At 41.1% G+C, this 72,089-nt stretch overlaps 2 protein-coding genes and 1 long non-coding RNA gene across 3 annotated transcripts; 1 reads left to right on the plus strand and 2 right to left on the minus strand.

The window, feature by feature from the left end:
* The first annotated feature begins 27,715 nt into the window (after window positions 1-27,715).
* Window positions 27,716-29,637, plus strand: LOC125786850 (uncharacterized). Its single transcript, XM_049470468.1, is given in 2 exon segments — window positions 27,716-28,231; window positions 28,234-29,637. Coding segments are annotated over 2 exon segments (1,842 nt in total). The 5' UTR covers window positions 27,716-27,756; the 3' UTR covers window positions 29,601-29,637.
* Window positions 29,638-37,698: 8,061 nt separating this feature from the next.
* Window positions 37,699-38,551, minus strand: LOC125786858 (uncharacterized). Its single transcript, XR_007428853.1, has 3 exons — window positions 38,402-38,551; window positions 38,236-38,322; window positions 37,699-37,890 (listed from the first exon to the last, which is right to left on the minus strand). It is a non-coding gene; the product is annotated as an uncharacterized LOC125786858 (long non-coding RNA).
* A 30,224-nt stretch (window positions 38,552-68,775) lies between these two features.
* Window positions 68,776-70,688, minus strand: LOC125786853 (G2/M phase-specific E3 ubiquitin-protein ligase-like). The gene is made up of 4 exons (XM_049470473.1): window positions 70,558-70,688; window positions 70,308-70,468; window positions 70,003-70,217; window positions 68,776-69,656 (listed from the first exon to the last, which is right to left on the minus strand). The coding sequence occupies exons 1-4, from the start codon at window positions 70,633-70,635 to the stop codon at window positions 69,406-69,408; spliced, it is 705 nt and encodes a 234-aa protein (XP_049326430.1). The 5' UTR covers window positions 70,636-70,688; the 3' UTR covers window positions 68,776-69,405.
* Window positions 70,689-72,089: the final 1,401 nt, after the last annotated feature.

Here is a 72,089-nt window from a genome sequence, read left to right on the forward strand (position 1 = left end):
CTTTAAACATTTATTGCAGTAATATATGCATTTTGTCTTTCGTATGCCAGTGTTTTTTTGTCTGTGTAGAGCAGCTTTGTGACTATGCCTGTAGTAAAAACATCTACAGAAGTACCCTTTTATTTAATTTTTAAAATTATTCTTTGTCCATGTGTTGTGGATGGTACTAGTTTTTGTGAATGGTGAATGTTTTATAAAATGTACTGACTTACATCTACGAACTCATAGAAAATCATAGAATAGAAAAATGTTCCTTTCAAATGCATATAAATATAAGTACAGTTTATTTAGTACCTATCCTAAAAGCTATATAAACGAGGCTAAAGTACTCCATAGTGATCAAGGTAAGTTAAAATAATTCATATTCACAGAGTATTAGTGCTAAATCAGACAGTAAGGATGGTTTTGTACAAGTTCTAAATAAGATTAAATAAAGCTGAAGTCTTAACGTTTGTCACATACTTATTGGAATTCTATGTTGAGATACATATATTTTATATGTTTATAGGTTTATAAATGTATGAGCTTACAGCGGTGTTAAGAACAACAGTATATGAGCACAATGAAAATAAATGTATGTAGAAAATTGAGTGTGTGTGTGTGTGTGTATATATGAATTATATATATGTATTGATGAATTGATTTCTGATTGGATGCTTTGTAGAAATGAATGAGTAATGTAACCAAAATTTAACAGTTTGCAGAAGCCATCAAAGTAAACTTCATTTCACATAGTAGTACATTCATACACAGTCAGCTAATCTATTTTTACATTTTAGTTTTATAAAGCAAAAACATAACATGCTTCATAAACTTATTTATTTGCAAATAAAAGTGTAAAATGTACCCATACTCACTCGTTCAGATACAATATGCATAGTGACAATAAAAATACAACAAGCACTGTGAATAACGTTAGTAAAGACAATTTAATTAGATTAAAAGTAAAAACTCTCCACATAAGGAGCTAACACGGCCTCCAGCTGGTCTTAGTGGAGTTTAGCTCTCCGTTATAAGAGCCTTATCCCTGGCCCAGTAATCGCGTTCATTCCTGGAGACAAATAATCTGAATTAGTAACAGCGCTTAATGGAGAACACAATCATAATTCCACTATTTACACATTAAATCACTCAGTCACAGGTTAATCTAAAATTACTTTGTGTAACAGTTAACCCTTTTACACTTGCGCGGGGTTAGCTTAGCATGTTAGCGGGCGCTAGTTTAGCGCAGCAGCCGCGTTTGCTACTCGGATATTCGGCTAACATTTGTAGCTTACCTGGTATATCGGCTAAACCCCAAAGCTAACTAAAGCTTCACCCGGTCAGGTCTTACTTTAAATAAAGTACATGTGGAAAAACAACACTGGAAAACCAAACTCAAAACCGTCTATAATATACTAGTTTGATACTCACATACAGCAGTGAGTGGAAATACAGACACGCCCTCGTAGTGCCGACTGTTTTTAAATCTGAGCGCTAGAACTCTCCACTTGGGAAGCTATGGAAGTAAAACAGTGTCACCAGACTTTGAAATTTAAAAGCACTTGAATTTTTAGCACTGAATTATTTTACATTGAATTATTGCATGTGATTTTTTTGCCTCTGAAAATTCAAGTTTTAAAAATTCAATTAAAATAAATTCAGGTTGCTCAAATTCGACCTGTCAAATTCGACTGCTAAAATACAACGCTCAAAATTCACTATCAACATCCGGGACACACAGGATGAGCAATCGATTCAGTCTTCAATAGAGCCAACAACCAGCCAATCACATCACGCTCCGAAGATCACGTGACAGGTAGCGCCTCACGGCTCAGAGCCGCTCAACGCGAGTCACAGCCCCCTCCGCTGCTCCTCTCGAGTAGGTGAGTGTAAAACAGCTGAAAACAGGGCATTTACCTCACCACTGTGGCCATGTAATATCACTTAAACGGTGTAGAAATCCTCACTTTAACCACGGTCTGCTCTGTGGTTTGTAAACATATTAAATTAAGATAGATATCCAGATATACCTTGTTCAACTAACTAACTAAATAAATAAAGCTCCTCTGTTCATTTCAGAAAGAGCTTCAAACACGAACACTAGATCAATTATTTATAAATACAGCCAGACTGTGTGGAAGATAATTACTACTGTAGAATCTGAGATAGTAACTTAGTTAGCTAAATTATAGCTACCTATCTTGCTAGTTAGCTGTGGGACTGTGTGATTATAGACAAGATACTACCTAGTTAGCGGTTTGTTTAGCAATACCTTATTTACACTTTGCTTCAAAGTATGTTGCTTAGTGTACTGGCCACTGTCTAAATAAATATATTGAGCTATATTACACTTACTGTACCCCTCTCAGGCTGGTCCTCTCATTAAATAAAGGACATTTATTACAGTTACTATATGCCTCTCAGGCTGGTCCTCTCATTAAATAAAGGAGATTTATTACAGTTACTATATACCTCTCAGGCTGGTAACTAGGTCTAGATGTATGTGTGGGCATTATCTAATTTGTAATCAGTGCAATATTGATTAGTGATGTCTTTTATACATTTTTATTTATATTTAGGTCATGTTAATAAATGAGAATCAAATATTGCAACCCATGAGAGAGTATTATTAGTAATATTTATTAAATGTTTTATGTTAATAATAATTATCACATTTTGTAAATGCTGTCGCTAAAAGTGAATCTGATGTTTTTATTTAAGGTTGAAAAGAAGATGGAGAAGTTTCAGCTTGCAGCTGTGGAGAGTTCACCACGAAAAGAACGAAGTCAAAGAATACAAAGATCTGTCCATATTCTGAAGTCACCACTTGAAGATTTTATGCAGAATTATTTGGATTATGAATAGGAACCACACTATTTGCAACAGCGTTTATTATTTATACAAACAAGATGAACATGATATGATGTGCCAGAATATAGAGAGGCTGCCTAAAACACACAAAAACATACAGAACACATGTAAACAACTAAAGAAAAACAGAACATGGCACATGTAAATTAATCAAATAAACACTGCACAGACTGCATGGAATTGGATTTCTTTATTTGTTCTTTAAAAGTTTGGAGAAAAGAAACATGTGGAATACAAAAGAAACTTGAAACATTACTGCATTTGATACATGGATATAATTAACATTTAAAGAACATTACCTACCTTTTATTATCCTTTCTTTTTCTGGGAGAAAATATCCTGTTTAAGAAAATGAAGACAAGAAATATGACTGTGTTAAACTTGGTGTTGTTTGGATTCAGTATTTACTTCATTTATATTTATATAAAACATTTTTTGCAATTATTATTGCATTGGTTTTCACAAACCAATTACTAATGCATCTCAGAAAATCTGAAGATCATGAGAATATCATAATTTAACAGAAATTATACATTACACTACATGTAAAGTGACATATTCCAAATCATTTTTCCCTGGCTAAAAGTTCATTAAACCAGAATTACTGTCCTGACCTTAACCCAGTTTACTAGAATATGTAGTTTAAACTTAAAATAAAAAAAGTTAAATGTGTCGCTTTAAACATAAGGTGACCGTTTACTGAACGATATTAAACACAAATATATATTTTTCACTATTGAGATGCACTAGTAAACAGGACTAATCATCCGGTATTTAATTACACAAGCATTTTAGGACTATTATTTACTGTTGATATCCTCAGTAAAAGCCTGAGTTGAATTGTTGACAAATGTATAAAATATATATTAAATATAAACATTAAAATTAATATCATAAAATAAATAATGGTCATCTTAAATTATCTCTGTTAAATTAGTTAGTAAAGAGACAAAAAGCAATTCTAATAAATCTCCTTTATTTAATGAGAGGACCAGCCTGAGAGGGGTACAGTAAGTGTAATAAATCTCCTTTATTTAATGAGAGGACCGGCCTGAGAGGGGTACAGTAAGTGTAATATAGCTCAATATATTTATTTAGACAGTGGCCAGTACACTAAGCAACATACTTTGCAGCAAAGTGTAAATAAGGTATTGCTAATGTGGCAGAGAGGAGTAATCTTGATAATGCACGACTACGCCACCCAGAGGTGATTTCACCTCTAGGAAAAGAGGGCTGGCACTTAAGGCCTAAGAGAGAATAAGACACCCAGGTTCGACACACTCGGAGGCCAGAGACGGGGTACCATCAGTTAAGGAAAATTTATTGACAATTATTTTAAAACATATATTTCCACACACACACACAGGGCAGACCAGAAACTCCCTTCTTGGACAACAGTATAAAAACTAGAAATAGTAGAATTTACTTTACTAAAAACAAATTTAGGGAGGAACTGGGCTGAGGGCTTACCACGGCAGAAGAAAGTACAGGAAGAGGAAATAGTCAACACTACAAACCACACATCTCAACACCCAGCGTGCTCTACACTACAGGAAAGGTGAACAGCATTCCACATCCCCGAACCCGCCGCTTTGGCCCACAGCTCCGGTCCAACTAAGAGACACAAAGAAAAAAAACAATTATAAAAAGCTACCAGCGGTGAAGGGAGAGAGACCAATTACAATTGCTCGAAATGTACTTATCTTTTTATGGGCCCTGGTCTCTTACAACCTCACCTTATACCACTCCAACACTAAAAAGACAAACACACAGCCAAGAAGGGAATTCCACAACCACTGTTCTTGTTTTTGTTAATTCAAAAAAACACAGAAACAAACTTAAACTTTGTTAAAGTAAATGGACAAATGAAAGTTCAATCTGGCAAAATAAATTAAATCAGAAGCAAACTCAGCAAAAAAAATTAAATAAACAGAGGTTAGGTCAAAAGCAACTCCACACAATAAATCAGAAATAGACCAAAAAGAAATCAAAAGCAAACCCAAATTAGTAAATCATGAATAGTCAAAGCAAATCCCAAATTAATAAGCCAGAATAAACCTCAAAGGTCCAAACCAGCAAATCAAAAATAAAGCAGAAATATAATTTTAATCCAATAAAGAAAAAAAACACAAAAATAAACTCCAGCAAATCTTAACTTAAAATAAAGACAAAAGAAAATCAATACAACAAAATATCAAAATAACTAAAGGCAAATCAAAGCTGATTTAACAAATGAAATGAAGAAAAGCAAGACAAAAACTCAAAATAACTAGGAGCAAATGAAAATTAATGAAACAAAACTAAATAAACTCAGGCAAAACAGCAGCACTGTGGGGAGGCTGGAATCAGTCAGCACAATCTGGACACTAAAACCTATAAAAAAAATGCACCAAGCTACAATTAATTTAACTAATACTCAATATAAAATAAATGCAGCTTATATACATACCAGTATAGAGCATCAGTTTCTCCCAGCAGCTATAGCAGACAATGACCACAGCACACAGCAGCAGGTAATGGCTAGGGCAAACAGCAGCTCCAGCAGACAATGGCTACAGCAAAGCAGCTCCAGCAGAACAATGGCTACAGCAAAGCAGCACAGTCACCATCACTAACCCACAACCCAAGAAATAAAAGTTAGCTAAACGCCATATACACAGCCAAAACATACACAAAGAGGAGCAGGCATACCTTAGTGAAAGTGAAACTGCACTGACACAGTCAGAGACACACAGCCGCGCTGGACTGGCAATAACACCACGAGCCCGCAACTACAAGCGAATAAGGAGAGTTAATAATTAAGCCAAACTGTCATATTATGCCATAATACTGTAACCAGATACCTGAAACTCTTGAGAAGTAACGCAAACAATCGCGCTAAACTCCACGCTGAACGCTGCCGGCACGGAAGTCAGAGCCCGGAGCAATGAGGAGGGGGAACAGGAAATGCACCATGAATAGTCATCCCCTACCCATATATAGAGTACAAAGGGGCCGCCCAGTAATTTAAAGCAGCCACACAGCTTCACCAGCAGTATAGGTGGGGTAACAAACCCAACCTGCTACAATCTACCCCCCCATTTTGCATCGTCGCCCCGACGATGAACCAAACTAAGGGGGCCAACACCAAGGCCTAAAAAGAGCCGACTGCGTATTGACTAACCCTGATGGTTCATCTACCCCGTTATCTACACTACCAGCGGAACGCGGAAGGCGGTGAATATTAGAATGCTGGCCAGCTGTAGCACGTGCCGTGCGACGCACAGAGGACAGACCAGAGCAGGGTTGCCCTGTTAAAAACAAGGACGAATCCGAGGGCTGACGCCCTCCTTGTACGGTAGTGGCATCTAAAATCCCCTCCTGTGCTGGTTGCACTGTAGGAGGCACAGTGGTACCAGAACCGCTTGGTACAGCTACCTCCGGGGAAATAGTCTCTGATACCAACAGCCATAGATCACAATCGCTGGAGGTGTCCACAGGTGCTACTGGAACTGGTGGAGGGGAATCCCTAGGAGGAAGAAGAGGGCCTTGAGCCTGTACTTGAGCCTTCAACATATTACGATGCACATGCTTGATCTTACCTAGGTCACTTACCGGGGCAACTGTATAAACAGCTCCTTCCCCAGGAGGGGTTCTCAGCACCTGATGGACTACCGAGCTCCAAACATCTTGGATCTTGTGGCGTCCCCGGGCACTATGGTCCCGGAGATAAACCAACTGACCCTCCTGTAGGGGGACCTCCCTAACTCGCTGATCATGCCGTTCCTTCCGGCGACCAGCAGCTACAAGCAACCGGTCACGAGCCCCTTCAAATGCCAATCTAAGCCTGGCCTGATGCTCAATCACCCAGTCTTGGACCTCCCCTGGTACCGGTTCCTGTACCTGACCTAGCAGGAAATCTACAGGGAGTCTAGGTTCCTGGCCAAACATTAGATAATAAGGAGACTCTCCAGTGCCCTGATGAGGAGTGGTGTTATAACAAAAAATGACCTGTGGCAAGTTGGATGCCCAGTCCTGCTTCCGGGAAGTTGGCAAAGTACGTAGAAGGTTGTGAAGTGTTCTATTGAAGCGCTCACACTGCCCATTACCAGCAGGATGATATGGGGTGGTCCGAGATCTTTCCACCCCATATAAATGGCAAAACTGCTGTATGAGAGCGCTCTCAAAGCTTCTACCCTGATCAGAGTGGATACGACCAGGGACGCCAAATTTATAAAACCATTCCCTCAGCAGAACCTGGGCCACTGTTGAAGCTCGCTGATCCCGAGTGGGGACTGCTATGGTGTATTTACTGAACACATCAGTCATTACAAGAACGTTTTCTAACCCATTACGGGATGGCTCCAACACAGTGAAGTCAATAGCCACAATCTCATTTGGCCTAGATGCCAGCAAATGGCCCATAAAACTATGGGGTACCGGTCCTGCGTCTTTGGCAACCTGACAACGCTCACACTCTCGGCACCACTGTTTGATGTCGGCAAACATCCCTGGCCAATAGCAACGCTGCCTTACCAGTTCAGAAGTTCGCTCAATACCCTGGTGGCCATGATCCTGGTGCAATTGTTTCAGTACCTCTGGCTTAAGAACTGCGGGTAGGAGGAGCTGGAAACTCTCCTCACCCCCGTCTGGCCGAAACACCCGGCGGTATAACACCCCGTCTCTTTCCACCAACCGGTCCCATTGGCGCAGCAGTGCCATGGCCGGTCTCGAGACCTGACGTTTTTCTGCAGAAGTGGGCTGAACCTGCTTCCGCCAAAACACCAAAACCTCTCTAAGGAGAGGATCTGCATCCTGCAAAGAATGGATGTCAACGGGTGAACTGCCTGGAAGCACAGAAACTAAAGCCTGGGTTGCGGAGACCACTGGGGAGGCCTGTTGGACTAGCTCCGGAACTGGGGTACCTGGTACATACTCTGTCACACTGGGACCTAACTGATACTGGCGAGACAGCGCATCTGCGTTTTTATTACTACGGCCAGAACGATACTTTATTTCAAAGTCAAAAGCCGCCAGCTGTGCAGCCCATCGATGCTCCATTGCCCCCAGTTTTGCTGACTGGAGATAGCTCAGTGGATTGTTATCCGTATATACCACACACTTGTGTCCCAAGAGGTATTCACGGAACTTTTCTGTCATGGCCCATTTAAGGGCCAGAAATTCCAACTTCATGGAACTATAATTATCCATGTTGCGCTCAGGAGGCCGAAGACCTCGACTGGCATAGGCTACAGGCCGAACAGCACCGTCATGCTCTTGAGAGAGGACAGCCCCGAGACCACTGTAACTTGCATCAATCTCCAAAATAAAAGGGAGCGAAAAATCTGCATAGGCCAAGACTGGCGCGGAAACCAACCTTGCCTTCAAAGCCTCAAAACTCTGCTCACACTGAGCAGTCCAGGCCATCCCCAGAGCCTGTCCTGAACCCTTCTTGGTCTTGCTGCCCACAAGTGCAGCCACCAACTTATGCAGAGGCCCTGCTAGTTGAGCAAAACCCTCTACAAAACGCCTGTAGTAACTGGCAAATCCAAGAAAGGATCGCAGCTCTGATACCGTACGAGGACGCTGCCACTGTGCTACCGCCTCGATCTTAGCTGGATCAGTGGAGACACCCTTATTGGAGATCACATGCCCCAAATAGCCAACTTCCTGTTTGAAGAACACACATTTACTCAACTTGGCTTTCAGACCCTCCTTTTGAAGGCGTCCAAGTACCACTTCCAGTCGTTGAAGGTGCTGTGAAACAGAAGATGAGAAAACAATAATATCATCAAGGTAAAGGAGAAGTGACTGATACTGTTGATCCCCGAACATGCGCTGCATCAACCGCTGGAACGTACTTGGAGCATTGCAAAGTCCAAATGGCATCCTATTCCATTCGAAGAGGCCAAATGGTGTACAAAAAGCAGTTTTTGGCTTGTCTTGTTCAGCCACTGGAACCTGGTTATACCCACTGGCCAGATCTAAAGTAGAGAACCAGCGGGCTCCAGAAAGTGCATCCAGGCTTTCCTCAATGCGAGGCAGAGGGAAGGCATCTTTGCGTGTCTTGCTATTAAGCAACCGGTAATCCACACACATGCGCAGACTTCCATCTTTTTTTTTTACAAGAACGATTGGAGAGGCATAAGGACTACTACTCTCCCTTACTACCTGGGCCTCTAGAAGCTGGTCAATGTGAGCTTTCACCAGTTCATAGTCCGATGGAGGAATGCGTCTATGCCTCTGCCGTACTGGAATATTATCCAACAAAGGAATCTCATGTTCTATGAGGTTTGTACAGCCCAAGTCACCATCATGGGCTGAGAAGACTGAATTATACTTCTGTAGGAGAGACCTAACCACTCCCTGTTCTTGATCTGTCAAAGCTGACAAATCTACAGCCTCTACTCCGTTTGGTGCAGAGCTAGCAACTACCTGGGAGGATACAGTGGCAGTGGTGGACCTGACCTCAGTAATGCCTGTAGGTAAACTTATGACCTGTACCATGCTTAGAGAGCCAAGATGAGTATGTGGATGAAGAAAGACTTCTGCAATTCCGACATTAACTATCGGGACATAGACTGTGCCTCTATTGACCTGAACAAGACAGGGAGAAGCCAAGAGGCCTGCTGGCAGACCCACCTCCAATGGCTCAAAGAAAGCAGAACGCCCCAATGGTAATTCGGCACAAGTGCTGGCAACTAATTTCATCACGCCACCAGGTATACGCACTGCCCGAGTTCCTCTAACCTTAACGGTACCCATTGGATCTCTAGGCACTTGGGCTGCAGACTGGTGGCACTGCTGCAAAGCTGCAACAACCGGGCTGGGAGCATGCGCCACTGAGGGCAACTGAAAAAAAGAAGAGCCATGTAACCCAAACAGTTCATGGTAACATCGGCTAATAATATTCATCCCCAAAACACCAGGGACTGTAGAAGAAGCACCAGGGGGATCCTTCACAACCAGAATCCCACAACGAGGCATCACCTTATTGCACAGCAAAACCTCCAGCTCCAAATAACCTATATAAGGGATGTCAAGCCCGTTTGCTGCACGCAGCTGTAACCAGTGACAGGACTGAAGACGGTCATGGCCCCAAGGTTCAAACTGCTGCAAAAAGAAGCTCTCAGTCACGGTAGATACCATAGAACCAGTATCTAATAAGCAGGAAACAATAACACCACCAATTGAAACATCAATGACTGGACAGGATGATATTAATCTAAACACATTACCTGCCCTGGAGCCTAAAAACGCCCCCTCTGAACTGTGGCTCTGCAGCTCAGTGGGCTTCAGTTTTCCGGCTGAGACGGGCGAGATGGTTGGGCTGCATTCTGAGGCAGAGCCCTAGGAGGAGGACAAACATGTTCCCCGTCACACTCCCTCGCAAAGTGACCTGGCTGTTGGCATCGTCGACAAACTATGCGCCCCTGATAAGGACGACTAGGTCCAGAGGAAGTCTGCAGAGAAGCAACAGTTCGTGTTAACTGGTTAAGCTGCTCTTGCTGACGCTTCAGCATATCCTTCAACTCCCCTAATTCTGCTGGCTGAGAGCCCACTGAAGGGACTGGACAGGAACTTCCCTGTACCCCATACTGCAACCCATAAGCTGACAGTAGGGAAAAACTACGTCCCCGAGCACCTCCTGGTAACCCCTCCCTCTCCCAGCGAAGCGCTTCCCCACGTACCTCCAACAGTGTAGCGGTAGGCTGCCGACGGACAAGCTGCTTTAACTCTCTTCGAAGAGCACCATCTATCACATGCTCTATGAACTGGTCCCTAAGTAAAACCTCCCCATTAAGCATTCCCTCAGGGGCATGCTGCTTAACTGACTCCATTATAGCCATTAAAGCCAAAGAAAACTCCTGCAATGTTTCTCCTTCCTGTTGCTTTCTGGAAAAAAATGCCTGCTGCAAGGTCACATAAGATTGGGAGCAACCATAAAGGTCTCTTAAAATGGCAAAAATTCTATCTGGGTCTCCTCTCTCTGCACTAGGGCGGTACTTTATCTCTTCCCTAGCTTCCCCTTCTAAATGATCAAAGATAAAGAAAGCTTGATCAACTGCAGAAAGGTGACGGACCCGCATACAAACCTGTACCTCCTCAATCCATTCCACTATACCTATTCCTGTTCTGCCATTAAATAAGGGACACTTACGGTCTCGTGGAATTACCACAAGACGTTCTGTAACAGCACTAGCAGCAGCAGATGGGACATTACTTACCACAACAGGAACAGCTGGAGCAGTGCCTATACCAGAGCTAGTTGAAGCAGCAGCCCTTTCCTGAAGCAGCCGCTCATTGTCAGCCTTAAGCTGCAACACTAGATCTCTAAGCTGCTGCATCTCCTCCTCCATCCCAACAAAGGGCAAGCTGCACAAAACTCAATGAAACAAGCACTTCAATTAAACAAACCTCTTAAACAAATGCTGCTGTTTTGCCTATTATTTAATCTAAAAATATCTAATCACTAAAGGACCACACGTCTCTGGCTCTCAAAAGTGACCCTGCCGACTACGCCAAAATGTGGCAGAGAGGAGTAATCTTGATAATGCACGACTACGCCACCCAGAGGTGATTTCACCTCTAGGAAAAGAGGGCTGGCACTTAAGGCCTAAGAGAGAATAAGACACCCAGGTTCGACACACTCGGAGGCCAGAGACGGGGTACCATCAGTTAAGGAAAATTTATTGACAATTATTTTAAAACATATATTTCCACACACACACACAGGGCAGACCAGAAACTCCCTTCTTGGACAACAGTATAAAAACTAGAAATAGTAGAATTTACTTTACTAAAAACAAATTTAGGGAGGAACTGGGCTGAGGGCTTACCACGGCAGAAGAAAGTACAGGAAGAGGAAATAGTCAACACTACAAACCACACATCTCAACACCCAGCGTGCTCTACACTACAGGAAAGGTGAACAGCATTCCACATCCCCGAACCCGCCGCTTTGGCCCACAGCTCCGGTCCAACTAAGAGACACAAAGAAAAAAAACAATTATAAAAAGCTACCAGCGGTGAAGGGAGAGAGACCAATTACAATTGCTCGAAATGTACTTATCTTTTTATGGGCCCTGGTCTCTTACAACCTCACCTTATACCACTCCAACACTAAAAAGACAAACACACAGCCAAGAAGGGAATTCCACAACCACTGTTCTTGTTTTTGTTAATTCAAAAAAACACAGAAACAAACTTAAACTTTGTTAAAGTAAATGGACAAATGAAAGTTCAATCTGGCAAAATAAATTAAATCAGAAGCAAACTCAGCAAAAAAAATTAAATAAACAGAGGTTAGGTCAAAAGCAACTCCACACAATAAATCAGAAATAGACCAAAAAGAAATCAAAAGCAAACCCAAATTAGTAAATCATGAATAGTCAAAGCAAATCCCAAATTAATAAGCCAGAATAAACCTCAAAGGTCCAAACCAGCAAATCAAAAATAAAGCAGAAATATAATTTTAATCCAATAAAGAAAAAAAACACAAAAATAAACTCCAGCAAATCTTAACTTAAAATAAAGACAAAAGAAAATCAATACAACAAAATATCAAAATAACTAAAGGCAAATCAAAGCTGATTTAACAAATGAAATGAAGAAAAGCAAGACAAAAACTCAAAATAACTAGGAGCAAATGAAAATTAATGAAACAAAACTAAATAAACTCAGGCAAAACAGCAGCACTGTGGGGAGGCTGGAATCAGTCAGCACAATCTGGACACTAAAACCTATAAAAAAATGCACCAAGCTACAATTAATTTAACTAATACTCAATATAAAATAAATGCAGCTTATATACATACCAGTATAGAGCATCAGTTTCTCCCAGCAGCTATAGCAGACAATGACCACAGCACACAGCAGCAGGTAATGGCTAGGGCAAACAGCAGCTCCAGCAGACAATGGCTACAGCAAAGCAGCTCCAGCAGAACAATGGCTACAGCAAAGCAGCACAGTCACCATCACTAACCCACAACCCAAGAAATAAAAGTTAGCTAAACGCCATATACACAGCCAAAACATACACAAAGAGGAGCAGGCATACCTTAGTGAAAGTGAAACTGCACTGACACAGTCAGAGACACACAGCCGCGCTGGACTGGCAATAACACCACGAGCCCGCAACTACAAGCGAATAAGGAGAGTTAATAATTAAGCCAAACTGTCATATTATGCCATAATACTGTAACCAGATACCTGAAACTCTTGAGAAGTAACGCAAACAATCGCGCTAAACTCCACGCTGAACGCTGCCGGCACGGAAGTCAGAGCCCGGAGCAATGAGGAGGGGGAACAGGAAATGCACCATGAATAGTCATCCCCTACCCATATATAGAGTACAAAGGGGCCGCCCAGTAATTTAAAGCAGCCACACAGCTTCACCAGCAGTATAGGTGGGGTAACAAACCCAACCTGCTACACTAAACAAACCGCTAACTAGGTAGTATCTTATCTATAATCGCACAGTCCCACAGCTAACTAGCAAGATAGGTAGCTATAATTTAGCTAACTAAGTTACTATCTCAGATTCTACAGTAGTAATTATCTTCCACACAGTCTGGCTGTATTTATAAATAATTGATCTAGTGTTCGTGTTTGAAGCTCTTTCTGAAATGAACAGAGGAGCTTTATTTATTTAGTTAGTTAGTTGAACAAGGTATATCTGGATATCTATCTTAATTTAATATTGTGGCGTCGCCACTGGGATCTTCAGGGTTAAGGGGGGCGCCATGTAGAGAACAGGTGCCAGCCAACCAGGATAGAGAGTGAATGGGGAGGGGCGGGGTTCGGTACTGGGGGAGAGGGAGAGAGCGGGAGAAATCTGGAGAGTGTTCTTTTTCCTCTGGTCGTTCGAGGTTGTGCTGTATGAATTTACTTTTTTGTGTGGATGGAGAGGAATAAATCTATAGAGAAAAAGATGCAAGAGTCTCCAGAGTGTCGTCCATTAGGCCAGTTCGCCACAGTGGTGTCAGAAGTGGAGCTAACCGAACTCGTGAAAGCCGAAATTCGGCGGCTGGAGGACGAACTGGGATACAGGAGGAAGCACCGCGTGAGGGCGGAGGGCCAAAGTTATGCAGTCGCTGACGGGATCGACGAAGGAGAAACGCGGGACACAAGCACGCAGAGAACAAAGCGTGAGGCAAGAGGGCCACGTGCGCCGGGGAAGGATCCGGCGCCATGTGGCACAAGGCTCCCACCCGGTGCGAGATCGAGAGCTGAGCAGACGACGGCGCCAAGCTGCGCAGCTGCACCACCCGACCAAATAGGGGTGCGGTCGACCCATGCGCTGGGGAGCGGGACAGATGTGGGAGGCGATGCTATACAAACAACAGCGGCGCTGGCCACGAATGCACACAAGACACAAGGCTGGCGGCTACCGAGCTTTAACGGAGGTGCCGACTGGGCAGGCTTCGAAGCCCAATTAGACATCGTGTCGGAGCTATCCGGATGGTCCGAGCACGAAACCGCCGGCAACCTCTGCCTAGCTTTGCAGGACGCTGTGCTGGGTGTACTGGTGGAGCTGCCGCCGTCGGACAGGCTGAATCTGAGCGCCCTGAAAGCAGCACTGAGGGCGCGCTTCAGCCGCCAACCCCCAGAGGCCATCGCAAAACACCTGCTGCCGGAACGGCGACGGCAGAGCGGTGAACGACTTCCAGTACTCGCATCAGAGATCTCGTTGCTGGTGAGGCAGGCCTACCCAGACTTCCCGGGGGGAGTCCAGGCAAGGCTGGCTCGGGACCAATTCTTGAACGCGCTGAGACCGGCGGAGCTACGAACGCACGTACGGCTGGCGGATCCGGTATCCATAGAGGCAGCTGTAGCGGAGGCGGAACGTGCGGAGCAGATCCTGTCGGGGCGCCCTGGACCATGGAGAGCTGGGGGGCAATCTGGGGGTGGAGCGACGGGAGCCGCGATCGCGAGAGAGAGCTCAAGAGTCTGCTGGAACTGTGGTCTGAGGGGACACAGGGCTGCTGTTTGTCAAGCCCCGGGAAACGGATGCGGGGCCGGCCGGTGAGGAGCGGCGCGGCCCAGGACAGAAATGTTTATCCTCGTTGTCTTCTGCTCGTGTCAAGAACCATGCAGGACAATTCATTGACTGTTCATTTGGCGAGATCACGGTAAGCGCTTTACTTGATACGGGGTCATCGGTGTCGCTACTTAGACCAGATGTGGCTCCTAGCGTGGGATGCGAGTGCGCTATCGAGGGGAATGGGGACACGTCCGTGGTCACAGTTACGGGTGAGGCTATACGGCTGAAGGGGCGGGTATTTACTGAGTTTAGACTCGGGCATAGTTCCTTCACACACGAGTTTCTTATAGCTGAGATCGGGGACGAGTGCATATTGGGTTTGGACTTCTTGAAGCAGAACGGTGCGCTAATCGACTGTAGCCGGGGCACAGTGTCATTTAATGGGGAAGTGGTGAACGTAAGGGAGGTCCTGGCCGATAGCAATCCGGGGGTTAATCAGCGGGCGATTTCTGAATACGACCCGCTGCGCGAGCTGTGGGACAGGAGCGTTAAGCATCTGTCGGGGGAGCAGGGCGCGCAATTATGGGCTCTGTTGGACAAATTCAGGGGAGCGTTCGCGGCGTCTGAGCGCGACTGCACGGTTACAAACCTAGCAGAGCACAAAATAGTGACGGGTGAAGCCACACCCGTACGCCAGCGTCCGTACCGGTTCGCATTCGCTAAACGCACTGAGGCGCGGGAGAAAATTCGCGAAATGGCTGAAGCGGGTGTAATCGAGCCGTCCAAAAGTCCGTGGGCTTCCCCGGTCGTGCTAACGAAGAAGAAAGATGGGTCATGGCGTTTTTGCGTGGATTACAGGAAACTAAACGCGGTCACTAAACTAGATTCATACCCACTGCCGCGTATTGACGACTCTTTGGAACAAATGTCTGGGTCAGCATGGTTTAGTACACTCGATTTGCGTAGCGGATATTGGCAAATTCCCTTAGCCGAGTCGGACAAGGAAAAAACTGCTTTCACGATCGGGACTGAACTGTGGCAGTTTCGAGTTCTGCCGTTCGGGCTGTGCAACGCTGCGGCGACATTCGAACGCTTGATGGAGCGCGTGTTAGAGGGTATCCCCAAGTCCACCTGCGTAGTGTACCTGGATGATTTGTTGGTCCACGCACCGACCTTTGACTCGGCTCTGGCAAATTTGGAGCTAGTATTGAGTCTGATTACTGCGGCTAATTTGAAGCTGAACCCGGCTAAGTGTAATTTACTGCAAAACAAAGTGAACTACTTAGGACACGTAGTGAGCGAGGCGGGGATTGCGACAGACCCGGAGAAAACTAAAGCCGTAAGAGATTGGCCAACGCCGTGTAATTTGAAACAGTTACGTAGCTTTTTGGGGCTAGCGTCATATTATAGAAGATTTGTGAGGGGATTCGCCGAGATTGCTGTGCCGCTGCATCAGCTGACGAAGGGCGGCACTAAATTCAAGTGGTCGAGCGAAGCTGATCATGCTTTTGGGCTGCTAAAGAAGCGCTTGTGTGATACGCCAATTCTGACGTACCCTAAACTGAACGAGCAGTTTGTGGTCGATGCGGATGCGAGCGATCACGGCATTGGGGCGGTCCTGTCACAAATTCACGACGGGGCTGAACGCGTTATCTCGTATTTTAGCAGGTGTTTGGATAAAGCGGAGCGGAACTACTGTGTAACACGCAGAGAGTTGTTAGCGGTTGTGGCCGGTCTAGAACACTTCCGACCGTATGTGTATGGCGTCCCATTCCTGCTGCGTTCAGACCACGCCTCGTTACAGTGGCTCATGAGCTTTCGCGAGCCAGAGGGACAGTTGGCGAGATGGATTGAGAGGTTACAGGAGTTTGACTTTCAAATTGCGCACCGGCCGGGGCGGAGCCATGGCAACGCGGACGCGCTATCACGTAGGCCATGCGAGAGCGCGGGGTGTAAACATTGCTCGCGCGTGGAGGCTATTTGTGTGCAGCAGGGGCATTGCGCGGCGGTGTTCCAAACCGGGGAACAAGGCGAGGAGACCTACGTGCCATTAGAGCGGTTCGTGGCAGCGCAGAGAGGGGATCCGGAGATGGAGTGGGCGGTCCGAGCTCTGGAGGCGTCCTCGACGCCGGATTGGGCTGATGTAGCGATTAAAGGTCCCGTGGCTAAAGCGCTACGTTCTAATTGGGGTAGTTTGCGGCTTGTTCGCGGCGTGCTATGCCGGGAGTGGGAGGATCCCACTGACAGGGGTGACGTCACCCAGTACGTGGTCCCAAGGGACCTGAGAGATGAAGTACTGCGCGCGGTTCACGGTGCGACCGGCGTGGGGCACTTTGGGGTGACGAAAACACTTAAACGCTTATGCCAACGCTTTTACTGGCCAGGGTGCCGTAATGATGTAGAACTCTTCGTGCACTGCTGCGATGTTTGCGCTGCGAAAAAGGGGCCCGCGCGAGCACCGAGAGCTCCGTTAGTGCCGATGCAATCCGGGTGTCCGATGGACAGGGTGGCGGTCGACGTAATGGGTCCATTCCCGTTGTCTGAGGCGGGTAATCGGTTCGTATTGGTAGCTATCGATTATTTCACTAAATGGCCGGAGGCGTACGCAGTACAGGACCAGAGTGCTGTTACCACGGCAACCAAACTGGTGGATGAATTTTTTTGTCGTTTTGGGGTTCCGGAAACATTGCACAGCGACCAGGGGCGAAATTTTGAATCAGAGGTGATGAAAGAGACATGTAGGCTACTGGGGATAGAGAAAACGCGTACCACTCCACTACACCCGCAGGGCGATGGGTTGGTGGAGCGCTTTAATAAGACTCTGGCCACCCAACTAGCTATGGTCACTAGTAAACACCAGCGTGATTGGGATGCGCATCTGCCCACAGTCCTGTTAGCCTGCCGTTCTGCCGTACAGGAAACAACAGGGTTTACCCCCGCGATGTTGATGTTTGGGCGAGAGCTGCGCACGCCGGTTGATCTGGCGTTTGGGGCGCCACCTGAGGGGGAAGGCGCCTGCGAACCAGGGCCCGAATTTGTGGCCGACTTGCGCATTAAACTGCACAGAGTGCACAACTTGGCCAGGGCGAACCAGGGGGCAGCAGGGGCGAAGCAAAAACGGGCGTATGACACGCGTTGCGTGGGTGGGCCGCTGGTAGTGGGCGCCGACGTGTGGTTTTACAACCCACAGAGAAGGAAGGGACTATGCCCAAAGCTACAATCAGCGTGGGTGGGACCGTGCAGGGTTTTGGGCCGGTTGGGAGACGTAGTGTACAGGATCCGCCGGGGTAGGCGGAGGATGATTGTGCACCGCGACCGCCTAGCGCCGTACCGCCCTAAGCTGAGTAACAGTGGACTGAACGGGAGCCGGTCACCTTCACCGCGGCCGTCGCCGCCGCCGTCACTGACAACACAAACACCTGCTACCGAGGACTGTGCCACGGCTGGGACTGAGAATGGCCGACCCCAACGAACCAGGAGGCCACCTGGGCGTTTGAGGGATTTTGTGTGTTAATCCCTGTTTATGATGTTTTGCGTTTGTTCTGTACTAATGTGTGGGGTTTTGTACTGTGTTATTATTGGTAGTCGACGGGGGCGTTCGACTCTTGGGGGGGGGGCTGTGTGGCGTCGCCACTGGGATCTTCAGGGTTAAGGGGGGCGCCATGTAGAGAACAGGTGCCAGCCAACCAGGATAGAGAGTGAATGGGGAGGGGCGGGGTTCGGAACTGGGGGAGAGGGAGAGAGCGGGAGAAATCTGGAGAGTGTTCTTTTTCCTCTGGTCGTTCGAGGTTGTGCTGTATGAATTTACTTTTTTTGTGTGGATGGAGAGGAATAAATCTTTAGAGAAAAAGATGCAAGAGTCTCCAGAGTGTCGTCCATTAGGCCAGTTCGCCACAATATGTTACAAACCACAGAGCAGACCGTGGTTAAAGTGAGGATTTCTGCACCGTTTAAGTGATATTACATGGCCACAGTGGTGAGGTAAATGCCCTGTTTTCAGCTGTTTTACACTCACCTACTCGAGAGCAGCAGCGGAGGGGGCTGTGACTCGCGTTGAGCGGCTCTGAGCCGTGAGGCGCTACCTGTCACGTGATCTTCGGAGCGTGATGTGATTGGCTGGTTGTTGGCTCGATTGAAGACTGAATCGATTGCTCATCCTGTGTGTCCCGGATGTTGATAGTGAATTTTGAGCGTTGTATTTTAGCAGTCGAATTTGACAGGTCGAATTTGAGCAACCTGAATTTATTTTAGTTGAATTTTTTAAACTTGAATTTTTACTTTTGATTTTTTTTTACATTAAAATAAAATAAGTGAAAATGATATACTGAAAAATTAAAGTGTTTAATTCAGAGGCAAAACAAATCACATGCAATAATTCAATGTAAAATAATTCAGTGCTAAAAATTCAAGTGCTTTTAAATTTCAAAGTCTGGTGACACTGTTTTACTTCCATAGGAAGCTGCCTTCAGAAGTGGTGTTAAATCTAGATAGGTAGTAAATTGACACATGGTGCTACATTATGTATTGACAGAGATTGAGTGCATTAAAGAATCATTATGTCAGTCAATCATCTGTAAACATTCAAAAACCCCGTTGGGTGAATTTGGTGAACCCACATTAGTTTGGCTGGTTTACTTTATAATATTTTACATATTTATTATAAAATGGAGAATAATGTCACAGGTATTTTATTTTTTTAATGTTCCAGAAGATTTTTAACATATTTGTGGTCTGTGCTGGGATACATGGCTAGGTTAAGCTGCACAATGTAGTTTTGCTAAATAGATTAATCAGCATAGTATATGTTTTCATATGAATGAATAGGTGAGTTTGGAGCAAGCATAATGCAGGTTAATTTAAATAACCTCCATTGTCTGCATCTGAGAGTATGAAATTAATGTGGACACTAGGTGGCAGTGCACCTCACTTCTGTTACAGTGTGCACAGGATTACACGGCACAATGTTAACATTAATATATGCTGTTCAGATGTCATATTGAGTTTTTAATTAATGTGTGTTACATTGTTTTAGGGTAAAACAAATTTCAAATTAAAATGTCTACCTCTACTAATAAGCAACACAGTTTTTTACTTTATGATTTTTGTTTATTGAGATGTTAAAATTTGTTTTGTATCTTGGATCTATGAGGCTAACTAATGCACGTTAAATCATTCTCTGAACCCAAGTGAAGTAGGACTAGGTGAGGACTTTTCATTCAAATTAACAAATTAAATAATAAAAAAGGTCATGGTAAGAATGGTAAATACACTTTTGTTGAAATGCACCTTTTAGGTAGTGTTAGCAGCATTGTGGGGAATACTTTATGTAACATTTTATGATGTGTATTGCAAGGGTTGCAAACTGTGTAGAGTTATCAAAATGTCTTGATTTCCAATCTTCTTACTAATTCCAATCTCTTTGTGTTTTTGGAAATTTCCTGTTGGTGAAAAGGAGTATTGCAGTGGAAACACTTGCTGTATGGGAGGTAAATCCTGCCAAAAATAAAACTGAAATGAAAACACTAAAATGAAAATGCAAATACCGTTTTGCTCTTTCTTTTCCCAAACATGTGTGAAAATATTATGACAAAACTAAAAACAGAATTAAATCACTTCATTTGCAGTTTAATTTTTCACTTGAGCATGGGTCATACGTGACAAAATAAAAATTAAATAGGCTTTTTGCCATTTCATTTTCATTGCCATTCGGATATTTCATTGTCAAATCTAAAATGAAAAAGCTAATTATAAAAAGAAAAATCAAAGTTTCACTTGCTTCACAAATGTATACATATATTTGCATGCTGGTGAAGTTGAAAAAGAAAAAGAAATGTATAAAAAGAAAACTAAATCACCAGCAGGGAGCGCCAGTCTTCCTTTGCGTTTTCCTTTTATTTTGACACTTAAAGCGCAGTCCACACCAAAAACTCAATCACAAACTCTCACTTTGCTATTTATTTTTCCATTTTGCGTTTTCATTTTAATTCTGTCAGACATGCAGCCTATTGCAAAGGAAAATAAATAAAAACATTACCATTGCATTTCGATTTTAGTTTTGTCGTTTATTATGCAGTTCATCGAGAAAAAGCAAGCCCAAAGTGAAACTTTGATTTTTCTTTTTACAGGAATCACCTTAAAAAAACAAGTAAACGTAAATATGCCACAGATCAGGAATACAGAGAGTACAAAAAACATTCAAGTGTAATGAAATACAATACGGACAAGGAACACAGAGAAATTGTAAAAACGAACAGTGTTATGAAATATAGAACAGATGACGAGCACAGAGAGCATGTAAAGCAGATTTCCATTTTAAAATACAAAGCAGACAGCTCATTTGCCCAGGGTGTGAAAAACAGAAACATAGAAAGAAGACAAATACATAAAAACAAAAGAAAAGAAACTGATTATGTAATTACACAGTTCAAAAACAAAATAAGCACAGGTCCAGAATACGTGTGTGCGGTTTGTCACAGAGCTCTGTTCAAACACCAAGTCATACGATGTCGAAAACATGAATATTTGAAAAAAGATCCAGCGGTTGCATGTATAGCGGAAAGGATTATTTGCATATTTGCAATGAGAGCTGTGATGTAGATTGTGCCATTAAAACGGGTCCAGCTGGTTCTCTTTGGGTTTGTTATACTTGTCACAGAAAGATTTGTAATGCAAAAATGCCAGAACAGAGTGTTGTGAATAATCTGTCACTAGATCCAGTTCCTCATGAATTGCAAACATTAAATTCATTGGAATGTCATTTGATTGCTATGCATATACCATTCATGAAGATTGTGCCACTGCCAAAAGGATCACAGAGCTCTGTCGTAGGCCCAATAACCTGTGTGCCATCAAATGTAGCTGATGCAGCTGAGCTTTTACCAAGATCAGAACATGCTGATCTCATGATCCGTGTGAAATTGAAAAGAAAGTTGACATACAAGGGGCATTATAAGTATGAATTTGTCCACCCAGAGAAAATTCAAAATGCACTGATGTACCTCAAAAACCATAACAAATTCTACAGTGATGTTAAATTCAACAACGATTGGATTAATCCACTGAGCAACACTGCAGGAGCAGATGAGTGTGATGACCAAAGTGAACAAGCTGGTAATGAGGAACACACTGAGCATACCAATGAGGATGAGAACATTGATGAAACTCTTCTTGACCGACAACAGCATGGCATGTTTATGGATACTTGTTTACAACCTGTTGATGTAGCACAAGAGGTTCTGGATCAGCATTTTGATGGAATCATGTCTGTAGCACCTGCAGAAGGAAATAATCCAGTCAAGCTATTAACTGATGAGTCAAACGAGGCCAAATGCTTCCCAGTTCTGTTCCCTAAAGGCACAGGTACTTTTCATGAGACAAGACCAGAAAGGCTGAAGAATCCTTACGACGCATTTTACATTTTGATGAAGGCTATAAATTCTTGAAACCTATCAGAGGTGCTCCAGTGTTCTGGCAAAGCGTGCAGAAAGATTTGTTTGCAATGGTCAGACAACTAGGACTTCCAACCTGGTTTGCTTCGTTTTCCTCTGCTGACCTCCGGTGGCCAGAACTCATGCAAACAATCCTGAAACAAGAAGGAAAACATGTATCAGCTGATGAGCTTGATTGGTCAGAGCGATGTCACCTGCTGAAAAGTAACCCTGTGACTGCTGCTAGAAAGTTTGACCATCGATTTCACTGTTTCCTAAAAGATGTCATCATGTCTGAAGCCAAACCAATTGGAGAGATAACAGATTTTTTAATGAGAGTTGAGTTCCAGAATCGCGGATTACGTCACACTCATTGTCTTTTCTGAGTAAAAGATGCTCCACAGATAGACAGAGATGATGACCTCCGTGTCTGTCAGGTTATTAATCAGTATGTCACATGTGAATTGCCTTCAGATGAGGACAAAGAAATGCATGACATTGAAGTGTCACAAGTTCAGATGCACAGCAAGAGACACTCAAAAACATGCAAGAAAAAGGGAACGACATGCAGATTTAACTTTCCACGTCCTCCAAGTAACAGAACATTTATTACACGATGTAAGACTGAGGAACGTAAAAATGACTGTAAGGGCCAGTATTAGTATAACAGTAATGGCATTAGAAATGTGTGTTACCACTAGGCACCTGTAGGTGGCAGTAGTGAGTTAGATTCTGATAATTACAGTGTTTTTGAAGGTCATTAACAATTAGGCTCGTGCAGGAGAAAAAACAAGACAAGCAGAAAAAAGCAGAAGGAGCCTCACCTTTTCTGACTGCAGTTTCAGGATTTAGGAATAAGGAACATGAATATAAGTACCTAGTTTTCTGTTTATAAGCATTTTAATCGTTTTGTTCAGGTTTCTTGTGTATTATTTTTTAAGAAATAAATCTTTGGTTTGGAAACCCAAAACACAAGTTGGAAAGTGAGTCAAGAACCGCATGGATCTACATAAATAGTCAGAAAAGAGCTCCAAGTGGATGAAGAAACCCTGTGGATGTGCTGAAGAGTGGATTCAGTCATCTATATGCAAGTACTGACCTCAAGTTTGGATTTTTGTTGAAGGAACAAGGTAGAAATGTGTCTGGCTTTGCTAATGGAGTTAGCCAGTGACTCAGTGACAAATTGTGTTTGTGGAAAAGAGGAATATTTGAGGATTTAAAGTGCATGAACAAAGTGATGAAGCTGTTCGTCCTAAGAGGACATTAAAGCTGACTGCTAAAGGAATTGAACAAAAGCTTAGCATGACACTGGCAGATAGGAAATCCAAGTTTGCACAACTCAATCGAATAATGAAGGATATTGATGTCCTAATGGAAGTTGAAAATAATGCTTGTACAGTTTCCCGAAAATTGGCAACTGAGTTTACAGGAGTGTACGTGGAAATTTGCAAACTAAGTAAAACAGCAAAAGAATACATGTCTGACGAGGATATGATTAAAGACCAGGAAACCTGGTATGAACCTAGGACCAAACATCTTAATGGGTTTGTGAAAGATGTTGAGAGATGGTTAAAAAGAGCTGATGAGCAAGCTAAAGAAGCAAGACAGTATGAAGCTGAAGTGAGCCCTGCAGATAGTGCTTCAATGGTCAGTTTATCACACAAGCAGAGCAGCTTCAGTTGTGTCTTCAACTGCCTCATCTACAAAGCGTAAGTACGAGGCTGAGAGAGCAGCTTTGATTGCACAGGCTAGTGCATTGAAACGAAAGCAAGAAATTGACAGAATTGGCCAAGTTGCAAGCAAAGAAAGAGGACCTAGAATTGCAAACAGCTATTGATGCAGCGAATGCTAAAATTGAAGTGCTTGGTTTACATGAGTCCGATGTGGAAGAGCAAGAACAAGTGAGGCCTCCTGAGGTGAGGAATTTGCATGCTGAAGCGGCATTCTCTGAAGTTGTGGAAGATGATGTGGCTTTTCCTCTACAGCGACCAGCAAGGCATTCTTCTCAGCTAAGACCACATTACTATGTGAGTAGAAGGCAAAACGCACACAGCATTGTTTCATCTCCCCCATGCTCACATGCTGATAGTGGAGCTAATACTGGTGGAAGACAACGTGACAACATGCAGATTAGAGATCTGCTTGATGTTATGAAGCATCAGAATGATATCACTGAGCTGCTGGTGTTTTTAGTGGTGACCCAACCGAATACAGATTTTTCACTAAAGCCTTTGAGCATGGAATTGAAGACAGAACCTCCAGTAGTAAAGATTGTTTATACTTTCTGGAGCAGTACACAAGCGGTCAGCCCAAAGTTCTGGTACAGAGTTGTCAGCATATGCATCCTGACGTAGGGTACAAAGAAGCCAAAAGGCTAATGCACCACCATTGCGGAAATGAATACACCATCACTGTGGCGTATGTGCAGAAGGCTTTGAAGTGGCCTGCCTTAAAATCAGAAGACAGAGAATCAATAACAGAATTTGCTGTTTTCCTCACAAGCTGTCTTAATACAGTTGAAGGAATGGAGTTTAAAGAAGAAATGGATAGTCAAACTAACATGCGTGCAATAATTGCAAAACTCCCTTTCAGGCTGAGAGAAAGATGGAGGGGATTCGCGTGTGACATACAAGAAAGGACCGGTGTCAGAGCCAGGTTTGAAGATTTGGTGTACTTTGTGGAGAGACAGGCAAGAATAGCTACTGATCCATTATTTGGCAACATTCAAGAGCCTGCAAGTTCAAAGGACAAAGGCATAGCTAAATCTGGCCACCCACAAAGGTCCAAAGAAAAGTAAAAGCACATTTGTAACCAGTGCTGAACCCATGAATGACACTAAACAGTCAACAAGCAAGGCAAAGGACTTGAGTTACTCCAGTGATAAATGTAATTACTGTCAGAAAGAACACAAGTTGGCATCTTGCAAGTCTATTGTGCAGAAACCTCATAAAGAGAGGCTGGAATTTCTGAAGTCCAAAGGCTTATGATTTGGTTGTCTGTCACCTGGGCATTTGAGCAAGACTTGTGAGCAGAAAATAACATGCAAAATGTGCCCTAGCTGTAGTGCCAGTGAAAGTTAAGTCTGAGAAAGGAGCACATGTTGTGCAGACCTACGCATTTTTAGATTCAGGCAGTTCAGCTTGTTTCTGTTCTGAAGACTTGATGCGTGATCTCAATGTGACTGGAAGAAAGACCAATATCTTACTTCGCACTATGGGACAAGAAAGACCTGTTAGCACACATGTTGTCACAGGACTTGAGATTTGTGGATTGGAAGGTGATTCCTATGTGTCACTTCCCCAAGTGTATTCACAAAAGGAGATTCCTGTCAAGGATGACTGCATTCCTAGACAAGAATATGTGGATAAATGGCCACACTTGAAGGAAATCCATGTCCAGGAGATTGAGGCTGGTTTGAGGTAGGATTATTAATAGGAACCAATGTGCCTTAGGCTTTGGAGCCATGGAAGGTTGTTAATAGTGAAGGTAATGGGCCTTATGCTATCAGAACCGCCCTTGAGTGGGTTGTAAATGACCCTCTGCAGAAGGAAAACCATAAGGAGAAGGCAGAGGAATGGCCAGAAGTTTCAGCGAACAGAATTTCTGTGGCATGTCTTGATGATCTCATACACCATCAGATGAAGCTTGACTTTCCTGAAGTTCAGCATGTAGAGAAAATGGAAATGTCTGTAGAAGACAGACGATTCATGGATTCGGTGTCTAAGTCAGTACAATTGGTAGACGGACGCTTTAGCATTGGTCTTCCCCTGAAAGCGGTGGATGCCAAGTTTCCGAACAATTGCAAGATAGCTGTGCAAAGGGCAGAGCACCTGCGAAGGAAGTTCATGAAAAATGAGCAGTTCTGTCAGGATTACGTCAAGTTCATGAGTGACATGCTTGAGAAGGGCTATGCAGAGAAAATTCCCAAAGACGAGCTCGACAACAAGGAAGATGAAGCAAGGATGTGGTACATCCCACATCATGGGGTCTACCACCCAACCAAGGCAAAAGTGGCTGCACCCAAGGCGTAATGTTGCAGTTGGTGACATTGTGCTGCTGATTGATGATTCTGCTCCCAGAAGTTCCTGGATCATGGGTCGAGTCATCGAGACCCTCCAGGACATTAAGGGGAGAGTTCGTCAAGTCCGACTGAAGACCAGCGTGAATCTTCTCCTGAGACCAGTCACTAAGCTGTGTCTCTTACTTGAAGCGGATATGTAGCATATTGCTTGTTGCATGAGACAGTGGTAAAGACTGATCTCCAACGGTGAGTCATGTGCTTGAACCTCTGACTCCATGTTGTTCCAGTTTATGAAGACATATTGGACATTAATAGAGAAATTCCCTTTTTGAAAAAAAAGAGAAAGAAAGGAAAAGGATAATTGTACAATATTTGGTTGTTTAAAACTGTTTATTTAAGAAATTGTTTACTGCTATTAAGTGTTAAGGAATTATATGGTTTATTGTAATTGTTTGTTTATTTACAAGACAATTAGGGGCCGGATGTGTAAGGGCCAGTATTAGTATAACAGTAACGGCATTAGAAATGTGTGTTACCACTAGGCACCTGTAGGTGGCAGTAGTGAGTTAGATTCTGATAATTACAGTGTTTTTGAAGGTCGTTAACAATTAGGCTCGTGCAGGAGAAAAAACAAGACAAGCAGAAAAAAGCAGAAGGAGCCTCACCTTTTCTGACTGCAGTTTCAGGATTTAGGAATAAGGAACATGAATATAAGTACCTAGTTTTCTGTTTATAAGCATTTTAATCATTTTGTTCAGGTTTCTTGTGTATTATTTTTTAAATAAATAAATCTTTGGTTTGGAAACCCAAAACACGAGTTGGAAAGTGAGTCAAGAACCGCATGGATCTACAATGACAATAATGATGAAAATGAAAAAGCTAGCAAATCCACAAAGACGATGGAAGTAGAATTAGCAAACACAATATGAAACGAATATGAAATTAAAACAGGCATCTCGCAAAGTGCAATTTGTTCCAACTGGTGACACAATCAGAATGAGTCTTCCACTAAATGTCATACAGAGGAAAGCTCAGTGCGGCGATGATGACGGTGACAATATTTGGATGTATAGCATTTCTGACAGATATAAGAACAGACCTAAAAGCAAGCAATTTGAAGAAATGTGTTTGGCAAGGTTTGCATCAGAATATAGAATATTGTCTAAATCGGAACATTCATCCAGTGACAGCATCAAACTTTTGAAAGGATCAGGATTTGCCAAGAAAAGGTCACGAACAGAAGCTGCTGTGATTCGATATGCCCGTTTCTCACCAACAAAAAATCCAGAGAAATATCATGAAAGCATTTTAGAGTTGTTTTTGCCTCAAATCACAACTAAAACCATCCACTTTCCAGACATATCAAGAGTTTTATGAAACTGGGTCTGTGAAATATTCTGATAATGTCTCAGTGAAAGTCACAGTAGACACAAATATGGCCATGTTTGAAAAAGAGAGTGACTCCATAGACAAAGCTCAGGAAGACCTAGATGCACATGGTCCAATGGAAGATGCGTGGGCACAACTTTGTCATCATACCTGACCTTTTTCCCAAGGAAATCTATTCATTACAGGATAATTCTCATAACATGCCAAAGGAAGAAGCCATGGCTCTACTACGTTCAATGAATGAGACACAGTCCCAGATATTTTATAAAATCCGACACTGGTGTTTACAAAAGGCACGTGGTGATACTCCAGAACCCTTTCATGTGTTTATATCAGGCCCTGGAGGTGTAGGGAAATCTATGCTGATTAAAGCAATACATTATGAAGCACATCGTATCCTATCTCGCTTATCAAATAATCCTGATGACACACGTGTGTTACTGACAGCTCCAACTGGTGTAAGTGCTTATAACATTAATGCTGCAACAATACATACTTCTTTAGCTATTGGTACAGATGTAAAGCTACCATATCAACCACTGGGAGATGAGAAAATTAATTCTCTGAGAACAAAGTTGGGAACCTGGATATATTAATTATTGATGAAATTTCAATGGTTGATCACAAACTCCTTGCATATGTTCATGGCAGACTGAGGCAGATCAAACAAACTGGAGATTATTCACCTTTTGGAAAGGTTTCTATCATCGCAGTTGGAGACTTTTATCAGCTCAATCCAGTTAAGGGTAAAGCTTTATATGCTGATCATGTGGGAATGAATCTGTGGCAAGACCATTTTGCTTTGGCTGAGTTGACTCAGATAATGAGACAGAAAGATGTGGAATTCGCACAGTTGCTCAATCGATTAAGGAAACGACAGAAGTCTCATCCATTGCTGGAAAAAGATATAAGTATGCTGAAACAGTGTGAAACTGGTGAAGAACACATGACTTCCAATTTGCATATTTATGCCACAAATAATGAAGTTGATGACCACAATAGAGAAATGCCTCACAAGACATACAAAGATACTATAGTTATTCGAGCACAAGATTATGAGAGAGACCCGAAAACTGGACACTTTCAAAAAGTAAAGGGCCACCACAGCAATGTTTGCAAGACATGTCTTTCACGATCACTTCACATTGCAGTTAATGCAAGAGTCATGCTCCTTAAAAACATTGATGTTTCAGATGGACTTGTGAATGGTGCTTTTGGTACAGTTAGTGATATACATTTTAATCCTGGAGAAGATTTCCCATCAAAAGTATATGTGACATTTGACAATGAAAGAGCTGGTAGAGGCTTACGAGCAAAACGGCCATCCTTAAACCCAGGACTGGAAAAGGCTACACCAATTGAACCAGAAGAAGAGAGAGTCACAAGACGTGGTGGCATACGACGACAATTTCCCCTGAAATTATCTTGGGCTTGCACTATTCACAAAGTACAAGGTCTAACTGTGGATAAAGCTGTTGTGTCACTTAAAAAGATATTTGCACCTGGACAAGCATATGTGGCATTAAGTCGTGTGACTTCTCTGGAAGGTCTCATTATAGAAGATTTCAAGGAAACAGCTATTTATGCAAAACCTGATATAGAAAGTTTCATGCAAACTATGCCCGCATTTGTGGAGCCACTTAGAGAAACACATCGGTCATCATTATCATGTAAAGCACTTCTGCACAATGTTCAAGGGTTGTCATGTCACCTGGAAGACATAAAACAAGACAAAAGGTATATGGAAGCTGATATTATTTGCATGACAGAAACATGGATACAGTCAAGTCATACTGAAAATGATCTACAAATAAGTGGATTTTCATTCTGCAACAGCCCAAGGTCTGTTTCATATGACAAAAGTGAGGAACTCTTTGCTAAGTTGCAAGAAAAAGAACATGGTGGTGTTGGTGTGTATTACAAAACACAGATTTACCCTGTATGAACACAGAGTGCATGCAGTTTACTATTCCCCACCTGAACTCAACAGCTGCGGTTGTGTATATGTAACCGGTGGGCCTCGTCAAAACCAGGAAGTGGAAAGATTCCAAATGGAATAAACAATAGATCCTCTGTTGATGTATTTTACTAACCTGTTTTCTTTCTCCTGCAGACAAAACGAGGGAACAGCTGTAACTGAGAATAAGGACTTCTTTTGTGTTTCTTCTGTATCAGCCAAACCTGCTGGTTTCAACAGCGCAACCTACAGTTTGGAGGGAAAAGCACAAACTTCACTGGTCATAAACACAGTAGTAATAAAATCTGCTCACAAACAATTATGTTCCTTTGTGTTTTCTTTATGTGATGCCAACTCAGTTTGTGTCATAACACGAATGTCTAATTTGTAAATATATACTGCAGATTACCAAACATACATGTGTAAAAAGAAAACCTGGGGAAATTAATTTACAAGATATAAACATGGTTCCAAGTAAATGTTTAAACATGAGTATCGTTTACATATTTTATATGAAAGGCCAATGTCTAAGCATTATAGACGACTGGCATCTCCAAAGTCCTTTGCGGTGACGCAGGGTCTCCCCGAACTAATACACATAAAACTAAACAGCATCACTGGATAGAAGAAACATTAGACACCACTGTGACATGCATGTTTCCTTTGGGAATTAGCTCTAAGGGGCCTTTCCAGGCCCTTTTATGATTCAATTATTGATAACCCTTTACAATAACGGTCCATTAATCAAAAGTACTCACGACAGTAATAAACATTACTAAATGTTCAGTAATCTCTTAATTAATTAGTTCTTGAATTTATTAAAGACATTTTCAGCACTACAAAATGTTTAACTAATGTCAAATAATTTTATAATTACCAGTATGCACAACATTCTTAAACGTTAGTCAATGGGTAAGTAAATGTCTTGGTTAATCATTAACTAAAGATGGCCAAAAAACCTTTGGACCTAATGGACCTATTGTTTTACATATTATTTTACATTTAATAATAATTAGTAACTGTATATTAAAGTTCTTTTTTATTTTTAAAGAATAAAATAAGTTTGTTTGTAACATTAAGTCTTAACATTGTTAATGTTTATAGTTACTAATAAATAATTAAGGCAATTATTTAAACATTAAAACACTCCAACTGCATTATTAATTTTTTTTTCCCCTCATCAATCAGGCTCATTCAATCATAAGTTGAAGTGGGTGTATTAGAGCAGGAAACACAAAGATGTGCAAAGCAGATATAGACTTACTTCTCCATCCTCCACATTAACACTCTAGGCTGAGACCTGTGCTCATGGCCCATGGTGTTGATGTAGAGTTTATTTTTAATGCAGTTGTTTGTGTTTTTTTTGCTGTAAATTCTGTCTATAGAATACTGTTGGTAACTAAGCAGGAACTAAGCAGTAACTATGTAATAGTGCTGTTTTAATACCTAAAACTTCTACCAGGAAGTACTGAGTAATTACTCAGTAGATAGTACTGAACTAATAACTATAGTAGTTCACTATTAACTCCACATTAATTACTGAGACTTACATATCCTCTGATGAACTACTTACTAATTATATTTCCTTTAAGGACTATTCACTATTTACTGCTCAAATCAACATTAACTACTCAGCTGAAAACAATTACATGCCACCTGGGAAATATGTACTGAACAATTATGTAAATTATTTGATGATGATATTAAAGGCGTATTTGAATGAAGCCATTGACATCATTTGTAGTAGTAGTAACCTTAATTGCCCTATTATCCTTATTATCTTCCAAATATTATCAGCATTTAGTAAAATATGACATTGTTTTTTTGAAAGAAAAAATATTATATTAAATAGATATATACGTAAAATAAAGGAATACAATACAAATAGAATATACAAAATAGATAAAGACAAATACCCCCAAATATGAAAAATTAATAGAAAGAGTAGAACGCTTGCAGCAACATGAAGTCCAGAGTGCAAGTGTGCTATAGCAGCATGATATGGATTAGAGCAGTAGAAGATAAAGTGTCTCAGTGCGGGTAAAGTGACAGTGTTTGTTATCAGTAATTTGTCCTTTTGTGTCAGTACAGTGTGTTGTTAGGTGGAGTTTAAGAGTCTTACAGCTATAGTCTTTATAGTAATTAGATTCACTGTCTTTCACTTCATTACACTGTTACATGATCTGCAGTAATTATTCAGTAATTATTCATTTGTTAACATGTTTCTCACTTTATAACTTTACAATAAGGGTCACATAATGTAATGATTTAGCTTTATAAATGCTTAAAGCTCACCTTCCGTCGTTTTTTCTTTCATTTTAAAATGTCTAGTTGTGGTCTCTAGTATGAATGAATGACATGTGAGCCGTTTTTGTAAAAAAAAAGTGCTCAGGTGTCTCTGTATAACTCTTTTTTAATGGACTGTTTTAGGGGTGTGTCCAAAATGACCGGATTCCAGCTTTGCTCATGAATATTCATACATGCAAACAGCATGCAAATATCTCTCCTCTGATTGGCTAGGAGCACTGCGACGCCCCTCCGCCGCTCTGCCGCTCACTGCCTCCCACCTCCTAACTGATGAGCGGTGATGTTGCGTCGCTTCAGCTCCGCCTCTGGGAGTTTCTCGAGCCAAGGTGGGCTGGTCTGTGAGTTTCTGCCTACGTTTTTCGGAGGGGGGGAGGGGGGATTTCTTTGCTTAGCTCCTGCAGACAATGGGGGCTGCAAAACAGTTTAATGTGCAGGTGTACACAATCACCTCGGAGAGACCTACTGTATTCCACAAAAAACAAGAAAAATCGGATTTTCGCGGAAGGTGACCTTTAATAATGCTTGAGTAATATTTATTACATTTTTATTATGCTCTTCTAAGGGAAATGTGATGTATACTTTACAATAAAGGTCAAATAAATGCATAATCAAGCATTATATATGCTTAAGTATGGCTTGAGTAATATTTATTAACTATTATTGTGCACTTCTAAGGGATATGTGCAGTCTATAATAAGGGGCACACGCAATATTAATTTATTATTAAAATGACTAACTAACTCATTCAAACATAATGTAATAATAATATATATATATTTTTTTTTCTCTTCAAGTTGTCTTCAAGATTGTCAGCAATAAATTGTCACTGAATCATCAGTAAAGACTCACGCCGTTATTCTAATGGGAATGCTACAGAAACTCTTATATAGATATATTTGGAAGTATTTCATCAGTAATAAAGAGGGAATTGTTCATGACTTTAATTTAGGGTCCACAAACATGATGTATTACTCATGAAGTATCAGTAATAAATGCTTAACCTATAATGCATGTACAATCCTTTTCAGTCATGTTTAAATAACTTATTAATTATAACAAATACACTGGTTAAAATAACATAATGCACTCATATATAAAAACAAGTTAATGGATGTGCTATTTTACCTTTTACCAATGTAAAAGCCTCAGATGTCTTGTTGCTTTTACAAATAAATATGACATAAAAATAAAACAATAAAGAGAATTGAACTCTGCAGCCAACTTATCTTCTTGGAATTAGCAGTAAGTCATCTACAGGTATATATTAGTAATAGAAGTGGCAGCATTCTGGAGAAGATGACAGGATGGACATGCAGGTGTCTGTGTTGTATACTCAAAAATATTAGTGTATTTTTGTATGTATGATTTCAAATGTTATCATTCTATAAAATATGAAAGGATGAAACCATAACAAAAACATTAAAAAACAAAGCATGTGCATTAAGAAGGCAGATGTTTTACAGAATTATATGAGGAAGGGAATGTGGGATGTCAAATGAAAACCACATGCTTAATTAGCATATTAATTACTGGTATATTCATATAGTGTACAAAGCCTTCATTACCCTCATATTCATTAGTTCATGCACACATTAGTTAATGGAGAGGAATTTAACCTTGCCGTTATTAATAAGTTTGTTCCTACTCAATTCTTCCATACTTCCTTATGAGTTAATCCTTAATGAATCCCTTAATTAATGCCATGACTTGTACCCTTATTATAAAGTGTTACCGAAATGAATAATTCAAGCATTAAAAACAATCTATATTGTTGAAATATATTGGCCGATATTAAAAAAAAAAATTTTGTCTTGTTCATGACAGTAAATGTAAATAGATCTACCAGGTTACTTCAGGATGAGTCACTGACACAAAACACGCTAGAAGAATGAGGGTGAAGAATGTGGCATTTTATTTTCGTTCCACCTCAGTATAAAATACAACAAAATAACATTCCTTCTAGAACCATAGTGAAACAAAGAACAATATAGACAATGTGCAAATGTGGAATTATTTTGCAAAAAAGGAAAAAAAAAACACTACAATAAATACAGCACACATTAAAAAATGTAGCATCCAGGAAAGTGGAGTATGTACTCACAGTGCATGGTCAGTATAAGTTACGACGACATACCATGCTACATACATACGAACATGAGAACATCATTTACTGAGTTAGAGAATATACAGTACTTCTAATACATTGGCAGCTGGCATATTGCTAATAGAAACAGTCTTTCTATGCATGCATGTAGGTATATAATGATGGGGAGTGGGAAGGGGCAGTTGGGGTCACTAATAAGATTTCTTTGGGTAAGATATAAACTCCAACCCCGTAGGAGACGGTTATCTGTTACAAGGGGTTTAAACTCGACAAGGATCCAGTGGAATGGCTTAATGGTGAATTTCACTGCTTGGTGCGGGTGTCCAGCAAGCAGGCAAGCTCCTTGGGTTTAGTCAGCTGTGAGAGGAAAGGCAGAGATTGAGCACAAGGGGAAGAAATGTTCAGGCAGCATGTGGAGTCAAAAATTTAAATGTTTCATTTATGGCTAGTTTTTAGAGTGAGGTGCATCTGGGCTTGTGTGCGGTTTCTTGGCTCCGCAGCGGTTTGGCCTGTCCCCAACTGCTGGAGTGTTCAGAACCTTGAGAGCGCTGGTCGGTCGGTAGGGGACAGATTCCCTGCACAATTATAAAACACCATTTTTACTTGTTCAGTGCGAAAAAAGTAATAACTTCATATAGTTTAAAAGTTTAGTTTTGGTCTTTCAATATTAAGTCTTGCTGTGCTGTATGTCCAACCATTTAGTGCTGAATAGATAAAAAAAAAAATCAGAACCTACCCGTTCTGTGCTGTTGTTGCTGTTAAATTGTGATAATTATCCTGGTAGTGTCACACTTATTTATAGAAAATATTCATTTAGACAGTACATTTGAACAGTAATTATACACACTATTTTAATGACAAGTGATAGATAAACAAGTGTTAGATTAACAAATCAATAAACAAATGTAACACAACACTTTAGAACAAAATAATACTGACATCATTGTACTTCTCTTTGGCCATTTAGTCCTTTTTCAGAGGTCATCTTTTATCTGTCTTCATTTATTGGCAGTTTGGAGCTTTCAGCACATGCTGGACAATAATAATTCCGATCTTTTCCCTCATACTCATTAAATTCATCCTTTGACATGGCCACGCAAGTTATGTGGTTCCATCGCTCACATGTACTGCAACATATCTGTATATCATAAAATCACATGATGAGCTGTTGTTAATATTAGATTGTACATGACCCAACATTGCTGTACAATATGTGCCACTAGGTGTTCTTACCCAAAAGACATCTTTTTTTCGGCTTGTATATGCTGCGCACCACTGACAAGCATTTACAAGATCCTCTGAAACAAAGTGCACAATATGTTAAGTTCTCACAAAACATACATGTACTTTTGGTACTTAAAAAGTCCCCCAAAAATCCTTAATCTGACTGCCATATGGCCATAAGAAAGAGAAGTACACGAAAAATTGTTTGGACATAAGGTTGATGTAAATTGAAATTGTGTAATGAACCTACATAAGTTGTTGATGTTAACCTTCAAAATGGCACAAAGTTTAACATCTAAACACTTTTAGTATAGAGTATAATTACCTGAAGCAGATATAATTTCGGATGCCATTGTCCTTCTGAGCTGATCAACTCTCTCATCAACTACAATGTGAGATGGTAAGCGAGGGTAGAAGTTTATGAGCTGCTTGGCCATCTGTGTAGAAATAGACACACTTATTGCCATGCCCAAATCAGTGTTGTAGTTGCATGCTTCAAATATGGATATAGCTCCAAATATATTGCCATTAGGGTGTACACTGGGTCCAAACCCAGGGTGGGTTGCATTAAAAAAGGGCATACAGTATAAAATTATCAAATCTGATTAAAACTCCAATTTACATACCAGATTTGGAACAACCCAATTTTGAACAGTGTGTTACTGTTCGGCCAATGAAAGGGAAGGAAATAGGAATTAAAATTTAAAGGCAGAGAGAAGGGAGGAAGGGTATGAAGAAGTTGTGGCAGGTGGCAAGGGACAGCATGTTTAGACAATATGGTATGTATTGTCACTGGAAAAAAAAGTAGGGAGATTGTGAGAGGCAAGCAAAGGTTCAGATGCTGAAAGTTGAAGGAAGACTGTGGTGTGAAATTTAGGAAAGTAGTAAGACAGATGCTGGGGTGTGGTGAAGGGGTACTAGATAACAGGACAGTGACTGAATCTGCCAGAAAGTCAAGTGGTGCAAGACAGAGGCTAGGAAAAAATGACATATTGACAGATTGAGAAACTACACAGAAAGTCACACATGTGGCCCAACACAAACAGCAAAATTGATAAGAAATATACATAGTAAAATGAATGAGGAGTTATATATTATGGAATATAAAAAAACTTAGTGGAGTAACTAAGCTGGATAGGATATACATCAGGCTAGGTCAATAAAGGATGAATGTGCTAACAAATGTGCATATTGGAAAGGTGAAAGTACTGTAAGAAAATTATTAATAAAGGATATGAGTGAAAGAAAAGCTGGTTTAGGTAGAATTACTTAATTTTGATGTGCCTCAGTTTAGCAAAGAAAGTGAGAGCTTATAAAATGCTGTAAAGAACAGTGAAAACATGATGGCCAATTGGAGGCTTGAATGTTTGGAGATGGTAGTGGAGTTTTTAAATAAGCTATATACATTAATTTTGGAGTGTGTTTGGATTGAAAGGGGATGTGCATAGTACTACTATAACTAGAGGCATATATTTGATAAACCATAGAATCAAGATGTGGAAAACAGTACATGTCATGCAGCAGTATGGTTCTATGGTAGTGAATCATTTCAAGGGTTTGAGCCAGAGAGAAAAGAAAAATGTCCACAATGGTAGTGTGGCTTGGTGTATGGCCTGGAAAATAAGACTGAAAGAGATAAATATGTATCTCATTGAAAGTGATGGGGATTGACCATATTAAACACATTTAAAACATATAAAACAGGCAAAAAATGAACACAATTAGTTTTGCATATGGCCCACTGACCCAGCTGTTACTGTATTTACTCTAAATAACAGACATTTCATACAAACTACTCACCTCCATAACAAAAACTCCACAGCTGTGTGTGTCTTTTTGAACAGTGTGATCAATAGTTTGTGGCTTCCATTCCACTTCTGCCCATTTCTTATCTTTGTGTTTACGCACGTCCAAGAAATTTCTAGAAATATGAAAATATTAATAAGAAGTTTTGCTTTGTTTGAAATGAGTGTCTCTCACCTGAAACATTTTGCAGCTTCCTCTGATCTTGTCAACTCGTTCTTAGCCATTGGATCCAGCAAAAAAACTGACTGAGAGTCCTTATGTATATACTTGAAACAGAAAAGTTAAATCATGTTGTTGCAGTAATGTTTTTAAAAATCACACTCAAAAGTCACACTCAAGTAAATGAGTTATGTTCACATCACATACCAGAAGAATCCAGTGATTTTCCTCATGGTGTATGAAGCCAATTGCGGCACCATAACGATCCAATTGCTGTACAAATACAGTTCCAAGTAAATATAGTTGCCTAATCAATCATTACAATTACGCATCTACATACTTACAGTTCTCATCAGATGCGTTTGAAGGTAGTCATTGTTCCTCTGCATAATTGCTGCAGTCAAATAATAGTCCAACTGTAGTATTTGGTTGTTCGGGTCCATCTCCTTCTTCATAGTTCTTATGTGAAAAGCTATGGTCTAAAGTGAAACACAAAATAGTTAATAACGAGAAATGTAGCATATAAACGTGAATAGATAGCAAATTCTGTACCTCTCCAGTAAGCCAAACGTAGGGCTTGAGACTCTGAAAATCTGGCAACCTTAAAAAACACCTTCCATTTTTGTCCAGTATGGATACAACTGTTTCAGTTGGCTTTTTGTCCCACAATTCTTGGACCTGGAGATGACAAATTAAGTCTTTATCCAGTATTCAGGATAGTTTATAACGATACACTAAAAAACGTCTTTAACATCATCTATTTAAAGAAGAGTTATTCACTAATGCTTAAAACATTGCTGCAAACAAGCACTAACTAAATGGGCAAAAAGGTATTTGTTAAACATAACATTTCACAGTAACTTTGATAAATTAATAACCCGTTTTAAAAGAGTGTTCTTATATTTATGGGCTTTTGTGTGATGGTGTTATAAAAGCATAAATAAAATAACTACAGCAATTTCCATCCTTGTAGATGATGTCTGGAAAAGTTGTGTCAACCAATAAAAATGACATCCGTTTTACCTTAGCCAGAGTGTCTACTGTAAGCACAGAGGATGCATCAGAACTCTCCATAAATTGGTCATTCGGTATTATGTCCAATGTCTTTGCCTATTAAGAAAACAAAAAGCTTAACATTTTGTTCTTGTAAATATAATATGTCAAAAGTAAAAATCTCCTGTGCACCTACATCACTTTTGTGTTGGTTCGAAGCGGTGACAGTTGGTGATTTGGTATTGGTTTCTGACTCCTGTTACAAGAACAAAATCACATGAAGTTCATGTTTACCTGCAAAATTCAACCATTAAATTCTTACTCACCTCAATCTGGTCTTTGGGTGAAATAAATTGACAGGAAGACATTTCTTTATGCACAGTTGTACATTTTCCACTTGAAATAGGCGAGATTGTGGTTTCTTTTGTTGGGCCTTTACGGCCAGAACGTTTTCTCTCTGCCTTCTTCAATGTGGCTGTTTTATTCTTTATGGCTTCCAGCCCAATAGAGAGCCGGACTGCCAAAATGTGGCAGCATTGTGGAGAAGAATTGCACGTGCAGTGCTCTGTTGGGTGTACAGATGTCAAATATTTTTGACCCATCCATCCTAAGACAATAAATGACTGGGTCCGGGGCTCATGGACGACCCTGTTTTCACATAGGAGGAGCTTTGCCAATGACATTTTGGATGTCATGAGTTCCTCCTCCAGTTCTTCCACTTTTTGGGGGCTCATGTTTGACATATCATTTTTGTATATGTTCACAATGTCTTTCATGGATAAAACATCAGGTGGGAAAGTAGTTTGTTTTGGGTCCTTGGCAATTTTTGTGTTTTTGAGGTGGTATGTTCCACGCTCACAGCGCCCCCTCAGTATTTCATTAAGGTGAAACGTTTGTAGTTGGTAGAGTGTTACCAGCATTTTGTCTGGTCTGACTTGTTGCCAGTCCACCAATCTTTTCAATGTGCTGTTAAAGCTTTCTGAAGGATTATTTGTAATTGAGGACTGTTTTAGACCAAGTTTTTTTAGTGCAAATGTACAAGATTTTTTCAAAGGCACTTCTAGGTTTCTCCTGAAATATTCCCAAAATTGAGAACTCCAATTTCTAGAATGCTCAGCAAGAATCTGATCCCATTCTTCTTCTTCTTCTTCACATTCCAGGAGATCCCTGATGTTATCCATGTGCTTATGCACGTCATCCCTTCCTCCTGATAGCTCCTTAACTTTAAATTTAACATTTTGTAGGATGTGGTTCCAGCAATTCACCCTTGGCATTGTTGGAAAAATATGAGAAATAGCTTTCTCGATTGCTGCCTCTCGATCAGTGCAAATAATGAAATGTTCAGAACTCAATTCTGGAAACACCTTCAAGATTGTCCTAAAGCACTCTTCATGGACCGTTTCAGTCTTTGATTGATGGATCATGAAGGCCAGCGGAATAACTGGGCATTCTTCAAAGGCCTCGTGCCGGAACAAGAGAGGAGACACATAGAAGTCTCCCAGATCAAATGTTGTGTCATAATGGAGGACATGAGGAGCACTGCTTTCTGCATTAGCCACCATTACCTGCAATTCTTTCCTCATATCCGGCAAAGCTGCCACAATGAAGAGCTCAGGGTACACTCTCATGTCTATCACAAACCCTTTGAGGTAATTACACAGTACATAGCTGGCAATTAGGTCATTGGGATGGAGAAGGTCTTGCAGCCGTGCACGTTTGATTGTACTGGATACTTGAGCTTTGTCCCTTGGTTGATGGGTATCCCTATATGCTTGGCTTCCAGGTGGAATCTGGCTTGCCATTCGATAATATACCTTGGCAGGTGCTTCTTCCTTTTGCTCTCTTATGTTATGCAGAACTGAAGGTGCAGTTCTTATAAAAGGCCGGTCTGTATGGATGGCATTCCTATGGGGTTTGGGAATGTAGGCATCCTCATCTCCCAAGTAATGGATTAGAAAATACGGACAGTCTTGTCTGCAAAGTTCATATGAACGTCTTTTATAGACTTTTTCTTGATTTTGGACCTTGAAATATCGTACTTTCAAAACACCCCGAGGATCAGTGATTGTGTTTGTTCCTAAACTTTTCCATACGATGTGGTCTGCTCTCCAGTCTTGTTTTTCATAGTTTTCCTTGAAAGAAAAAATGTAAACCTCACCAGATTTTGGGTTTATGGCTGGGTGTGTATTGACATGGTGCTTTTCCACATTCAATAATATGCTTACAGCTTCCTCTGTTGATAAAGATCGCTGGATTTTTGAATACAACTTTAACTTTTCCCCTGTTGTGTCATAAAGAGATTCAACTGAAATGGTATCTTCACTGTCTTCTACTTGATAATGTGCAGGGTCCTGGCTATTGTCTCTGCACAAAACAGAAGGTGGTGACACAGAGAAGAGTTGAGGGGTTTCAGGTGGTGACAGATGTTGGGCATCAGCAGGCTGTTTGTTGTCTTGGGGTATCGGGGTAGGTGCTGCAGGTGGTGACACAGAAGGGAGTTGAGGGGGTACAGGTAGCCATTCCTGCGAATGAAGTGCTGCTTCATGTTCTTCTTGAGGCTGCACTGGCACGTATCGCCATTTGTCGAAAATTTGACGTCTTCTATTGGCTGTATTTGCATAACCACATTTGGCTACAATTTTAGCCCATACTCCATCTGAAGATGTGTAGCTCTCTTTAAAGAGGTTTTTTGGATCTACACCCAAAGCCTCTATGGCTTTTTTATGTCCAGTTTACTTGGTGGGACAATTTTGAGTGGCATATTTTCCGTTTTGTGCTTGTGAGCTAAAAAAAAACAGCAAAACATCCATCATTGAGAGAACATAAATAGGTACATGATAAAAGTAACACACACTGTGGCAGGTGCACACACACACACTCATGCGGAGGCAGCCACACACATACACTGGCTGACAGGCACACGTGTACACACAGGCAGGCAGGCACACTTATTTTTTTCTCTACTCTAAACAAATATCACTCTGAACATATATATATATTTGTATATTATTGGTTCAGAGTGATATTTGTCTAGAAACAAAGAAGCATATAAAGGACAAATTATATGTACAAAATATATGTATGTACACATATTATGGCAAGCCAAACAGGAAATATATAATAAAAGCTGATATATATATAATGAAAGTCGATATATATATATATATAATGAAAGCTGATATATATATAATGAAAGTCGATATATATATATAATGAAAGCTGATATATATATAATGAAAGCTGATATATATATATAATGAAAGCTGATATATATATATAATGAAAGCTGATATATATATAATGAAAGCTGATATATATATATAATGAAAGCTGATATATATATATAATGAAAGCTGATATATATATATAATAAAAGTGATATATATATATAATGAAAGCTGATATATATATATATATATAATGAACTCTGATATATATATATATAATGAAAGCTGATATATATATAATAAAAGTGATATATATATATATATATATATATATAATGAAAGCTGATATATATATATAATGAAAGCTGATATATATATATATATATATATAATAAAAGCGATATATATATATATATATATATATAATGAAAGCTGATATATATATATATATATATATATATATATATATATATATATAATAAAAGCGATATATATATATATATATATATAATGAAAGCTGATATATACACTACCGTTCAAAAGTTTGGGGTCACATTGAAACGTCCTTATTTTTGAAGGAAAAGCACTGTACTTTTCAATGAAGATAACTTTAAACTAGTCCTAACTTTAAACAAATACACTCTGTACATTGCTAATGTGGTAAATGACTATTCTAGCTGTAAATGTCTGGTTTTGGTGCAATATCTACATAGGTGTATAGAGGCCCATTTCCAGTGTTCTAATGGTACAATGTGTTTGCTCATTGGCTCAGAAGGCTAATTGATGATTAGAAAACCCTTGTGCAATCATGTTCACACAGCTGAAAACAGTCTAACTCATTACAGAAGCTACAAAACTGACCTTCCTTTGAGCAGATTGAGTTTCTGGAGCATCACATTTGTGGGGTCAATTAAACGCTCAAAATGGCCAGAAAAAGAGAACTTTCATCTGAAACTCGACAGTCTATTCTTGTTCTTAGAAATGAAGGCTATTCCATGCGAGAAATTGCTAAGAAAATGAAGATTTCCTACAACGGTGTGTACTACTCCCTTCAGAGGACGGCACAAACAGGCTCTAACCAGAGTAGAAAAAGAAGTGGGAGGCCGTGTTGCACAACTAAGCAAGAAGATAAGTACATTAGAGTCTCTAGTTTGAGAAACAGATGCCTCACAGGTTCCCAACTGGCATCTTCATTAAATAGTACCCGCAAAACACCAGTGTCAACATCTACAGTGAAGAGGCGGCTGCGGGATTTTGGGCTTCAGGGCAGAGTGGCAAAGAAAAAGCCATATCTGAGACTGGCTAATAAAAGAAAAAGATTAAGATGGGCAAAAAGAACACAGACATTGGACAGAGGAAGACTGGAAAAAAGTGTTGTGGACGGATGAATCCAAGTTTGAGGTGTTTGGATCACAAAGAAGAACGTTTGTGAGACGCAGAACAAATAAAAAGATGCTGGAAGAATGCCTGACGCCATCTGTTAAGCATGGTGGAGGTAATGTGATGGTCTGGGGTTGCTTTGGTGCTGGTAAGGTGGGAGATTTGTACAGGGTAAAAGGGATTCTGAATAAGGAAGGCTATCACTCCATTTTGCAACGCCATGCCATACCCAGTGGACAGCGCCTGATCGGAGCCAATTTCGTCCTACAACAGGACAATGACCCTAAACACACCTCCAAATTGTGCAAGAACTATTTACAGCAGAAGCAGGCAGCTGGTATTCTATTGGTAATGGAGTGGCCAGCGCAGTCACCAGATCTGAACCCCATTGAGCTGTTGTAGGAGCAGCTTGACCGTATGGTACGCCAGAAGTGCCCATCCAACCAATCCAACTTGTGGGAGCTGCTTCTAGAAGCGTGGGGTGCAATTTCTCCAGCTTACCTCAACAAATTAACAGCTAGAATGCCAAAGGTGTGCAATGCTGTAATTGCTGCAAATGGAGGATTCTTTGATGAAAGCAAAGTTTGATGTAAAAACAATGTTATTTCAAATACAAATCATTATTTCTAACCTTGTCAATGTCTTGACTCTATTTTCTATTCATTTCACAACGTATGGTGGTGAATAAGTGTGACTTTTCATGGAAAACACAGAATTGTTTGAGTGACCCCAAACTTTTGAACGGTAGTGTATATATAATGAAAGCTGATATATATATAATAAAAGCTGATATATATATATATAATGGAAGCTGATATATATATAATGAAAGCTGATATATATATAATGGAAGCTGATATATATATAATAAAAGCTGATATATATATAATGAAAGCGATATATATATATATATATATATATATATATATATATATATATATATATATATATATAATGAAAGCTGATATATATATAATGGAAGCTGATATATATGTAATAAAAGTGATATATATATAATGAAAGCTGATATATATATAATGAAAGCTGATATATATATATATATATATATATATAATAAAAGCGATATATATATATATAATGAAAGCTGATATATATATATATAATAAAAGCGATATATATATATATATATATAATGAAAGCTGATATATATATAATGAAAGCTGATATATATATAATGGAAGCTGATATATATATATAATGAAAGCTGATATATATATAATGAAAGCTGATATATATATATATATATATATATATATATATATATAATGAACGCTGGTAAACCGTCCCCGGCTCGGGGAAAGCAGCTCGCGGGCCGGAGCTTGTTTGCCCCCTTCGCCCCCTGACACTTTAAAGCCAGTCCGAGGCCGGTCGCGCCGCTCCTCCGTGGAGAGAATGAGCCGCGCTGCCTGCCGGTGGTCGGCCTCCCCTGCGCGAGGAGCTGCGGCTGAACCACAACGCCACCTTCAGTCATATATATATATGTATATATATATATATATATATATATACATATATATAACATAAATACATACACAATATATATACAGATGCAGATTTCAGTTTTTCATCAGGACTTGGCACACTGCCAAAAGTACCAATTGGTCTTATATATAATATTCTAATTTTCTGTTACACTGACTTTTTTGTTTCATTTGCTGTAAGCCATAATTATCAATAGTAAAATAAATAAACGCTTAAAGTAGATCACTCTGTGTGTTGTAGTGGATTAACCAGAGGATTTCTTCATTGCTTGGACACAAACACACACTACCCCCACTTTACGGCCTATAAGGAAACTTCGAACCCAGAACACTCTAAAAAAACCTTGGAGTAATCTTTTTTTCAAACAACCTTAAATTTCAAAATGACATTTACTGACTATTTCTTCACTCAGCCTTGCTCAAGAGCCCTAAATGCGAGTTTAGGGTAAAATTCTGTTTACATTCCTCCAAGTCATAAACCTCGGAGTTAATGTAAACATTTGGAACATTTGCAACACCATCACTAGGACGGGACTGCGGACTTAAGAGAGTGTCAAAACTTAATTAATGCCTTGGAAATTGTTAATTCACCAAATGTTGTACCAATTTAGGGGTTTGTGCCTAGTTATTTCTGCAATCACTTAGAAATAAGATTAATGAAATTAAGAGAAATGTTCTAAGCTTGGGATTCCATTTTCAACATTGCAGGCTCAAATTCTGTGGGGTGCAGAAAGAACTCCTTCCCCCACCGTCGTAAATTCAGACAGGCAAGGACCAAGCCTTATCTGAACACTCAGCAGAGGGGAGGAATTTCTCACTAAGAAGATTTTGCTTAAAATACATCTATATTGACTATATAAAAAAAATGTGTTTTATAGAATGTTTACTAGATAATGGTATATGTGTCTGGTATATGGTATATGTGTTTGGATGTGTCCTGATTCAATTTTTCTACACATTCAAGTCTGAATCAACAAGGTTTAACTAGCATTTGATAATTTAGCTTTATTTGGTTATCAGTGGTTTAACCAGGTATTATCTTTTAAGTGATTTAATTGGGTTTAAATAATAACATGACTCTTGATCTCTTTCTGACAGAGTATCATCCATCGTTGTATTTCCTAAGATTATCTTGAGTATTACAAAACTGTTTGTGGGCAAAATATATATATATTACATTTATTGTGATTCAATTGTAAGATTGTTTCCTGAATTTATCCTCACAAACTGGTATGCTGAAGAATGTATTTTGATCCACTGTTTAGTTGAGTTTTCTTTTGGTTTGGTCTATTAGAAAAATAGACCACTAGCTGAAGCATGTTGACCATGTGAGGAGGGGGGGTTTATGGCCCTTTGTGAATCCCCACCAAAGTTTGAAATTGCTCCTAGACCAATCAAAACACAGACATTTGGGCCACAGGGCCAATCATAGCTCAGGGGCCAAACAGGCCACAGAGACTAATAGTTAAACTGGGCAGACACAGTTCAAGTTGCCAGTTTAGAGTTTCCAGTAGAGTTCGGAGTTCAGGTCAGAGCAGTTGGAGGAGAAGCAGTTAGAGAAGGAGTGGGAGAAGGAGTTGGAGAAGATGAGTTGAGGAAAACAGTTAGAGGAGAGAGGTTAGGGAGCCCAGAGATGGAGAAAGGATAGACTGTTAGTTTAGTCATCTTAAGTTAGTTTTCTTAGACTAGTGCATTTAATCTTCAAGTATATTAATATTAGCTATCCTAGTTAAAATATCTAAGGTTATTTTACAATCTACGAAGCCAAGCATTATTCCATCTAAGTTTAGCTAAAGTACAGCTGAAAAAGAGATCCGCCAGATCCAACCCAGAAACCTGCGGTCCGGAGGCCACCAGCAAGCCACCTGAGAGCGAAGGGATTTCCTTGTGGGTTCTAATGGGGCTCCGTGCTGACACAGGAAGTCAATCCACCCTGCAGACAGGCTCACGTGATCCTTTTTCGGGGTGAAGCATCAGACGACCAACCCAGGCGGACGTCACCAAGGCCCACTTCAACACCTCAGAGTAAGGCAGAGCTGGGTTTAATCTTTCGGCAGATGGTGTCTGTTGGTCATGATTTGGTCGGGTCTTTAATAGAGCGTCTTTAGTATAGATGACTCATTTTGAGTTGCTTGGTTGGAAATAAGAACTGGTTTCGTAGACTTAAAATGCCTTAGACCCTTATTTAGAAATATTCACTTAATAGTTCTATTAATCTTTATTCCTTTCATATCAGCATTATAACGTGTTTGTTCTTTTATTTCTCATTTATTATTCTACACTATGATTTGATATATAATGGCTACATTATGACTTTTTAATGAATTATTTACTCATATCTGTGTGATTTAATAAATACTTTTATTTTACAAAACCTGTCATTTCAGTGTGTTTTTCTGGATAACTTGGTTATGAAAATTTCTGTCACCTGTAGAAACCACACCCTGAGATGTCTTGTGTTATTAATTAATTTGATTAATTAATTAATTAATTAATTAATCTAATTAAATTAATTTAATAACTGGCGCCCAATTAAAAAATATTTCAACATCTCAATTAGCACCAGGTATTAAACCACTGAGCCGCTACATAATTTGGCGCCCAACGTGGGGCAGGATTATTATTGGCTCTCCGCCGCGAGACCAGAATATACACATTTCATAACCAGTTCCAGAAAATAGCGCTGTAAGTTGCAGAATAAAGTGTATTTTGTTTTTATTGCTAAATGCGTTAGCTGCTGGCTAGCTGGCCTAGCTGGAGTTAACTGCATAAACCCAGCGTGTTAGAAACACAAGCACAGGTTCTACACGTGCTTTTGTTTACAATTCAGGACTGGCCAGTCCCCTGTGTGTGTGCGTGTCACGCGCACGGTCCCCTGTGTGTCTGTATAACGTGTACAGTTGTGTGTGTGGTACGTGAGCGCTCTTGAAAACATTACTCTTATTTGTAAAATAAGCTTGGTTGACACACCGCCGTGTGTGGGTAACCTTAAACCCGGGTGTATATACGTGTATATACGTGTGTACTTACATAAAGTTCGAACTGTTTCCGGTAAAATAGACATATTTTGCCAGTGTTGATCTGATAAGGCCTTCGCGCAGGTCTGAGTCGCGGATCTCCGGCTCATTGACTCCGCGCTCCAGTTAAAACTGCCGGTTTTTGCGCGAAATCCGTAAAATCCTGCAGTACTGGACACTTCCACGTGCGTAAAAGAGTAGCTAACTTTTACGTAACACCACCCTGAGTGGCAGGAAGTTTATTGTGTGCATGATTAAACTAACCACGCCAGGATGTAAATCCTCTTTGCTCATCTTGTGAAGTGTGTTGCTGCTGTGTTAAACTTTCGGACAGCCGAGTCCTTCTCCTCTGCTATTCACAGTCGACTGAGTCAGTCAAATCTGCTGACCAGGTCCCAGACCCAAGGGGCGGTCCTTAACGTGGCATCATCAGTGGGCGTGACCACTCCCACCAGTCGGCCTCTGCCACCATCTGGTGGACAGCCTGACTATTTACACTCAAACTCAAAGGGTGTTTTACTACCCCTCACCACTAGGGGGGGGTACACTGCCACATCGCCATCTGGTGTTTGATTTGGGTAACTGCATACAGTGCAGAAAGGTGCATTTCATTTGTTTGACCACCAGAGGGAGCCACTTAGCCACATAGCTGTGTCGCCACCTGGTGTTGTACTTGTGTAATTGCTATCATCCTGTAGAGTGCATTTAGAGTTTCTGTCGCCAGAGGGTGCCAATTTCAAACAAACTTTTTGTTAAGTTAATAAAGGGAATTTGCATTGTGGTTGGGTTAAATGGTTTGTAAATAAGTAAACAAATAACTGCATTAATTTAATCGGTTTATATTAAATAGTTAAATTTAAGTTTCAGGTCTGCTCTCTCAAACATTACTCTTTATGTTACATTGAACCAAGCTAAATAGCTATCCCCATTGAGTAACTAATCACAACATAAAATAATTAACTGGTCATTTTAATCAATTTGATTAAGTAAAGTTAATTAAATTTTTGTTAATTAATTATTTTCAATTTAATTCAACCATCTTCAAATAAATTAAGATTAATTATTGATCGATTAAGATCAATTATTAATAACTAATTGAAATTAATTAATTAATTAACCATTAAAAAAAAAAAAAAAAACGTATCCAGTTATCAGTTACTCAACCATATACCCAGCACACCTGTGCTTAATACATAGTTAAATTCTCCCATCCTGTACATAGTTAATAACTATACCCATATTTAGACCTGCTGCATATAGTGGCCTACAGTTACTAAACTGTTCACTAGCACCACTGACAACAAATCTAACTATTCTTTCAAAATTAATCTACTAATTGTAACCTTAGGTCGCCCCCTTTTAACAGATTTTCTTCTTAGAAAAGGCACAATGCTAATTAACTCGTACATAAAATAAACTTGTTTGTCACCAAAATTGTTTGATTCCACGTGCCTTACGTAAATCAAAATGTGTGCCACCGAAAAAGCTCTTTTAGAGCTTACAGCTGGTCTACCCCCAGGACTTACCGTCCCAGTCCAACAAATGGACAGTGGGGGTCTCCATGCACTAATTGCCAAAAGCCTCAATGAGTGTGTATCTAAAATCCTTGAGGGCAAGCAACAAGTGGATCCGATTTCCCTAATACTGTGGAAACAACTGCTGTTGTCACAGGATCAACTTGCTGCTTCCTCCAAAACCATTCAAAATCTCCAAGCAGAGATTGTGACTTTAAATGATAGAGTTGCAGACCTAGAGAACAAAACTGTACAGTCTGAAATGAACCAAAGAGACCTCAAAACCGAAGTGCAGCTGCTTCAAAAGGAAGCCAACATAGCTACCCAACTGGCAGCTCAGTCACAGGAAAAACTAAAACATGCTATTGCAAGACAGGTTGAGCTACAAACTGAATTAGCACATGCTAAGAATGCAGTCAAATTAACTCGAGACCAAACAGAGTTAACATTTGAGCTGATGATGGAGGGAGACTCCCCCATCAATCCAGCTGGTAAATCAGGAACCCCTGGGGTTCCGGATCCTAAGCAACAACCATCCACAAATACAATCCCTCTAGTCTCCCTTAAAGGTGCTGAAACGCCAGTAGAACCAAGGTTCACTCAGCGTTCCCAGCCACATGGGACCTCTGTGCAACCTCAAGCACCCTCTGATAGAGATTTGGACAAAATTGCGCGTAACATCCCACGCTTTGAACCAGAACCGGACGGTTCTAATGATGTCCACCAGTATCTTCGCGACATTGACTTCTTCTTACGCCGTTTCCCCAAGGCCACGGTAAATGATAAAATCTACCTCATTAAGGTGTCCTCTAGTCGGGAAGTTGGACGTTTCATTGAGCGCCAACCACCCCAGGTTAAGAGAGATTATCCTGCTCTTTGCAAGGCTTTGGAGAATGAGTTCTCCAACCACCTTGTTCAAACCGGCCTTGCTGCAGCTCTTGCAATTAAGCAGAGACGCCAGGAAACACCCCTACAGTACTATCACCACCTCAGGCTAGCTTATTTCGGCTATAGAAATGAGCCTGGAATGGAGGAAGAGGAAGTTTTCAAAACATTGTTCGTGAGAAACCTCCATCCCTCCACCAGTCGCTCTTTTGGAGTCGCAGCCTGCCCTCGTACGCTAACAAGCCGGCAGCTGCGTGATTTGGCTCTCAGAGGATTTGCTAAGTTCCAACAAAACATTAATAAAAAATCAGAGTCAAATGACATCCTGATAATTAATGAGCAGTCCTCCCACGTCAAGCAAAAAGGGGCACACAAGGCTCCAATGCCACCTAAGACCCAGTTAAACCACAAAAACCAGAGAGTGTTCCACTCTTGGCGTCGCTCGTCCCTACATTGGGCCCAGCAAAGTGACCAAAAGCCCTCCTATCGAAGGAAAGGTAGGATAAAACGCAGTTGGAATGGCAAACACTCACAGCACCATGCTCGAGCACAGAGCTCCAGCAAACTTCAATCTCCGCTCAGGAGAAAGAGCCCAAAGCACCACAAACGTTGGTGTCCACCTAAAGGGCACAAGCATGAGACATATCCAACTAACCTGAGCACTAAAGACGGCAGTCTGCTCAGACAATTTCGTGACGAAATACGCAAGCAGGACAATGCTGAATCTGAATTCTTGCCAATTGTCCAAGCTCCAGATCAACCTGCTTGGGGGGGTGCGAAATCCATCCACCCCAATGCAGCCTTGGTTGTACAGCCAGACGCTGAAAACAACCACACTGAGGAAGCTTCTTCCCTCAGCCTGGAGGATCCACCACCTAAACAATTCTTGGGTTTCTTAACCAAGAAAGGTTCAACACCAAAATTCTACCTAGCCACCTGGCTGGAAGATGTGTTCGGGTATGAAGCTCTTTTGGACACGGGGTCAGACATTTCTTTAATGTCAAATTCACTTTTTGACCAGGTGAGGGCGACAGCCCACCGAAACAACAAAGAGATACCTCTGAAAAAGTGTGCTCTTCACCTTCAACCATATTCGCACACTGGTATCACTCTGCATTCTGCAGCCCTGGTGCACGTTGCCATCGGTCCAATGAGCCTCACCCATCCAATTCACATTTCTCCATTGGAGAACGTCCCATTGCTCTTTGGCAATGACCTCCTTGACCGGTTCAAACCATTGATTGACTTTCAGCATCGTAGAATCTGGGCACAGGTTTGCGAACCCCTGCCCTGTCCTAAGGCACAGGATAGAGTTCAATGCTATCATGTTGCTAGCAACATTGAGCCACACAAGCTCATTGAACCTTCAAATTCCACGGGAATCAATGAGAAGCTCACTGTCAGGGTTCTGAAACCACCATCCTCAGAATCCCCTACCATGATTCTAAAACAAAACACCTGTTCATGGGCATTGACTCCCTCTACGGCTGTAGATGAGTACAACCCAAAAGCTGGAAAGTCATTCACTCTTAACACAATGGTCAACGGTGAAATCTTTGTTCCATGGGCTGACAAGTCAGCTGTTCACAGACCACCTGCAGGTTCCTTGCCACGGACTAACTGTGATCCTCTGTTCGTGCACCAAAAGGATTGTTCTCTTCTTGTTCCTGCACCAGTGGTTCCAGACAAACACAGTCCTTTGGATTCTTATGAATGTAAAAACATTCCCACCATCTACACAGATGGATGTGCTTTTCGGAATGCTCAGATCAAATGGAAAGTTAACATGACAATTGGTGCATGTGGCAACACTTCTTTCAGAACACTGGCATTTCAACCTGATCCACTTGCGACTTACTGTGCGTCTTTCAGGATGCTCAAGGGCCTGTTTGTTTATGCCCCAGATACACACGCTTCATCTTCATTCGTGGTGCCTCAGCACCATGGGGGGGAGAGCCTGGCCCAGGCCCTCGATCACCCATGGGTGGACCACAAAATGATGGGGGAAACACACCGAGCATTCCCACAATTGACATATCTGCCACTTGTTGGAAAAAGGCTAGTGTGTTTTCAGCCCCAATCTTCAGAAGATCTGTGTGGTATATGGCCAATTCCACAAATGGATTGGGTCAAAAGACTCATGAAATTTGTTCGAAGGAACAAACATCTCATCACTGTGGCAGGTGCATTTGCCAGATGGAGGGGACGTCCCCCAGACCCTATTGAAATGGCTCAGGCCACAACTTTTTCGCTGAACCACACTTTCTCAGGTGTTGGTATATCTCACCATTCTAGGGGTGAACTGCGGAAACACCCAAAACTGGGAAAAAGCACGCTTGGCTACCAACCATTGTGTTACACTGCTGACAAGCTACTGGTGAGGTCCCAGCACAGCACTGGCAAAACAATTCGCGAGCTCAGGTCTCATTGGTTTGGTCCTCAGGCAAAGGCAGACAAACTGCCTCGCATCTGGAACCAAATCCCGCATCGTCAGTGTTTTATTAAACTGATTCTCAAACAAGTTCACTGTAACCCAATTAAACTATGCAAAAGCCTCATGGGACAAGTCGGGACCAATAATGCCCTAGGTTAAATCATAATACTGGGCCAAATACTTAGACACACTGAGTGTTCATTGTCCACCATTTTCTGGCCTGACGCAATTGTTAAATTGAGAACGTACCACCCATTCATTGTCTGGAACTCACCTATCCGAGTAGCATAACCCACAACAAATTGGATATTTTGTTAAACCTAGAGTTTGAATCACCATTTCAAACCATTAGCATAGCAGTATAATAAATACGTGGAGAAAGGGGGGTGCCAATTTATTTTTTTCTTCTCCTCTCTTCAGGTGCCCAAAACATATTTTGTTTCCCTTCTGACTACGTTTGTTCCGCTATATTGTTCTCAATTGTTGACTAAGTAGTGGCTAATTATTGAAGCATACCTTATGGGTAGGTTGTCTTGATAAAGTTATAAAGGAACAAATAGCTAGCAAACTATTTGTGACCCTTTCATATGCTTGTTGCCACCCTATCACATTAAATTAACTATTTTATTCAGAACCAAAAGCCAATAGCTACAAAAAAAAAAAACTGATCATCAGAGAAATTGTATATCCATTAGACCAAAAACTCTGTCAGCGACCTTGTAGTAGATTGTCTTAAGAAAGCATGACCAACAAGACACCAATTGCATGAAAGATGTACCCTAACGTGCTCTGTCTACAGAAATCCACGTTGACATCGACCGATGACCCAACGTCCAGTGGCCCATCGATCGATGGGGGGGGAATGTAGTGGATTAACCAGAGGATTTCTTCATTGCTTGGACACAAACACACACTACCCCCACTTTACGGCCTATAAGGAAACTTCGAACCCAGAACACTCTAAAAAAACCTTGGAGTAATCTTTTTTTCAAACAACCTTAAATTTCAAAATGACATTTACTGACTATTTCTTCACTCAGCCTCGCTCAAGAGCCCTAAATGCGAGTTTAGGGTAAAATTCTGTTTACATTCCTCCAAGTCATAAACCTCGGAGTTAATGTAAACATTTGGAACATTTGCAACACCATCACTAGGACGGGACTGCGGACTTAAGAGAGTGTCAAAACTTAATTAATGCCTTGGAAATTGTTAATTCACCAAATGTTGTACCAATTTAGGGGTTTGTGCCTAGTTATTTCTGCAATCACTTAGAAATAAGATTAATGAAATTAAGAGAAATGTTCTAAGCTTGGGATTCCATTTTCAACATTGCAGGCTCAAATTCTGTGGGGTGCAGAAAGAACTCCTTCCCCCACCGTCGTAAATTCAGACAGGCAAGGACCAAGCCTTATCTGAACACTCAGCAGAGGGGAGGAATTTCTCACTCAGAAGATTTTGCTTAAAATACATCTATATTGACTATATAAAAAAAATGTGTTTTATAGAATGTTTACTAGATAATGGTATATGTGTCTGGTATATGGTATATGTGTTTGGATGTGTCCTGATTCAATTTTTCTACACATTCAAGTCTGAATCAACAAGGTTTAACTAGCATTTGATAATTTAGCTTTATTTGGTTATCAGTGGTTTAACCAGGTATTATCTTTTAAGTGATTTAATTGGGTTTAAATAATAACATGACTCTTGATCTCTTTCTGACAGAGTATCATCCATCGTTGTATTTCCTAAGATTATCTTGAGTATTACAAAACTGTTTGTGGGCAAAATATATATATATTACATTTATTGTGATTCAATTGTAAGATTGTTTCCTGAATTTATCCTCACAAACTGGTATGCTGAAGAATGTATTTTGATCCACTGTTTAGTTGAGTTTTCTTTTGGTTTGGTCTATTAGAAAAATAGACCACTAGCTGAAGCATGTTGACCATGTGAGGAGGGGGGGTTTATGGCCCTTTGTGAATCCCCACCAAAGTTTGAAATTGCTCCTAGACCAATCAAAACACAGACATTTGGGCCACAGGGCCAATCATAGCTCAGGGGCCAAACAGGCCACAGAGACTAATAGTTAAACTGGGCAGACACAGTTCAAGTTGCCAGTTTAGAGTTTCCAGTAGAGTTCGGAGTTCAGGTCAGAGCAGTTGGAGGAGAAGCAGTTAGAGAAGGAGTGGGAGAAGGAGTTGGAGAAGATGAGTTGAGGAAAACAGTTAGAGGAGAGAGGTTAGGGAGCCCAGAGATGGAGAAAGGATAGACTGTTAGTTTAGTCATCTTAAGTTAGTTTTCTTAGACTAGTGCATTTAATCTTCAAGTATATTAATATTAGCTATCCTAGTTAAAATATCTAAGGTTATTTTACAATCTACGAAGCCAAGCATTATTCCATCTAAGTTTAGCTAAAGTACAGCTGAAAAAGAGATCCGCCAGATCCAACCCAGAAACCTGCGGTCCGGAGGCCACCAGCAAGCCACCTGAGAGCGAAGGGATTTCCCTGTGGGTTCTAATGGGGCTCCGTGCTGACACAGGAAGTCAATCCACCCTGCAGACAGGCTCACGTGATCCTTTTTCGGGGTGAAGCATCAGACGACCAACCCAGGCGGACGTCACCAAGGCCCACTTCAACAACTCAGAGTAAGGCAGAGCTGGGTTTAATCTTTCGGCAGATGGTGTCTGTTGGTCATGGTTTGGTCGGGTCTTTAATAGAGCGTCTTTAGTATAGATGACTCATTTTGAGTTGCTTGGTTGGAAATAAGAACTGGTTTCGTAGACTTAAAATGCCTTAGACCCTTCTTTAGAAATATTCACTTAATAGTTCTATTAATCTTTATTCCTTTCATATCAGCATTATAACGTGTTTGTTCTTTTATTTCTCATTTATTATTCTACACTATGATTTGATATATAATGGCTACATTATGACTTTTTAATGAATTATTTACTCATATCTGTGTGATTTAATAAATACTTTTATTTTACAAAACCTGTCATTTCAGTGTGTTTTTCTGGATAACTTGGTTATGAAAATTTCTGTCACCTGTAGAAACCACACCCTGAGATGTCTTGTGTTATTAATTAATTTGATTAATTAATTAATTAATTAATTAATCTAATTAAATTAATTTAATAACTGGCGCCCAATTAAAAAATATTTCAACATCTCAATTAGCACCAGGTATTAAACCACTGAGCCGCTACAGTGTAATGCATCTCTATAATATATAATAATGTAATAAAAAAAAACTAGTGAAATAATGTGCCAAATACAACAAAATGCTGAAACATGTATTCATTTTCTTGTTTGATAATATTGGGCAAATTATTTAAAATCTATTTTTATTGGTGCAGCCCACTGCTTTCTACATATTTTAAATATCTATTTTTTTTAATCTATTTTAAATAACTTTTATTGATGCATTTAAAACAATTAAAATTCATTAAATTATTTAATTATTAACAAGCAGTGTATACTGAACATTTGTTAGAAATTAATTAGGATGTCAACATGCCCAGGACAAGGTGAGACAAGTGCTGATCAGATCCCAAAGGGATTTGCTTACACAGAATGACTAGTGAACAATAGTGCAGCAATTAATAGCAACATACCAGAACGTAGTAAGCCAGAAGCAGGGTTGGTACACGGGTAATCAATCAGGAGTAAAGGGATAAGGCAATAGAGTAGTCAGGGAGGAAAGCAAGGTCGGTAACTACAGATTAACAGCAGATCAATAGGGCTAGACAAGAGAGTAAACAATGAGCAAAAAAGGGTCAATAACAATAAGACAAGCAAGCAAGGAAAACGCGTTGTAACAGAGCTAGTAAACTAGATAATACTCGGCAGGAAACCAAGGGAACTAAGGGCTGTTTATAGAAACCCAAACAGGGAAATGAGCAATCAGAAAGTGGGAGGTCATTGTAGGTCATGGACTGAGAAAGCTGGGAAATGGAGTCTTTAGGAGAGCAATTGTCCTAAATGGGCCGACAGACAGCATCAGTACTGACATAGAGACCAACATACCTCACTGCCTTTCCAAACTTTCCTGCAAGAGGAAATGACATCACAGGCCAAATTAATAGATTTCAATAGATGCATACTTAAGGAACACTGTTGTTCATAGAATGATGGCTGATATTTGTTGAATGATCATTGATGTTTCTTGAATGAGTACAAATGTTTTAATGAATGGTCACTGATGTTTATAGAATAGACACTGATTACCAAATGATTACAGAAGTCTGTAGAGCAAACACTGATGTTTAAAGAACAAACATTGATTTTTCTAGAATGATAACTGATGTTTACAGAATAAACACTGATGTTTACAGAATACAAACTTATAGAATGAACACTGATGTTTATAGAATGAACACAGATCTTGATTATATCAACACTGATGTTTACTGAATAAATAATGATGTATAAAAAATACATACTCATGTTTATCATATCAACACTGATATTTATTATATTAACACTGATCTTTATTATATCAACACAGATCTTTATTATATCAACACTGATCTTTATCATATCAACACTGATCTTTATTATATCAACACAGATCTTTATCATATCAACACTGATCTTTATTATATCAACACTGATCTTTATTATATCAACACTGATCTTTATTATATCAACACAGATCTTTATTATATCAACACAGATCTTTATCATATCAACACTGATCTTTATTATATCAACACAGATCTTTATTATATCAACACTGATCTTTATTATATCAACACAGATCTTTATCATATCAACACTGATCTTTATTATATCAACACTGATCTTTATTATATCAACACTGATCTTTATTATATCAACACAGATCTTTATTATATCAACACTGATCTTTATTATATCAACACAGATCTTTATTATATCAACACAGATCTTTATTATATCAACACTGATCTTTATTATATCAACACAGATCTTTATTATATCAACACTGATCTTTATTATATCAACACTGATCTTTATTATATCAACACTGATCTTTATTATATCAACACAGATCTTTATTATATCAACACTGATCTTCATTGAATGATTACTGCTGAAAGTTCTCCTCAGTCTGTATGCTGAAACGCTCTGTGAAAGCAGGCTGCAAATAAACATACTCTTCTGCTTGGTGATGGCATGCAGTTGGTCACTATCAAAGGCACATTGTCCTCTTCTCTGCCACTGTAACCAGGTAATAGAGCTGGCTCCGTCCCTTTCTGTACAGGGTGTATATGTTTACTGACCGGTCCAGCTTTCCATCCAACTGCAGTCCATTGTACCTGTAGGTCCTCTTTGTCTCCACATTAAATCTATTAGTGTAGACTGGCTGCAGGTGTAGTCCAGACCTGTAATAGAATGTATGAATTATTTAATGAACATATGTTACGAACAAAAATTTATGCATTGATTGTAAAAACAATGAGGTGGTCATAATGTTATGCTTCGTGTGTGTGTGTGCGTGTGTATGCAAAATATATACATATACTGTATAGTCGTATATGTGTGTGTATATACACACGCACGCACGCACACACACACACACGAAGCATAACATTATGACCACCTTTCATATATGTAATTTTGATGTTTGAATTACACTTCATACACGATTTTTAACTCCGTCCAATAGAGGCCGCTACTGCAGCACTTGTAATAATAATTCCAGGGAGGAAGTGGACATAAGCGATTAAGGCACATTTCTTTACGTTTCTTCACGTAATTACTGGTTTGTGTACAGTCGACCAAAAGAAGAGAGCATTTGTTCGGTGAGTGTTGTACGTGCAGTCACGTCAGCAGTCACGTGAATTTGTTTGTTTTGTTTTATTGGAATTCCGGAAAAACAAACACAGCTTCCTGGTTTTCACCAAGCCCGTAACCGGTTTACTTCTGTGTTGTGTTGTGTAGTCATTAAAGAGCACAGACACCTCAGCTCTGTTTCTGACATTTATTTGCCCCAATCTGTATTAGAATACACAGGACAGACAGGATTGAGTTATCAGGCATGCTCTTGCTCTCTTTCAGCTGCGCCTTCACTAAGGATGGCCATTTTCAGAGAGTTTATCAAAACAATAGTATAGAGTAACATACATATGAATATAAAAGAAATAGTACATTATATTTAACACAAAAACAATAATAAAAACAATATATCTATATATAATAAACAGTGACTGGTTAGCATCTAGATTTTCATTTCTAATCAGCATTCCACCTTAAAAATTCCACCTTAACACAATTCGCGCCAAATCAGAGAATAAAACAGCCCAAAATACACATAAAACTGTGCTTTAACTTGATTTAAACAACAGCAACGTGTTACTAAACAATTCATTGATTGAATTAGCCACTTGCATGTCGAATATAGAACAGATAATGCAGTTTATGAGCACAAAATTACGGAGCTGCACCAGAACATACCTTCACTAAGGATGGCCATTTTCAGAGAGGACGAGATTTGGGAGAGCCCTCGCCCATGCAGGAGCTGCAGAGACTCCGCCCACATGGACATATTTTTAGTAAATTAAACTATATTTATTGGTTATATTTATGCATATAAATATTTTTCTATAAATAATTCGACCAAGAAAATAAATACATTTTAAGAAATTTATATTAAAAAAAATATTATGTAAAAAAAATAAATCCCATCTCTCAGTCCTCTGTGAAGTGCTCCAGCAACTGACAACTCAGAACAACTTTCAAAATAAAATCCCAACAAAGCGGAATAATCTAGTGCAACAACATCACACTGCCACATATAGACCACCTTCATACAGTTTAAAAGCATTTGTTAACAAGCTGTCAAATGTAATCAGTGTCATTGACACGTTTGCAGGAGGAAAAATTATTATGGGTGACTTCAATGGGTGTCAGGGGTATGACAAAAAGCCGGACGGCCCCTGTGGGAAGTGGGTATAGGCTAGAGCTCAGGTGCCCTATTAACTGGTTTACAGCATACCGTATTTGTCGCACTATAGGGGGATTCTCACGAAGACCTTCACATTAACATAAAAACGTTTTTCACCTCATTGCAGCATTTTTTCAAGTTGAGAAGCTAAAATAGAATGTGTATTTTACTATATTGATTATTTTTTCATATATTTTTTTTAAATAGAATTTTATTATCATTTGCCATAATGGATCGCGCCAGATGACGCGGGGGGGACGTGAACTGTATGAGGTATGCTTGGGCACAGTTCTGTACTGCTTGAGTGGGTCTCAAGCGTAAACCCCAAAACAATGGAAGAAAGTATGGCAACTAATGGGATTAAGGAAATACAGAAGATAGAAGTTTGTGGGCAGTGAACAGGTCTCGGGCGTGAGTGCGAATGTAGCTGTGATAGACATGGGAGGACCAGCGGCCGAGGATCTGAACGGTGTGGTCAGGTATGCCTTGGTGAGAAGCTGTAGTGGCTGCTCCGATTCTGAAAGAATGGGCGGAGAAATGTGCGGGGTTAAATCCACTGAGGGAGAGTACGTTCTTGAGGTGAAAATGAAACCAATGACTGGTAGCAGGGGAACCGGATTCACTGATAAACAGGGGGTCGTGAGGACGAGCACCTTGGGAGAGACGGAACTGGAGGTAGAGCTGGAGAGGTTCGTAAGGACTGAGAGATGAATGAAGTCTGAAAATGTAGACTGGAGTATATATACCAAATTGGTTAGTTTTGCTTCTCTTGATGTTGAAAATGAGGGTGTCGGTGTCCAGGATGGTGATATCAGACAGACAGGGGTGGAGAGAGGGATGATGAGTGGTGGAAGGAGTGGTAAATTCTGAAACTCGGAGAAAACCAAAGAAAGCTAGCAAAAACATAGCTTCTAAGGTTTGAGAAATGTTGGGAGAATATTGTCCAGAACGTAGAGTGGAAAGGCAGCAGGAGAGAATGTGAGAGGTTAGGGGAAGACGTTTGTGAGTGAGAGGAGGTTCGCTCCTTTTAATGCCTTTTAAAAGCAGTGTGATCTGAGGATGACTTACGAAAGGATGAGGTGAGCCATGGAGGAGTTTATGAAAGAAGTTGATAGCTGATAGGTAAACTTTGAGGGAGGATGATCGAATGTAGAGGCGGGAGCTGGTAAAGGTGAGGAAGTTGGCCGTGCTAAATAGATCAAAGGAGGGAAAGGGGATTGAAAGAAAAACGTGGAACCGACGAAAACATTGCCATCCTGTCCAGTAAGTAGAAAGAGTGTTGGGGGAAACGGCGTTAAGAATGAGGTCCTGGGATTGGAGAGTCAAATTGTAGAAGGCGTGTGCAGCGGGAAGATGGTGTCCAAATAAGGTGGAACTGGGGTTGGATGTGGGTCTGAGAGTGGAGCCAAGGTCCTGAATTTCTGAAATTGGAAACGAGACAGAGAATCAGCAATGGAGTTAGATGAACCAGGAATGTGAACAGCTTTGAGAATGAACTGATGCATGATGGAGTGCCACGTGAGCCTCTGGAGCAATGGCATTAAGGACGGGGAATTTGACCGACCCTTGTTGATTGCGTTTACTACCGCTAGATTATCAGAGTGTGTGAAAATGACGCGTCGCGTCCATTCGTGTCCCCATAGCAGGGCAGCGACGATGATGGGGTAAAGTTCACGAAGCGCGGATGAATCACGAAGATCTGAGGGGAGCTGAAAAAATTCGGCAGGCCATTGGGAGGCGAACCATCTGCCGTCGTAGAAACCGCCAAGGCCTGTGGAAGGTGCGGCGTCCGTGAAGAGATGAATATCAACAGGATTAGGTACTGCGTCGTTAAAGAAAAATGAAATGCCATTCCAATGAGAGAGGAGTAGGAGCCAGAAACGTATCTCTGCTAGACAAGCCTCATCCAGGGTGACGAACTGAAAGTAGGATGTAGCTGAAGAAGCGAGGAGGAGGAGATGGGAAATAAAAGCGCGACCTTGTGGGATGATGCGCATGGCGAAATTCAGATGCCCGAGAAGCGACAGGAGCTGCTGCTTGGTGCAACGAGGCTGTTGCAGAAATTCTGAGAGAACTTGGGAGATGCGAGTTTGCTTATCGCGGGGAAGAGAAGCCTGAAAGTTGATGGAGTCCAGCAAAATCCCCAAAAATTCGAGCGATGTAGACGGACCAACGGTCTTTTCGGCGGACAGCGGAACGCCCAGGCGGTGAAAAACTGATGCTAGGGAGGTGATGCAACGAGCGGGTGGAGAAGACGGGGCGTCGAGGACCAGAAAGTCGTCCAGCAGGTGCACGACATAGGGAATGCGACACACGTTGAGCAGGATCCAGGACAGTGCCTCGGCGAAACAGTCAAATATCTTGGGGCTGCTCTTACAGCCGAAAACGAGCCGGGTGGCGAAGTAGTAACGCCCCTTCCAGCGCACGCAAAATAGGTGCCAAAAGTCAGGATGGATGGGTAAGACCTTAAAAGCTGAGACGATATCTGCTTTGGCCATCCAAGCGAGCGTGAGCCTGAGCGCAATAAGAGCAGATGTGCAGGAAACGACACGAAGATGCACGGCACCCGTTCGCGTTAAAATTATTGCACACGGCCTGATTCCCAAGAAAATAAAGGCGCCTTCCGCGCGAATCGCGAGAACTGCAGGTAGTGAGACGCGGTGCAGCTGAAGGTGCGCCGGCAAAAGGGAGTGAAAGGAGAGAGGGGGGGTCAGGAGAAGGAGCGGTGACAGGAGCAGAGATCACCAGTGAGCAGGCTGAGACGGGGTGTGACGGCTGACCGCACAGTTCGCAGGAGAGGGAAGGACGGCCGGCGAAAATACGGCAATAAAGCTCGAGATTCAGGGAGCCCCAATAGGTAGCGATATTCCATTGCTGCAGGCGCGCAGCTGCCTGTGCGGAGAAAAGGCGATGGTATTCATAAAATCCCGAGCCACCGTATCGCACGGCCATGTCAAGGATGATGGACAGGTAATCATCGAGTTCCTGCCGGCGGGCAGGGAAAACATCGCAGATAACGTCGCGGAAGGTGGAAAAGGAAAAGGGAAAAACATGGGGGGCTTGGGGAACTCGAGGAACTCGGTGGACGGGGGGGTTGTGGGCGGGAACGGGAACCAAGGGGGCGGAAACAGAAACGGGGGGGAAAAAAGAAGAAACGAGGCCACTGGCGGGAAGAGCGGAAAACTCAGGAGGGGGCAAAGAGGAGAGAGAAGGAAGAGGAGCAACGAAGGGAGGAGAAAGGCGGGAAAAGACAGAAGAAAGAGTGGTAATGGGCCGGGTGGAAAGGAAGGGGCCCGCCTCACCGGCGGGGGGGGTGGAGCGGCTGAAGGGAGTGTGGGCGGGGCGGCCGCGCCGCCTGGGTGAAGTAGAGGTGACATCATCCGCGCGGGGGATCTTCGGATGGCGGCGTCTGAGGAGAGTAAGAGAGAAAAGAGAGTCCTCTTAGGAGCAGAACGGGCGAAATGGATCCTGCGGTCCCTGAGGACCTTCTGCAAACCAGCGACGGTCCACTCGGACATGGAGCGGGCTGGAGCCGGAGATGGGGAAGGCAGCGCACGGGAGGTGGAGGCCACGGGGGAGCTGCTGCGGCGAGAAACATGCTGGGAGCGCCGTGCGGGAGGAGGGGAGGCCTGAGATGAACGGCGGGAACGTCCAGAGCCGGGGTGGGCCACGCCGGAGCGGCCGCGCCGGGCCGGGGAGATATCACGCTGGGCTGGGGGGCGGCCACGCCGAGCCTGGGAGCGGTGGTATCGGGACGGGGAGAGATCACGCTGGGCTGGGGAACGGCCTCGCCGAACCTGGGAGCCGGTAACCGCCGAAATAGCAGGGGCATCAGGCACGGAGACGACGGATCGCAGCCTTGAAGTGGGGCGGGATGAAGCAACGGACGAGGAGCCGGAAAACAACTCCGAGTCCGAGGCAACTAGATCCAGATCCATGGTGAGCGAGTGACGTGAACTTCGAACAGGTAACTTGGCAGTCACGCGAGGTTGAACGTCACAAAGGTGAGGGGAAACAGGGAGGTATATATATATATGGCCAAGGGGAGGAGCTTGTAATTGAGGCGCGCTCCATATGCCAAAACTCTGTTAATACTTAACAACACTTTGAATCTGATATGATCCAGAATAATTCTCATTACCGTTACAGTAAATGACGAAGCTAGATCAACGGTTCAAAACTTTTTTTGATGATTAATTTCATATTTCCACAACAAATTCCATCAACTTAACAGCACAGTCCTTGACAATTACTTTGATCTTTTTTATTTATTTATTTATAGTTAAGCAACTCTCATTACCGATACAACATTTGTAAAATATCTTTTAATTTTTTAATTAATGGAAATTATTTTAGAATATGTTTGATCAAAAACTCATGTGGACAACAGGTGAGGATATACTATAATAAAATTAAGGAAAGTTATGATAAGATGTGAAACATTTAAAACAATTAACATTTTAGATCCATAACGGTAATGAGAACACAATTAAATGGTAATGAGAATAAATGTAACGGTAATGAAACTTAGTTAACCCTTGTGTGGTGTTCGGGTCTGTGGGACCCGTTTTCATTTTTCATCAAATGAAACTGAAAAAAAAATATTTTTTCTAACTCAAACTCATTGGCATTGGCTCATTTTTTTGTGAAAAACATACATAAAAACACATTTTTGATAAACACACACTGTACACACATTTACATTTGTAAATTTGAAACTAAACAAATTTTCTTCTCATATCTTGAGTTTAATTCATTTTCTTTTACATTTTATAAAAAAACTAATAAAAAAAGAGTAGCACTTTTTAAAAGAAATGTAACATAAGAAAGGAAAAGGGCAAATATTAACCATGTAAGCTGTTTATATTGCTTGCAATTTAGGTGAAGCAATCATGTGTAAAGCATTTTAATGTAAAATTGCTTAATTTTGCTGAATTAAATACAAGTAACAAAGTAAACGAGTAACAAAAATATGAACACCACACAAGGGTTAAGGCAATTGTATAACAAACCATGGAACCAGAAAAACAAGCAAATCTCAAGAAACTCTAGCCTTGGCTGCTGCCTTCTTGCGTTCAAGTCTTCAAAAAATGAATATAATCATTAGACTAATCAAAAGAGTATAAACATCAATGACATTGTTATATATATATATATATATATTTTTTTTTTATATAGTAAATAGTAGACTGTTATGTACTACATAAATAGTGGAAAATCCACCTGCATGTAAGCTACTTTTTCCATTAGAAAGTAAAAATCACACGAAAATAATTATAATTACAACCATCATCTATATATAAATTTATAATTACCAAAAATGACAAATATATATGTATATATATATATATATATATATAATGAATTACCATAAATGATCAAATAAACTCTGTTAAATGACTCTTTTAGCAGTCTTACATAAGAATCTCATTACCAGCTCAATGGTTCTTATTACAGTTATGGCCCTCACAATGCATGGTAATGAGAATATTGAGTAACGGTAATGAGATGCTCTTGGCTAATTTCACAAATAACTTAAAATGCTAATATGCTAACAACCTATAACTTTGCCAGATGTCAAAGCCTTATATTGTGATAATATTCATGAAATAATTGATTTTTATATTTTTTAAAGTAAAGTACAACCTGTCTCTCAGAGGACACTACACAAATCTGTCTGACAACGATCTGGATGAGAGGGTCAGAGAGGTGGTGGGTGGAAATGATGAACTCGGCATAGATGCTGTCCGAGCACGGCTTGCAAGTGAAGGCATCATCTTGCAGAGAAACAGGATTCGTCAGAGCTTAATCCGAACAAACCCAGAGGGAGCAGCAAACAGGACAATGTCACACAGAATGCACAGAAGAACCTATCGAGTTGCCGGGCCAAACTCGTTGTGGCATATTGACGGCAATCACAAGTTAATCAGGTATATGGTAATTCCTGCTTATTTTATTTTATATATGCAATTTAATGCATTTGTGCATGGCAGATGTGAATACAGTAACGTGTAATGCCATTAAATAACCCTTGTGTGGTGTTCGGGTCTGTGGGACCCGTTTTAATTTTTCATCAAATGATACTAAAAAATATTTGTTCTAACTTAAACTCATTGGCATTGGCTCATTTTTTGTGAAGAACATATATCAAAGCTCATTTTCGATAAACACACACTGTACACCCCCCCACCCCCCTCACATTTATATTAAATACAGTATGTTTAGCCAAGGGCTAATAAACATTGCTTCATTTGTAAATTTGAAACTAAACTAATTTTCTACTCATATCTTGAGTTTAATTCATTTTCTTTTACATTTTATTAAAAAAAAATAAATAAAAAAAGAGTAGCACGTTTTAAAAGAAATGTAACATAAGAAAGGTAAAGGGCAAATATTAACAATGTAAGCTGTTTATATTTCTTGCAATTTAGGTGAAGCAAGCATGTGTAAAGCATTTTAATGTAGAATTGCTTAATTTAGCTGAATTTAATACAAAAGTTACAAAAGTAAACGAGTGACAAAAATATGAACACCACACAAGGGTTAAATATACTAGTATGTAAACTAAACAATGCCAGTATGAACATGGTGCTATTTATTTATTTTTATTTTAGATGGAGAATTGTAATTCACGGGGGAATCGATGGATACAGTCGGCTTGTTGTGTTTTTGAAAGCCTCCAACAACAACTCCAGCAATACTGTTTTTGAGAGCTTTGTTGAAGCGATTCAGGAACATGGAGTGCCTTCCAGAGTGCGCTGCGATCAAGGTGGGGAGAATAATGAAGTCTGTTTGTTCATGGAGGCGTTCCGTGGGTTACACCGAGGTAGTGCTATGAGAGGGAGAAGTACCCACAACCAACGAATAGAAAGACTGTGGGGAGATGTCTGGAGAGGTGTTTCAAACACATACCATGCTTTATTTACCCATTTGGAGAGTGAAGGCACAATTGACAGCAATAATGAAATGCACATTTGGGCACTACATTACGTTTACCTACCTCGGCTTAATCAGCACCTGCAGATGTAACGAAATCAGTGGAATCACCACAGGCTGAGGACTGAAAGACACATGTCACCCTTTCAAGTATTTATCAGAGGTTGCCTTACACAGCAAAATAGCAATCGCACTGCTATACGAGGAATTTTCGGAGCAGACGAAGAACCTGTACCATTGCTTCAAGCTGCAGTGGAGGAAGGCGCTCTTCAGTCTGTGGAGGAGGAAGGTGCTCCTCAGTCTGTGGAGGAGGAAGGTGCTCCTCAGTCTGTGGAGGAGGAAGGTGCTCCTCAGTCTGTGGAGGAGGAAGGTGCTCCTCAGTCTGTGGAGGAGGAAGGTGCTTCTCAGTCTGTGGAGGAGGAAGGTGCTCCTCAGTCTGTGGAGGAGGAAGGTGCTCCTCAGTCTGTGGAGGAGGAAGGTGCTTCTCAGTCTGTGGAGGAGGAAGGTGCTCCTCAGTCTGTGGAGGAGGAAGGTGCTCTTCAGTCTGTGGAGGAGGAAGGTGCTCCTCAGTCTGTGGAGGAGGAAGGTGCTCCTCAGTCTGTGGAGGAGGAAGGTGCTCTTCAGTCTGTGGAGGAGGAAGGTGCTCCTCAGTCTGTGGAGGAGGAAGGTGCTTCTCAGTCTGTGGAGGAGGAAGGTGCTCTTCAGTCTGTGGAGGAGGAAGGTGCTTCTCAGTCTGTGGAGGAGGAAGGTGCTTCTCAGTCTGTGGAGGAGGAAGGTGCTCTTCAGTCTGTGGAGGAGGAAGGTGCTCTTCAGTCTGTGGAGGAGGAAGGTGCTCCTCAGTCTGTGGAGGAGGAAGGTGCTCCTCAGTCTGTGGAGGAGGAAGGTGCTCCTCAGTCTGTGGAGGAGGAAGGTGCTCCTCAGTCTGTGGAGGAGGAAGGTGCTCCTCAGTCTGTGGAGGAGGAAGGTGCTTCTCAGTCTGTGGAGGAGGAAGGTGCTCCTCAGTCTGTGGAGGAGGAAGGTGCTCCTCAGTCTGTGGAGGAGGAAGGTGCTTCTCAGTCTGTGGAGGAGGAAGGTGCTCCTCAGTCTGTGGAGGAGGAAGGTGCTCTTCAGTCTGTGGAGGAGGAAGGTGCTCCTCAGTCTGTGGAGGAGGAAGGTGCTTCTCAGTCTGTGGAGGAGGAAGGTGCTTCTCAGTCTGTGGAGGAGGAAGGTGCTTCTCAGTCTGTGGAGGAGGAAGGTGCTCCTCAGTCTGTGGAGGAGGAAGGCGCTTCTCAGTCTGTGGAGGAGGAAGGTGCTCCTCAGTCTGTGGAGGAGGAAGGTGCTCCTCAGTCTGTGGAGGAGGAAGGTGCTTCTCAGTCTGTGGAGGAGGAAGGTGCTCCTCAGTCTGTGGAGGAGGAAGGTGCTTCTCAGTCTGTGGAGGAGGAAGGTGCTCCTCAGTCTGTGGAGGAGGAAGGTGCTTCTCAGTCTGTGGAGGAGGAAGGTGCTTCTCAGTCTGTGGAGGAGGAAGGCGCTTCTCAGTCTGTGGAGGAGGAAGGTGCTTCTCAGTCTGTGGAGGAGGAAGGTGCTTCTCAGTCTGTGGAGGAGGAAGGTGCTTCTCAGTCTGTGGAGGAGGAAGGTGCTCCTCAGTCTGTGGAGGAGGAAGGTGCTCCTCAGTCTGTGGAGGAGGAAGGTGCTCTTCAGTCTGTGGAGGAGGAAGGTGCTCCTCAGTCTGTGGAGGAGGAAGGTGCTCCTCAGTCTGTGGAGGAGGAAGGTGCTCCTCAGTCTGTGGAGGAGGAAGGTGCTTCTCAGTCTGTGGAGGAGGAAGGCGCTTCTCAGTCTGTGGAGGAGGAAGGTGCTTCTCAGTCTGTGGAGGAGGAAGGTGCTCCTCAGTCTGTGGAGGAGGAAGGTGCTCCTCAGTCTGTGGAGGAGGAAGGTGCTTCTCAGTCTGTGGAGGAGGAAGGTGCTCCTCAGTCTGTGGAGGAGGAAGGTGCTCCTCAGTCTGTGGAGGAGGAAGGTGCTTCTCAGTCTGTGGAGGAGGAAGGTGCAGTTCACGTTCCTCAGAATGAATTTCATCTTGAAGAGCAAGTCTTACAAGAACTCATTCAGCAGGTGAATCCTCTAGGTGGAGAGCAGGATCATTTTGGAGTTGATATTTTGCAGCAGGTTTTAGCGTTTTTGAGAAACATTCCAGAGAATCTCCACAGATGAAATACATACTGAGGTGGTGGTTGTGTTTTAGCTTTTGTTGTGCTGCTGTGTGTGGATCAGAAACAGCAGTGCTACCGGAATTTTAAACACCATGTCCACCCTATTAGACACTCCTACTTGTTGGTCCACCATGTACATCTAAAGTCAGAGATGATAGCTCATCTGCTGCTGCACAGTTTGTGCTCCTTTAGTACATCAGTGGTCACAGGACGCTCTGTGTGAGAAGCTGTTGGACAGATTGTTTTTGTTGGTGGACAGTTCTCAGTCCAGCAGTGACACTAAGGTTTTCCAGCAGCACTGATTTCTCTGACACATCACTGCAACAGAGAAATATACAGAGACACAAAGTATTATGTGTTGAAACAATACATGTACATACTTAGAAAGCATATAAAGCTCAGCAGAGATATATAGTTGTAAATTATCTTTAATTATGCAGACTCAAAAAATGTACACAAAATTGCATTTCTTTGTAACAATACTGATGACTTTGTTTGGTGAAATTTGTTTACTAAGGCAAGAGACAGTAGTGATGAAAGTAACAGTATGCTTTATTAACATTTCAGTATAGCTGTGAATTCATTAACATCACAACTGTTGTACATGTTTTGAACAAATAAAAGACGTGAATAAAAGACAAATTTACTCAAAATTGCATTTCTTTGTAACATAGCTGATGACTTTGGTGACATTTGTTCACTAAGGCAAGAGAGTGATCATAGTAACAGGATAGAAGATAGCTGATAATTCATTACATTCATTACAACATTAACATCACAACTGTTGTACATGTTTTGAACAAATAAAAGACGTGGAAAAAACATTCTGTTTTGTATTTTGAAGGGGGCAACAGTCTAGTGGGTGTGGTGGGGGATGGGTCTACTGGGGCCTGTGTGGAGTTGTGAGGGAGTGGTTGTTATGCTGACGATGAGGCAATAAAGGACATGCAACATTTCAAATCATAATATTTCAGTGACTTATCAACTATCCCAAACGGGTTGACTGCATAATTGCAGAATTCTTACAAATCTCTATTCTATGTGGGATTTACTTGTAAATACTGTGGCTGTTTCTAATATTGAAATATTTGAAAAAAAAAAAATCACAGCTGTTTTAAGTTCCAAACAATTAAAAGAACAAAGCTCTTATGACTTGTTGTGCACTGGGGCTGCAAGGACAGTGGGGACAGAATATCTAAAGCCAAGTAAAGGTTATCTAAAATTTGATTCATTCTCAAAATGCATTAAGCAAGCCCAAATGTAGGTGCTTGTATGATTGCAGAGTTCATCCAGTGCTCAAAATCCTCATAGGTGGGGTGAATAGGCAACCTAATGCAAACAGAGCAGGTATTCGCTTCTGGTAGCGGTCTCCGGCACCCTGTTGCATGCAGGAATTCCAAAGACGGTGGGACTTGAAATCCCAGGGGAGGGAGTCTGTCAAGTCCTGATGCAAAGATGAGCACCTTTTCCAGGGTCACAGGGATACACTGGCCACCTGTGGCAAATCATGTTTAAATCTTATTGTGCACGGAACGTGTTATAAGCAAGCTCATTAAAACCATATTTAATGTAGTCTAAGAGATGTAATTAACAGTTCACTGAAATTACTATTACATGTTTTTTTTGTTCTTAATCAGTATATAATTAAATATGTGGAACTACAGTTCCTATTTCACCTACTATAAAATCTTGTGTCGTGTAAAGGTCATGATAGTAACGTGTTACAACTTAACACACACACACACACACACACACACACACACACACACAATTCCACCACAGTGTAAATTGAAAAATGTGCTGATGTACCATGTTATGTTTTGCACATTCCTATTACTTACCTTCCACGTTAATTAGCCAGTCTCTCCAAAAGCAAAGAACTCTGTTCTCCTCACGCCGCCGGTTGCTTCCACGTGGTGAAAAGTTGGGCTGAAACAGACTTATTAGATCCTTGGCCACTAAGGATTTTGAAGATTTTAAAAACAGACCTTCAAATTCGGAGGGGTGCTTACGGATAGCCTCTGCTAAGCCAAATGTCTCCAAACCTTCTGCCAACCTATATATATATATATATATGTAAAAAAAAAAGATTGTATTTAGATTACTGTGTGTCTGCATTGTCATACTTCAAATTACTGGTACTTACTGTTCCAGTCCTACTTTTACTCTCCCCTCAAAGTAATCCTGGGCAGCTTCAAGGACCAAATCAAGGTCTTTAATGTGCCGTAATGCTCCAAGGATTGACAAGCTTTCTGAAGCATCAAAAATGGCCAATCTTGCTTCTTCAACAGTAGCAGCATTCTGTATCTGCATTCCAAAAAAGAAAACAATTAAAAACTTCTATAAATGCAAATTACCATAGCAACTGCTTTAAGCACATTAAAACACACACACACCTTTTCCAGCCTGTCATGGAGTTCAGTATTGTGGATTTCATTTAATTTTACCGGGTGATTAGGTCTTCCTGCCACCATGTTGTACGTTCTTTGAGAAAAGCAATTTGGTGCAACACCTCCATGCAGGAGACACACAGCCATCATCCTGTAGCATTATAGTTAATCATCAGTCTTGGACTTTGTAATCCTGTGTTTGTGATATTAGGGCCTGCTGATTGCTGAACTGGTGAATTAAATCCGCAGAAATCTCTGCCATCCTTAATGCTTTCTTAACTTCATTGTACCACAAACATCAACTAAGAGGACGATAATTCTTGGGGTGTAGCATTATAGTCAATCATCAGTCTTGGACTTGGACTTTGTAATCTTCTGTTTGTGATATCTGGGCCTAAGACAAAAATGGCTGGTGGGAAGGGGAAGGACAAAGACAATGATCATAATGTGTCCATGGCACAAGTGCATGAACTTCTTGAGCAACAAAAAAATGTTTACAAAGAACTTTTACAGCTGCAAGAGAGCAATTTTAAAGCTTGTGTTCATACCATCATGGATACAGCCAATAACAGGATTGATACGTTGTTAAAGGAAGTAATGGAACTGCGCACAAGTCTGGAGTTTTCCCAAAAAGAGATGGAAGAACTTAAAAAGGCTAACAAAGGATTCCAGTCAAACATGAAAGCACAAGAATCAGATATAGACAAACTGGCAGAATCAATGCTAATACTGGATTCTAAGGCTGACTTTCTTGAGAACCAAGCGAGGAGGACTAATGTTGTCATTGATGGTATTCCAGAGACGGATAAGGAAAATAATTCAGTCTCGGAGGAAAAAGTTTTGGAGCTCATAAAGAACCACTTAGACCTTGATCCAAATGTGATTGGAATAGATTCTGCCATGCGTGTTGGGAAGGTGATCAAATCAGATGATGGCACACTGGGAAGACCTCGTCCAATTGTTGTCAGATTTAACGGAATCAAGGACAGAGACACTGTCTTAAGGAATGCAAGAAAGTTGCGGGGGACCAGGATTTTCATAAATGAGGACTATCCGGAGGCTGTACGACGAAAAAGAAAGGAATTGCTGCCCAAAATGAGAGAGGCAAGAGAGAGAGGTCACGTTGCCTTTCTCCGATATGACAAACTAATCATCCGGCAAGGAGAGAAAGGAACATCATAGGACTGATGGACATGGAGAAGTTTTAAAAGTTTTAACATCGAATATGTCATTTGCAAGGCTACCTAAGAAAAGTTTAAAGGTAGCACATGTGAACATTTGTAGTTTAAGAAACAAAGTCAATGAAGTCCAAGATTTTGTAACTTCAAATTTTGTTCACATTCTTGCCATTTCAGAGACACATTTAGATAATACTTTTAGTAATGACTTTGTAGCCATACCAGGTTTCAATTTGTATAGAAAAGATAGAAACTGTTTTGGTGGAGGAGTAGCTTTTTATGTTCATGATCAAATTCCAGTGAAAGTACGTGAAGATATTATGCCTGAGGAAGTTGAAGTATTATGGCTGCAAGTTCACA

This window comes from Astyanax mexicanus, chromosome 22 (genome assembly GCF_023375975.1).
Source record: "Astyanax mexicanus isolate ESR-SI-001 chromosome 22, AstMex3_surface, whole genome shotgun sequence".
NCBI classification, from domain to species: Eukaryota; Metazoa; Chordata; class Actinopteri; order Characiformes; family Acestrorhamphidae; genus Astyanax; species Astyanax mexicanus.

Excerpts from the sequence above, each read along its gene's own strand:
- LOC125786853 (XM_049470473.1), bottom strand. The coding sequence starts at position 70,635 with ATGGTGGCAGGAAGACCTAATCACCCGGTAAAATTAAATGAAATCCAC. Across the intron at positions 70,218-70,307 it reads GTAAAAGTAGGACTGGAACA|GTTGGCAGAAGGTTTGGAGA; the intron begins GTAAGTACCAGT and ends ATATATATATAG. Across the intron at positions 69,657-70,002 it reads CTGGCTAATTAACGTGGAAG|GTGGCCAGTGTATCCCTGTG; the intron begins GTAAGTAATAGG and ends GATTTGCCACAG.